At 37.5% G+C, this 54,588-nt stretch overlaps 3 protein-coding genes across 6 annotated transcripts; all 3 read left to right on the forward strand.

Moving 5' to 3' along the window:
• The first annotated feature begins 809 nt into the window (after window positions 1–809).
• Window positions 810–16,712, forward strand: LOC136699821 (CD209 antigen-like). 2 transcript variants are annotated; one of them, XM_066674828.1, is made up of 18 exons: window positions 810–914; window positions 4,407–4,544; window positions 5,005–5,094; window positions 5,330–5,401; window positions 6,640–6,711; window positions 6,846–6,917; window positions 9,004–9,075; window positions 9,210–9,281; window positions 11,398–11,469; window positions 11,604–11,675; window positions 12,238–12,309; window positions 12,477–12,548; window positions 12,687–12,758; window positions 12,930–13,001; window positions 13,126–13,197; window positions 15,432–15,586; window positions 16,249–16,361; window positions 16,505–16,712. In XM_066674828.1, exons 1-18 carry the CDS (start codon window positions 839–841, stop codon window positions 16,665–16,667), a joined length of 1,599 nt encoding a protein of 532 aa, XP_066530925.1. In that variant the 5' UTR covers window positions 810–838; the 3' UTR covers window positions 16,668–16,712. The 2 variants fall into 2 exon arrangements, with proteins under 2 accessions (XP_066530925.1, XP_066530926.1); XM_066674829.1 differs by lacking the exons at window positions 11,398–11,469; window positions 11,604–11,675.
• Window positions 16,713–19,017: 2,305 nt separating this feature from the next.
• Window positions 19,018–34,855, forward strand: LOC136700443 (uncharacterized). Of its 3 annotated transcripts, none has more exons than XM_066675807.1 (8): window positions 19,018–19,117; window positions 30,687–30,896; window positions 30,985–31,048; window positions 32,472–32,632; window positions 32,713–32,933; window positions 33,385–33,544; window positions 34,025–34,135; window positions 34,393–34,855. In XM_066675807.1, exons 2-8 carry the CDS (start codon window positions 30,695–30,697, stop codon window positions 34,509–34,511), a joined length of 1,038 nt encoding a protein of 345 aa, XP_066531904.1. In that variant the 5' UTR covers window positions 19,018–19,117; window positions 30,687–30,694; the 3' UTR covers window positions 34,512–34,855. The 3 variants fall into 3 exon arrangements, with proteins under 3 accessions (XP_066531904.1, XP_066531905.1, XP_066531903.1); XM_066675808.1 differs by lacking the exon at window positions 19,018–19,117 and adding an exon at window positions 19,562–19,611; XM_066675806.1 differs by lacking the exon at window positions 19,018–19,117 and adding an exon at window positions 30,251–30,596.
• Window positions 34,856–37,783: 2,928 nt separating this feature from the next.
• Window positions 37,784–43,428, forward strand: LOC136699044 (CD209 antigen-like protein C). The gene is made up of 7 exons (XM_066673483.1): window positions 37,784–37,876; window positions 39,775–39,885; window positions 40,262–40,351; window positions 40,954–41,025; window positions 41,284–41,438; window positions 42,213–42,325; window positions 43,210–43,428. The coding sequence occupies exons 1-7, from the start codon at window positions 37,801–37,803 to the stop codon at window positions 43,373–43,375; spliced, it is 783 nt and encodes a 260-aa protein (XP_066529580.1). The 5' UTR covers window positions 37,784–37,800; the 3' UTR covers window positions 43,376–43,428.
• Window positions 43,429–54,588: the final 11,160 nt, after the last annotated feature.

The raw sequence follows: 54,588 nt of genomic DNA on the forward strand, positions 1-54,588 counted from the left end.
GTTTTAAGCAAGCACTATACCAGGATGTCTTTGAAGTAATTTAGGCCCTGAAATGACAAGATAGCTTTAGCATGTAATCAGATAATTACATGCAATACACTTGAAATTATCTATTTAAGCAGGATTTACTCATCAGAAATGTTTTAATTGCATGTGTTGTTATTGTATAACTAGTCAGTCCTTCCTTTTTATTCAGCTTCTGACCTTGTGTTTGTAACAGACATGCGAAGTGTCACACACTGCCATTTCACAGTGAAGTAGGCTCACTTCTCCTAAAATATTATATAAGATATATACATAATATAATACATTCATAAACAAATCATATTAAATCATAGAAAGTAAGTATTTTAAAGGTCTGAGTATTTTGGATAGAGTGTTAGATACAGGGAAATGATTACTTATGTATTTATTGTAAAAATGTACACTACTTATTGTTATAGTTCTGTGAGGCTTGGTTTGTATTCATCAACATTAAGATGAATGAGGTTAGATACTGATGTTTGGTGATTGTTTCACAAACAACTCCCACTAATCCCAGAAGTGCTGGATGGTGTGCCGTCACTCCAGAAAAATAATTAAACCATATTTAATAACATGGTTTATGATAGGCAAACACTTTCTAGTTTTAAGTATAGTACTTCAGTAGCAAAACTGTATGTATAAATAAAAGCAGTATATTAATTTAAAAATGTCGCAAATGGGTTCTTTATGAGGACAATCTGACAGAAGAAATGCCTTGGGTGGCACACTTCCTCTCAGAGACTTTATAAATGAGACCGCCTCATGTTTCCTGATGTGAGTTTCTTTGAGGTGGTGGTGTGGTGGAGCCGATTAAATGGAGAACATCTATCAAAATCCAGATTTTCAGCTCTCTAAAATTCCCAGAAATGAAGAATGTCCTAGTTCAGCAGGTACAGTCTCATTTATTTGCTTATTTGTTGACTTTATTTTGATTAAGGTTTTTAAGAGAAAATAAAAAGTCTCATCCAGTGTTCCTATCACAATTATAACATGCAATTTAATAATGATCACAGGGGGTTTTGAATGATCAGGGCTAAAAATGACCCCATAGACGAATATCAATGAATTATTTATTATAGTATTATTACTGCTGTGTTCAAATTGTTATATAATCACTCTTCAGTCATTTCCAGTCAAAAATGTCCATGAAGAAAAAGCTATACATTTTCCAAGTCACTCAGAAAAATGAAGTAAAATAAAATAAAAAAATTGTGATTACAGAAGATATCCAGAGAAAGTGGGAAAATAACTGCATGATTTGAAATATAACCCAATCAGAAAAAACATACTTAAAAATTTAATTTTTGCTCAAGAGTATAAAATGAAGTTGCCCTCTCTTCAAATCAGAATATTAGTATGTTCCTCTCTTGATCCTTCTGTAGTGAAAAATATATAGGTTCTGGTCATATAATTAGAATATCATGAAAAAGTTGATTTATTTCAGTAATTCCATTCAAAAAGTGAAACTTGTATATTATACTCATTCATTACATACAGACTGTAAGTGCCACTGCACCTACTCCAAAAAACGTTGGAGTTTGCGTGGTTTCAGTGCCTCATTAGATAAAATCCTCAAACATAAAGCACGCACTGTGGTCTGCCATCAGTATGTTACATAAAACCATATTTTATACAGCTAGGTCACATCACATTTTTGGATCACTACTTTCAACTGATGGTCCAGACCCTTGTCTTATCAAAAACCTGTCCATTTTGCTGTATATCTCCACAAAGATTCCAGACTTGCCTGTAGATTCTAGCAATGTGACGCTGTTCTAAGGTTAGACATCCTACCAAGTCACTGGGGACGACTGTTCATTGTGACTGGCTGGCAGATATATATATATATATATATATATATATATATATATATATATATATATATATATATATATATATATATATATATATATATATATATATATTAGTTATTATTATTATTTTAATAATAATTTTTTAAATCATGGATTATGATTTACGTTATCACCAAATAAGTTAATGATAAATGGAAATAACTGAAAATAATAAAAAAAGAGACACAACCTCTAATACTTTTCCCCTTTTGGTCCCCAGTTTGAAAATTGCTGAGTTAGATGTCATTAGGCTGTTGTTATGGTATACCAGGTGGTTGCTAAGGTGTTGCTAAGTGGCTGCTGTGGTGTCCCAGGCAGTGGCTATGGTGTTGCTAGGCAGTTGCTATTGTATCCCAGGATGACAAGGTGTTTATAACTGGTAGGTGGTGGCTGTGGTGTTAGTAAGCTGTTGCTATTACATCCCAGGTTGCTGTAGTATTCCAAGTGGATTCCAGGTAGTTGCTAAGGTGTTCCTATGTGCTTGCCATGGTATTGCTAGGCAGTTGATTTGGTATCCCAATTGGTTGCTAAGTTGGCAAAAATGGTGGTGATTTGTTCACTTTTTGCTTCACTGTCTCCTCCATCTCATCCTGTGTTTTCTCTCCATCTAAAGTGGAGCCACTTATACCTCCAACCACATTACTGCTGCACTCTGTCTACTTTAACACTCACCGAAGGAGCAGCTGAACATGAACACAGTCTATGCTGTGAAGATACGAGATGTGCAGCACCTGAAACTACAGATACTGGAAGCCTGTGCTAGAATTTCTCCTGCGGTGTTGCTATCAGTGTGTGAAGAGTAGGAGAAGAGGGTTGCATTGACAATCCAACACAATGGGCAGCACTTTGAATACGTTTTATAAGTGGTCAGAAACTTGTAAATAACTCATGAAAGAATAAAGTTACTATAAAACCAATTGTTAACCAACTATAAAACCACACCATTGTTTTTCTTGTGAAATTCCCAATAAGTTTGATGCATCACATGAACCTCTTCCATTCTTCCCATTGAAAAAACAAAAGTTGGATCCAAATGGGCCGACTTCAAAATGGCCAATATGGTCACCACCCATCTTGAAATGTTTCCCACCTCCCATATACTAATGTGCCACAAACAGGAAGTTAATATCACCAACCATTCCCATTTTATTAAGGTGTATCCATATAAATGGCCCACCCTGTAGATGGTATGCAGGTCAGGAAGCTTGGTCCTGCTTGGTGCTGTTCAGAAAACAGACTGATCTTCCCCATGAGGTTATTTTGATGGCACAGGTTGGAAGTTCCACAGCACTTTGGAGGGTATAGTCTGAAGTCCCTTAGGCATCAGAGGTGGTAGTGATGCTTCTCCATGGAGTTAATGTGGCAAGACCATGACAGGTACTGTGACATGTGTGAACTTGAAACTGTCTACTCTTTTCACTACAGCGTCATTGATCATGTGGTGGTATCTCCTCTCCTTATTCTTGCTGCAGTCATTCCTGTTGTTACAAAAGAGATTATAATACTGGAACCAGTTCTCCAGGAAGGTTCTCATCAGGGACCAGACCTACCACAACTATGTCATCAGTAAATTTGACCTAACACTAAACCTAGCTGGAAGTGGCCACACATAAGTGTACAGTGAGTACAGTAGGAGGCTCAGGACACAGTCTTGGGAAGCTTCAGTGCTGAGAGTGAGGGTCAGTGAGACATGTTTGCCAACCTGTATTGTTTGTGATTTGTCCATTAGGAAGCTAGAGACCCTGTGACACAGACTGGTGAATTTGTAGGGGAAATCTGAACTGTAGTCAATGCACTGCATTTTAACGTTCAAGTTAAATTGTTCAAGTTAAATTCAAGTCATATTTAGTGCCCAGGTAAATCAGTGCTTTTTGGATCTGGTGTGAAATAGTATCATCTTTAGAGCAGTTGGGGAGTCTTAAAATGGAATGTAAAAAGTCTATCAAAATATTTTTGTCCGATGTACAAGAGCTCAAAATTTTCCCTCTGCTGCATTTTTATTGATGGAATTTACACAGCCATTTTCTTCCAGACGACTCAAGTTTAGTAGAAGAGGTTCATTAGTTTATTTAGTTGACTTTTCTCAGGTCTATTAGTTCCAAGTATCAAATTGATATTGATACAAAGTACCTAAAACTCTACAGAGCACTTAAAGTTTCCACGTCAGTGTTCTCTCTCCTCTCTACTAACGCTCTCAGGATCTCACTCCAGCAGCGTATATTCTGAGTTTAAAATTTTATGAAAACAAAGTGGAATGCAGCTTCATAAAATGAGTATTTCTATTTTATTTTCTATTATATACTATAACTGTTCACTCCTTTCTGTTTAAATAGCAAGGCTAGAAATTTTTTCATTTAAATAATTTTCTGTTAAATTAGTTTTTTGCTACTTGTCCTGATATATAAATAATTGTTTGTATCTGTTTTTGACAGGAGATAAAAAGTAGTACTTCACTTTTGCACAATGTCCTAGAAAAAACTGTTCAGAGTCTTTGTTGTGAGTTTGAAATGAACATATGGTTTCTCTCAGATGTTGGGGACCACACTGGCACGCCAGTGAGAAAGAGGAGTCCTCTTGGCTTTACAGAAAGTCTGAAGCATGTTTTGACTGCTCTCTCTCTCCTTCTGCTCTGTGCTTTGGTGGGTCTCTGTGCTGTGGGGGTCCTGTGTAAGTATCACTCAGTTTCACTCTGTTAAGCAGCAAATTGGTGTAGAACATTACCACATCTTCCAAATCATATACACAGACAACAAAACAATAAACAAACCCCCAAAAGCTCTGTAGCACAAAGACTTACGTCAACAAAGAAAGAAATACTAACTGTACACAGACTTAACAGAAGGAAGGAATGGATGACGTCATTATAAAATTCCTCTGTCACACTAAAACAGTCACGACTGGGTACCCCTTGTCCAGCACAGTTTCAAGTTGTTCATGTCCCAACACTACTGCTTCCCACAAAGCAGTCAGGTCATTAAGGGACATTTAACACTGTGCTGGACACGGGGTAAAATACCTAAAACAAATACAAATTTTAGTATTTAAAATGCATTTTAATTACTTTTAAATACTTTTTTACAGCACCTCGTTGTGTGACATTTCCTATGGTGTTCTCTTTATTGAACAGATTTTTATAAAAGCGTCTCTTTTGAAGCACTAAATGAGGATTATTCCAGAGCTGTAGAGAGACTCTCCATGCAGGAACAAAATGCCAGTGGTAGGTCAGAAGAGTTTCAGCCATTTGTAGTGTTGATCACATTCCACAGTACTTAATAACAGCAATAAATGCATGAAATCCAGAAATAAATGCATGACTAATGGGGATCAGTTAAGATTTAGATGTAGATTTGTTAGAATGTTAATATTTTCCAGCTACACCAGTGAGGAATGAAGAAGCTGGTTAAGGAAATTGGGGCTGTCCAAATAAGAGACACCATTTCTTTTTACACTAGAAACAGAAACGAAATATGGAGAGCTGAAGGTTGAACATCGCAGGGCTCAAGAAGTGATCACTCGGTGCAGTGGTAAGATGAATTTCCTTTTCCCTAACTTCTACTCCAAACACCACCACACAACATCTCTGGCCCATTCACATATATTTCAGTACTAAGAAGATAATTTATTTACTGGAAATACTAAAAAAACATTATGTGAGAAAAATCTATTATTTCAATAATATTTGAAGTATTTGACATACAGCCAGAAATATAATATCCCTCATGGCACTGGTCTTCCAGGGAATTGGACTCACAGAAGAATTTGCATTTAGCACACTATTTTATTCCTCCTTAATTACAAGCTAGTTAAGGCTTTAAGTTGAATCCTGAAGTTTGTGGGGTGAAAAGCAAAACTGGTATTCTCAGCTTTATAACTCAGGAATGCCTGAAGGTATCTGTGTGCGCCAAATACCATTAGAAACCGTTTCTAGATCTTACCGTTTCTAAAAATAGTGCTCTCATCGCGGTGCTGTGAAGCCTCTGGGAGTAATCCATTGTGAATTAACACCTAAAAATCAAGGCACTCCTTCAAAATCTATGTTTTATTTTGCTCTTAGAGTAACTGATAGTACTCTAATCATAACAGAGCTGTCTGCTCCAAGACATGGACAAAAGTGTCCCTCATGTTTTCTATTTCTTTTGTTCTCTGGTTGCACCCTTCCTTTTTTCTTTACTTGCAGTACTATTTTTAATTGCTCATTTTCATATGTAAATTGTCCTGTTTTTATATTCATGTTCTGCAATAAAGTTCTATTTAAACTCCGGGCAGAAAAAAAATCAGCATCAGCAAAAACATATTCTTATTATTGATTTATAGTTTTTCAAAGTTTTTGTAAGTTTCACATCAAATAATATTGCATTAGATCAACAAATATATACATAAAGCTTAAATAATTCTTCATTGTGTGTATTGTAAATACACAAGTATTATTTCATCATATTTTAAAAGATATAATAACAGCAACAACAACAACAACAATAATAATAATAATAATAATAATAATAATAATAATAATAATTGTTACTATTATAAGCAGATGAGTAAATTGTCAATGTACCAAAATCATTTTTATTAGTTGGGATATTGTCCATAATGGCCATGAACGAAATTCCTGAAAGTCTGGATTTGCTGTGATTATCAGTTTTATCAGTCATACATCCCAGAGCTTAGAATACCAAGAAAAATAAGTCTGTCTGATGCTACTCATTTGTTTGTCACAGTAATATGCCATGTATTAAATTATCATCATTTATTTTTGCATTAGAAACAGAAAGGACATTTGAAGACCTGAAGGCAGAGCATCTTAGAGCACAAGAACGTGTCTCTCATTGCAACGGTAGGGCAGATTTGGTCTCTGGCCAATCAACAACTAATATATATTTCAGCTGAAATTTATTAATACCAATGTCCGAAAGAAATGGAGACCAAAATAAAAAAAGACTAAACAATGCCATTACTTTCCTGCATTAGAAACAGAAAGGAAGTATGGAGAGCTGAAGGTTGAGCATAGCAGCGCTCAAGAACGTGTCTCTCAGTGCAGTGGTAAGATGGATTTCCTTTTCATTCACTAACTTTACTACTCACAAAACTTCTCTGGCCTATTGTTATGATCCCCTTTTCAAATAACTAAGTCCCATGCCAGTCTAGGTTTCAAGAGGCAGTATCATGAATAAAAGATAGAATGCATTCAACAAACTAGCATGGAAGATTTGGAAAAAAAATGAATCACAAATTAAACTTCAGGGTGAGCAGAACAGCAAACATCTAACAACAAAATGTAAGGTACAAACCACAATTAACCTACCTAACATTAAAAAAATAAATAAAATAAAACCAACATTAACTAACCTATCTCCCTACTGCAGAAAAAGCAGAAGGAAGAACAACGAAACAAATAGCACTCACCCCTATACTTGTGATTAGCCTTTAGAGTTTCATCTCAATGATGTTTAGAGTAAACATCTCAAACAATTCACACAGATTTCACTTTAAATGTATAAATACTCAAGTCAAAGAAACACAAACCAAAAATACCAAAAAAATGGCATCCCTTTCCTACATTAGACACAGAAAGGAAGTATGAAGAACTGAAGGTCGAACATCGCAGGGCTCAAGAACATATCTCTCAGTGCAGTGCAAGAAAAATTAAGTCGTGTTTCAGCCGAAATGTATAAATATCCAAAAATGTCAGAAAAAATTACTAACCCAAAAAAAGTGGAGAAAAAAAAAACTTTTTTTGTATTAGAAACAGAATAGAAGTATGAAGATCAAATGCGTAAAAGGGCAATGGAAAAGTTTCAAAAGAACAATGACATTTTAGCTGGTTTATACATACTGCACATGCAACACAGAGCGCACTGGAGCCCTGGACTAAAGCCCTTACTTTCCTTTCAAAATATTAAGAACAAGCCCTATATGACAGAAACCACACAGATGCCCAACAAAACATATTAAATATAGCTTTTTGTTAAAGTGTGTTTTTGATATAAACGACTGGCTCAGATCTCTCCCTCTTCCTCATTTCAATGCCATCCATGATCACAGGGGCCTAAGTCATCTGAAGTTTATTCGCAAAAGTGCATTGGATGGAAATACCACTCATTTTGTATTTTTTTCTTCAATACATCATGGTTGCTTATGAAGCCCCACATCATCCAGACATGGCCAATCCTGTGTTCTCCTGCTGATCAGCTGACAAACTAAGACGTTTGTGGTCTAGTCCAATCAATGGTTTCTGCAGTCAGCTGATACTGGTAGAAAGAAAGTAAAGAGAAAAAGAACAAAACAAAACCTGACCAGAAGAGGGCTACAACCAACTCTGGACGTAACACCAATTCACATATCACTGTCCAAAGGAAAACATGTATCAAAACAGTAACACTTTAAATTACATTCCACTAATCACTGGGTGAGTACAGAGTATGTACCTGTTAATTAAGCCATAAGATAAAATAAGTACTGAGAAAAGTAAAGGGTGATACTAGAAATATGTGGTTATACGGGTATCTTACAGTTCATTTCATCATTAGTCAGCCATGTACACATAATGCCTCAGGACATAGAGGATAACAGTGTAAAATATCTCTGAAGTATGTGATGATGATTATTGTGGTAAATCACATGTCCTGAACCTAAAGAACACAAAGCACCATGAAACTCTGCTAGTGTCTGTAATGAAAGTAGCTGACCATGTCCTTCTCTGTAGGTGCACTGTAAATAACTTTAAATGATCTATAATTACATTCAGAACTACAGTGAATTCAAAACAGTAGCTGCATTATTTATAAAAATCTTGCATAAACGGTCATACTTTTAATTCAATTTTATAATCTATACTTATGCTCAGAAGTACAATGGATTCAGGATGTAGACACGTGCCTCATTTGTAAAGTGCTTGTAAGATGCCAGTAATTACCACATATTTCTAGTATCATGCCCTTTAACTTACTCAGTACTTATTTTATCTAATGTCTTAACAGGTACATGCTCTGTATTCACCCAGTAATTAGTGCCTGTAATTTAAAGTGTTACCAAAAACCTTAACTTTCAGTGGACGTCTGATGCTACTCATTTGTTTGTCACAGTAATATGCCATGCATTAAATTATCATCATTTATTTTTGCATTAGAAACAGAAAGGACATTTGAAGACCTGAAGGCAGAGCATCTTAGAGCACAAGAACGTGTCTCTCATTGCAACGGTAGGGCAGATTTGGTCTCTGGCCAATCAACAACTAATATATATTTCAGCTGAAATTTATTAATACCAATGTCCGAAAGAAATGGAGACCAAAATAAAAAAAGACTAAACAATGCCATTACTTTCCTGCATTAGAAACAGAAAGGAAGTATGGAGAGCTGAAGGTTGAGCATAGCGGCGCTCAAGAACGTGTCTCTCAGTGCAGTGGTAAGATGGATTTCCTTTTCATTCTCTAACTTTACTACTCACAAAACTTCTCTGGCCTATTGTTATGACCCCCTTTTCAAATAACTAAGTCCCATGCCAGTTTAGGTTTCAAGAGGCAGTATCATGAATAAAAGATAGAATGCATTCAACAAAGTAGCATGGAAGATTTGGAAAAAAAATGAATCACAAATTAAACTTCAGGGTGAGCAGAACAGCAAACATCTAACAACAAAATGTAAGGTACAAACCACAATTAACCTACCTAACATTAAAAAAATAAATAAAATAAAACCAACATTAACTAACCTATCTCCCTACTGCAGAAAAAGCAGAAGGAAGAACAACGAAACAAATAGCACTCACCCCTATACTTGTGATTAGCCTTTAGAGTTTCATCTCAATGATGTTTAGAGTAAACATCTCAAACAATTCACACAGATTTCACTTTAAATGTATAAATACTCAAGTCAAAGAAACACAAACCAAAAATACCAAAAAAATGGCATCCCTTTCCTACATTAGACACAGAAAGGAAGTATGAAGAACTGAAGGTCGAACATCGCAGGGCTCAAGAACATATCTCTCAGTGCAGTGCAAGAAAAATTAAGTCATGTTTCAGCCGAAATGTATAAATATCCAAAAATGTCAGAAAAAATTACTAACCCAAAAAAAGTGGAGAAACAAAAATTTTTTTGTATTAGAAACAGAATAGAAGTATGAAGATCAAATGCGTAAAAGGGCAATGAAAAAGTTTCAAAAGAACAATGACATTTTAGCTGGTTTATACATACTGCACATGCAACACAGAGCGCACTGGAGCCCTGGACTAAAGCCCTTACTTTCCTTTCAAAATATTAAGAACAAGCCCTATATGACAGAAACCACACAGATGCCCAACAAAACATATTAAATATAGCTTTTTGTTAAAGTGTGTTTTTGATATAAACGACTGGCTCAGATCTCTCCCTCTTCCTCATTTCAATGCCATCCATGATCACAGGGGCCTAAGTCATCTGAAGTTTATTCGCAAAAGTGCATTGGATGGAAATACCACTCATTTTGTATTTTTTTCTTCAATACATCATGGTTGCTTATGAAGCCCCACATCATCCAGACATGGCCAATCCTGTGTTCTCCTGCTGATCAGCTGACAAACTAAGACGTTTGTGGTCTAGTCCAATCAATGGTTTCTGCAGTCAGCTGATACTGGTAGAAAGAAAGTAAAGAGAAAAAGAACAAAACAAAACCTGACCAGAAGAGGGCTACAACCAACTCTGGACGTAACACCAATTCACATATCACTGTCCAAAGGAAAACATGCATCTCCAAAATAGTAAATTTATAGGAGAACGAAAAAACAGTAACACTTTAAATTACATTCCACTAATCACTGGGTGAGTACAGAGTATGTACCTGTTAATTAAGCCGTAAGATAAAATAAGTACTGAGAAAAGTAAAGGGTATGATACTAGAAATATGTGGTTATATGGGTATCTTACAGTTCATTTCATCATTAGTCAGCCATGTACAGATAATGCCTCAGGACATAGAGGATAACAGTGTAAAATATCTCTGAAGTATGTGATGATGATTATTGTGGTAAATCACATGTCCTGAACCTAAAGAACACAAAGCACCATGAAACTCTGCTAGTGTCTGTAATGAAAGTAGCTGACCATGTCCTTCTCTGTAGGTGCACTGTAAATAACTTTAAATGATCTATAATCACATTCAGAACTACAGTGAATTCAAAACAGTAGCTGCATTATTTATAAAAATCTTGCATAAACGGTCATACTTTTAATTCAATTTTATAATCTATACTTATGCTCAGAAGTACAATGGATTCAGGATGTAGACACGTGCCTCATTTGTAAAGTGCTTGTAAGATGCCAGTAATAACCACATATTTCTAGTATCATGCCCTTTAACTTACTCAGTACTTATTTTATCTAATGTCTTAACAGGTACATGCTCTGTATTCACCCAGTAATTAGTGCCTGTAATTTAAAGTGTTACCAAAAACCTTAACTTTCAGTGGACGTCTGATGCTACTCATTTGTTTGTCACAGTAATATGCCATGTATTAAATTATCATCATTTATTTTTGCATTAGAAACAGAAAGGACATTTGAAGACCTGAAGGCAGAGCATCTTAGAGCACAAGAACGTGTCTCTCATTGCAACGGTAGGGCAGATTTGGTCTCTGGCCAATCAACAACTAATATATATTTCAGCTGAAATTTATTAATACCAATGTCCGAAAGAAATGGAGACCAAAATAAAAAAAGACTAAACAATGCCATTACTTTCCTGCATTAGAAACAGAAAGGAAGTATGGAGAGCTGAAGGTTGAGCATAGCAGCACTCAAGAACGTGTCTCTCAGTGCAGTGGTAAGATGGATTTCCTTTTCATTCACTAACTTTACTACTCACAAAACTTCTCTGGCCTATTGTTATGACCCCCTTTTCAAATAACTAAGTCCCATGCCAGTCTAGGTTTCAAGAGGCAGTATCATGAATAAAAGATAGAATGCATTCAACAAACTAGCATGGAAGATTTGGAAAAAAAATGAATCACAAATTAAACTTCAGGGTGAGCAGAACAGCAAACATCTAACAACAAAATGTAAGGTACAAACCACAATTAACCTACCTAACATTAAAAAAATAAATAAAATAAAACCAACATTAACTAACCTATCTCCCTACTGCAGAAAAAGCAGAAGTGACTTGTGATACTTGTGTATACTTGTATACTTGTGATTAGCCTTTAGAGTTTCTTCTCAATGATGTTTAGAATAAACATAATAATTGTGGCAATGGGCTTCCAGAGAAAAAGAAACACAAAGAATAATAGTATGTAGCACCCTGTTTGTTCCTCCTAAATGACAAGCCTGTTAGAGGAAGGAAATTAAAGGTGACAAAAAAGAAACACCACTTATTTTTGCATTAGAAACAGAAAGGAAGTATGAAGAGCTGAAGGTCGAGCATCGCAGAGCTCAGGATCGTGTCTCTCAGTGCAGTGGTATGACAAGCAGACTCTTTTCCTTCTCACTCTCTAGCTTTACACCTCAATGCACCACACAAAACATCTCAAACAATTCACACAGATTTCACTTTAAAATTATAAATACTCAAGTCAAAGAAACACAGACCAAAAATAAAAAAAATTACATTCCTTTCCTACATTAGACACAGAAAGGAAATTTGAAGAACTGAAGGTCGAACATCGCAGGGCTCAAGAACGTATCTCTCAGTGCAGTGGTAAGAGGAGCAGACTGTCTTCCTCCACACAAAACATCTCATGAAAATTTCAGTCATGTTTCACCTGAAATGTATAAATATCCAAAAATGTTTGAAAGAATTACTAAACCAAAAAAAATGCCTATTTTTTTGTATTAGGAACAGAAAGGAAGTATGAAGAGCTGAAGGTCGAGCATCGCAGAGCTCAGGATCGTGTCTCTCAGTGCAGTGGTATGACAAGCAGACTCTTTTCCTTCTCACTCTCTAGATTTACACCTCAATGCACCACACAAAACATCTGAAACAATTCACACAGATTTCACTTTAAATGTATAAATACTCAAGTCAAAGAAACACAGACCAAAAATACCAAAAAAAAATGACATTCCTTTCCTCCATTAGACACAGAAAGGAAGTATGAAGAACTGAAGGTCGAACATCGCAGGGCTCAAGAACGTAACTCTCGGTGCAGTGGTAAGAGGAGCAGACTGTGTTCCTCCACACAAAACATCTCATGAAAAAATCAGTCATGTTTCAGCTGAAATGTATAAATATCCCAAAATGTCCGAAAGAACTACTAACCCTTTTTTTGTATTAGAAACAGAAAAGAAGTATGAAGATCTGAAGGTCCAGCATCTCAGGACTCAAGAAATGTTCTCTAAATGCAGTGGTAAGAGGCACAAACTGCATTTCTCCTCATTCTCTAATTTTTACTTCTCAGACCACCTCCAAACAAAACATCTTTGGACAATCAAGAATTAATATTTAAGTTGAAATGTAGTACGGCACTATGTTCCCTGTACTGTAGGACTTTATGAATTCTAAAATTTCACTTTCCCACTGCATGGTTACCATATGTTATCATATTTGTACTGCATGGAACAAATATGTTATCAAGGCTACTTGGATTAAACATTTGACTACATAAAATCTGCAAGTCAAATGGACTGAACCAGGACACAGGATTCCAGCAGCCTCCAAATTCATCCAAAATCTGTCTGAGAATAGAACTTTGAAGATGAAACTGCAGGTCAATAAATTTCGTTCCTGATACACACACAAACAGTCATGTGTAATGTTATGATTTATATAACGTTATATGCCTTGCATCTGAGCACATGAGAGCCACAGTTTATGATCCTTTTCATAACAATTATCTTGATAACTGCTGCTGATGTGTTAACAATGACTGACTTTTACAGATCACTGGTGTCCTGCCGTGTGTGTTAAATTGCACTGGGATGGTTGTTGAAACTGACAGTGTGACACAAACTGCCCAACATTGTTGTGGTTTCAAATGGTTCCTGTTAGAGACGGTGTTTTGTGACATCACTGGCTACATTTCAGGGAAGAGCTGTGCTAATTGAAATGCTACCAGGGACCAGGTCCCAGTAAGCATGTAGAGCCATGCCGAGTCGAGTCGAGTCAGTACCATACAGTGGAAAAGCACCATAAGAGACATTCACGTGACCATATTGTTTTTAGCTGTTGTTGTGCGTAGTTTAGTTTAGTCTGTGTTTGTGTATTTTTTCATGTGTATGAGGACAGTGGTTCTGAAGTTGTTTGGCACATAGTTTTGGTGACTCCTGGCTGTTTTGGACAAAGGTGATCCACAGGCTTCTTTTGTAAAATAACCCTGCATTTCTTTAAATAACAATAAGGAAACTGATGTATGAAATTTTAAAAAATGCTACCTTTTACCCCACACATTACACATCATGCCAATGGTAGGGCTGAATGTTCACTCATTTGGGTTTTGGACTTTCTTCTTATAGCTCACCTTGTGGGTATAAGTTACACAATGTAAATGTCACACATTCACAGTAATTGTAATTTAGAGTGTAAATCAAACATGTTGATGTTAATGTGTTAATGTTCAAGGTTGCTGTTTGACCGGAGCCTACATGGAATCACTGGGCTCAGGAAGATACCCTGGACAGGGCTCCAGTTCATTACAGGGCATAACACACTCACCCAAGTCATTCACACACTCACATGTGGACACTTGTGGACAGTCAGTCAAGCTACCAGCAAGTGTTTTTGGACTGTGCAAGAATTACAGAGGGAACCCACACAGACACAGGAAAAACACACCACACTACACACAGACAGTCAAAGGTGGGAGTTGAACACAAGCTCAGAACCCTGGAGCTGTGCGACAACAACACTACCTGTAACACCACCATGCTGTACACATTCCATTTAATGCAACTTAGAAACAACATTTACAGAAAAGGTGGATGCTGTGCAAAATGTAAATAAAACAAAATGTCATGATGTGCAAAGCATTTTAACTGCATCTTTGTATTAATTGACAAAATAGTTGACATAGGGGTGTTTACCACTGTGTTGCATCACCTCTTCTTTTAACAACACTCTGTATGTGTTTGGGAACTGAGAAGACTAAATGCTGTAGCTTTGCAAGTGGAAAGTTTTCCCATTCCTGCTTGTACTGTCAGTGGCCCAACAGCTTGTGGTCTCTGTTGGAGTGTTATTTTTTTTGTTTGTTTCATAATGCATTGATTTCAATAAGTGACAGGCACCCACGTTTTCTAAAAGTGTGTTCAGATGCATGAGGAGCTTTCAATGTGTTTTGTCAGTTATCAGCAGTTTTATCATTTTGTAGTATTTTAAAGGCAGTCCACTAGGCACATTCTTCTTTTCGCAACTGAGTGCAGTTAGAACTGAATTGCAAATTCATATAAGATAAATGGCTTCACATTACATATTATAGAATGAAAGGGAATAACTTTGGAAAAACTTTTATTAAGCTGCAGTTCCTTAAGTGTTTTTGCCTGTTGTTACTGAGCAGAAAATCATTTCAACACAGTCACTATCAAATATCCATAAAGATAATATCCTAATTACATGACAGATCTGTTGTGTATCTGTTTTCCACATTAGGATGTCAGAAATGTGCACAGTGTGGAGAAGGATGGACATTTTTTGGTGTAAGTTGTTACTACTTCTCCAGTGATGAACTGAACTGGAGGGAGAGTCGAAATTACTGCACTGGGAAAGGAGGCAATCTGGTTGTAATCACCAGCAAAGAGGAACATGTGAGTCTGAAAGCAGTCCTTTTAACTTCTTTTGAACAGAATTGGGGAGGCAGTGATCCCCTCCACGCATGCTCAGCTCCAGCGTCATTGCCCTAGCAGAGGTTTGAGTAGATGTCTCAGAAAACTCTCATGTTTCATGTTCTCTCTTCAAGCCTTCAAGGTTTGTAGCATTAGGCGACTGAGGGACATATTTGGGTGGAATTGTCCATGACTAATTCTTGAATGGACCACAAAGAACAAACATTCATTCATTCATTATCTGTAACCCTTATCCAGTTCAGGGTCACGGTGGGTCCAGAGCCTACCTGGAATCACTGGGCGCAAGACAGGAACACACCCTGGAGGGGGAGCCAGTCCTTCACCGGGCAACACACACACTCACACCTACAGACACTTTTGAGTCGCCAATCCACCTACCAACGTGTGTTTTTGGACCATGGGAGGAAACCGGAGCACCCGGAGGAAACCCACATAGACACGGGGAGAACACACCAAACTCCTCACAGACAGTCACCCCGAGCGGGACTCGACCCCCTCTAAGTCCAGGACCCTGGAGCTGTGTGACTGTGACACTAACTGCTGCACCACTGTGCTTCCCTCAAAAACAAATAAATAATAAACATATTCTTCTCCCACTAATAATCTCCCACACTCTGCATCAGGATTTTCTTTCTTCACGCATCGGTGAGACTCACTGGATTGGGCTGAATGATTTGGACACGGAGGGACAGTGGATGTGGGTGAACAACCGACCGCTCTCTGAAACAAGAACAGAGTAAGATTTTACCTCACACACTTCAAAATAAAATTGTGGTTTTACATGCCACAGCAAGTGAGATGATTTTCAAAAACAGCTGGAAGATGAAGCAAAACAGTGAAACTGAGCAGAAAAATGAAGATCCTTCTGTTTTCCTTCAGGTTCTGGTTAAAGCGAAAGAATAAACCTAATGAACCTGATAACTGGAAATCTGAGGATTCTTCAGGAGAGAACTGTGGAGCTCTGGGGGATGAAAATGGATATACACACACATGGTTTGATGCTTCATGCAAGAAACTAAAAAAATACATCTGTGAAAAATAATGACTCACATTGTAACTGTAAATGTTTTGGCCACTTTTTTGTGTTTGGTAGATTATTTCTTTGTTGTAACAAAGTTTCTTGGAAATAAATCTTATACTGTTGGAAAGCCTGTGAATTTCTCTCTTAAATGGTGCCACATTTGTAAGGAACATGCGTTTGTGGGATGAGCAGTAGAGCTGAGTATTTGGGTTGTGCCCATGAAAAATTTGCCAAATCCTCTCTGCCAATGTCATACAGCTTATTCTGCCATTGACTCATTTGATGTGTGGTGACTGGGTGATTGAAGTTTGAAGAAACAAGACATATTGGCAATTTAACAATTCATTCATTAAACAAACAGAAGCCTCAGTAGCATGTGGAAGTTTATTTCATAACTTGATTTGTATTGATTCTGTCAAAAACACCAAAAAGCATGCTATTGTAATTTGATCAATGCAACAAGAGTGTAGTCACAAACAGCAGATTTACATAGCATGTTAACCTCAATGGAAGGATTCAGCAGTTCTCGGTGGGATTAAGCTCCTTTACTTTGCATATCACACAGGGTTCACCTCCTTCAGGTTTCTGGCAGTTTCTACATTTTCAGGGAGAACCAGTACCATTTTAGCCTACACACACTCAGCAGGCTACTGCCAACCAGCGGCCAAATACACACAGTCTAATAAAGTCATTTTTGCTAGTCATATTTGAATTAGAGATATCTTTAATTATAATTCCAGAATCGTGATGCTTCAAATGATGAATCCAGTGATGTCATGAGATATCTTAAAAGGCATTATGACTAGTAAAATGTAATTAGAGATCTTGAGGTGCATTTGACTAGTCAAAATTTCATTGTGTATAACTTGAGCTGCCATTCTGACTGTCAGATATCTGAATCTGAATCTAATCTAATCTCAATATCTGAACCTGAATCTAATCTAATCTGAATATCTGAATCTAATCTAAATTTATTTTTTTTTAAATTTAACATTAAATCAAGATAAAGATGACCAGTGACATCCCAAGGTTAATTTCAGCACACAATCATTTGAGTGTTTCTGGGACTGATTGAAAAGTAGTGAAACCTCACTCATTTGAGGACTGCACTAGTATGCACTGAATACTGCAAACCGAATGTAGTATGCCATTCCAAATACATACAGAGAAAAACAATCCAGGACAAACAGTGAGTAGGAGGCAACCAAGGAGAAAAAAGGAGACCTTCCAAAGTTTGGGTAACTATTGGCATCAAATTGGGTACAGTATTTCCTAAGAAAACTATGAGAGAAAAATGATCACTCTGCACAAGCACTCTCAGCACTTCCATACCCCAGAGCACAAAACTCTGTCTCATGTTCAGTACCTGGACTAGGGTTGTGATGAATGTAAATAGGTTAGAAAAGAACCTCTGATGCGTCAAATACTCAAAGCCTTTAATGGTTTTGGACATGCTGCCAAAGGACCCTACGTCATGAAACTTGGAGGAATTAACATATTAGTTAGGAGTTCAGTGCTTCAGAAAGCATCAGATTGCCATCACTTTTTCTTCAGGGCTCTTTACAAGTCTACTTTCCTCCTCTTTGATGTTTGGGGGAAAAAGCTTCAGAGAAACGTCAAGGGACAGGCAGAAAGAGGTTTGGTCTGAAGCAAGTAGAAACTTGATAAACTATGGACACCCAAGAGATAAACCCTTGAGTTTTTACCAAATAACCAGCCAGTCTTGAACAACTCTCCGCAAAGAGACCTCAAGACTAAGCACAGAAGTGGCCTGAAAATATCCTTTTAGTAGGCCTGTCAGTTGGCACAAATGATTAATTAATTCGTTATTAACCATTAACTACATTATAAATGAAATTAAATAATTTAATTTGCATGTTCTTTTCTCACTCAAGCATGGTGGTGAGTGAAAAAACGGTTTTGGAAATTCCTATTTGAAACTATGCTGGCATTTCTTGGTCAAATCTAAAATGAGGAAAAGAAAACTCAAACACCACTTTGGCTTTGCTTTTTCTTCATGAATTGCATGATAAGTGTCAAAAATTAAAGTAAAAATGCAATATTTATTTAGTTTTTATTTTCAACCGCTGTATGCAACAGACAATAGAAAATTAAAAATGCATAAGTAAAAGTCACTGTTTAGAAAGAGGAAAAAAGTGATTGCATTTTAAGATTGCATTTTCAGCACTGAATGTACTTCAAAAAAAAAAACTACAATTTGTCTTTTCATTTTATACTTTTTTTTCAGGCTGAACAACATGCAAATATATGTTGATTAGCAGTTGTCAGGGTGAGTGGAGCTACCCTCCCTGCCTCTCCTGTTATGGCACTAAAAGGTAAAGTCCCTTGAGGAGCTGCTGGACTAAAAGTAGTCAGCCACGGGAGTCTGCTTCACCCAACAGTGGGGGTCTGTGAGTGAATTCTGCTGTCCCTTCTCTTAGAGGATCATTGAGGGCATCCGTAGCAAGGGAGTGAGTACTAAGTAGGGCACAAGGGACATTCTGAAACACGTAACATGGCTTAAAAAGCACAAAAACTATGACCCAGGAACATCACATTTCTCTCATTTATTACTAATAATAAGTATCTCCACTGTTGAAATGATCAACCTGTAATACAAGAGTAGTACATTTTACATTAAGCTTCTTTTCATTTAAAAAACCATTATAAGGAGAATAGCTTAGAATGGTATATTACTTTCATGTGCTTTATTCACAGAAGAGAAAATAGAAAAAAAGAGGCTCTCCAAAACTAGGCAAATTGGATTCCTATTTTTAAAAAAAGAAAAGAAAAACACTCCTCTATTCACCTGTGCTCTGAGTGTTTGTTTCTGGCCCCTCCCTTGTTAAACACAAACACATAAAGGAATAACACTTTTATTCCAAACCATTACATTAAAGCTGCTCTACTTACAAGGAAAGCATACTTCACTGAATTGCTTCCATTTTACAGACACGGACAGTGGGTAAGTTCAGTCTTTGATAGTTTTTGCCATACGTGAACTGTCTTTTGCTACACATAATACAAAATAATAACACTTTTTGCGCTGTGTAGTTAACTGGTCAGAAAAGCACTGAAGTAGAAACATACCCAAACTGAAAGGGAAACAGCATTAGCGGCAAGTCCCCAGAAAATGAAAACTTTACGTTGCTTAATTCAAGCTTTGACTTAAAGCCCATCTCCAAGTTTACATTTGTGGTATTGTGTTTGTGTGTCCATATATGACCCGTTTTTTCAAACATGTACAACCACAGTGAGCAAGACCACATTAAATACACTGTTGATAAATGACTGCACTGGAAATTTTACACAGTTTAATGCAACATATTTGGTAATACTGAGGATGAGCTTTATTAACTTCAGTAGCTACATGTCCTAAAAAAGAAGACACACTTATTCATGCACTTTTAACAAGTGTTTGTTCACCTCTGATAAACTGAGAAATACACTACACTGCCAAAATCATGTTCAGGCTTGTTTAAGCATTTTAGCCGCACCCATTGCTCAAACGTTTATAACGGCAAGCACATAGTAATGTCCACAAACAAGTGCTGACATTAAACAGGATAATTGATGTAGAGGATTCAACTGAATTAAATTAAATTATTAATAGAGTGTGTTTTTTATGCTCGCATAAAGATCAAGTTTAAAAAGAACAAAGACTCAAAAGGGGAATCCATCCTACTCTGGTCAACACCTAAACAAAACAAATAATTATGAATACATTTATTAATTTAATACATCTAGTATATTTTTCAAAGAAAGAACTTGGAAGCATATCAGATTCATAATGAAAATATTGTAATCATATTCTTTCTATTGTATGAAAATTCAACAGAATAAGAAATTCAGTTGAAAATGCATTAGATCACACTGTCATTCTCATGCTCTTCACCCATTTGTTAATCATCTTATGAGGATAAAGCTTCAGCTCAAAAAGATCTCATGAACATGATGCTAGAGATTTTATAACAGTGTTTGTTCAAAGAGGGGGCACTCTACTTTTAACGTTTAAATGTTGCCATCTTTTGGCAAAATAATATGGACAGAGAGGGCAGTGAGGGTGCAGGAGTTCTTCTAAATATGCGCAGGAGGAATTTAAACTCATTACATTGTGCAATAGGTAACCAATGTAACAAAGAATTGGAGCGATGTGGGCCAATTTTATAGAATGTAAGAATTCTAGGAGTTGATTTTTGGACACACTGAAGTGAGCAGATGATTTTATTATATAAAACATGAACAGTCTAAAGTCTAGAAATATTTTGGGGGTGGAAGACGACATTTTTAACCAGTGACTTTATGTGAGGTTCAAAGAAAGTACACTTACCTAACTACCAATGAGTGTCTGACCATGACCATTAAAAGTGTGAGTAAGAATGTTTAGAAATTATGGATTCAGGAGCACTGAGTAGAACTTCAGTTTAGTCAGGATTTAATGTTAGGAAGTTAATGTTCATCCACCTTTTAAGATCTTGAATAAAGGACAGTAGAGCAGGAGTGGAAGCGTACTGGTAACTTTGGTGCTAATCTAGATCTGTGTGTCATCAACAGTGGAAGTAAAGATAATGTTTACAAATAATCTGACCAAGAAGTAGCATACAGATAATGAAAAGGAGAGGACCTAGGACTGATCCCTGTGGAACTCCTTGAGTGATAGTATCAGTGCAAGATTTGTTTTTACCAAGGGCAACAAACTGCAATCTATTAGAAACATTTGAAGTGAGCCATGTGAGCGCAGTGTTAGTAGTTACAGTGGCTGAGAGATGGAAGATGAGTAAAAAAAATGCCATGGTTAATGTCAAATGTGACACTTAAATCCAGAAAGATAAGAATGCAGAGGGTGCCAGAGTCAATAAAGAGAAGGAGATCATTGAAGACACATAACAAATCTGTCTCGGTGATGTGCATTGTATGGAAGCCAGTTTGGAAATGTTTAAAATAATTTTGACAATTTAAGAAAGACTGCAGTTGGCTATAATATTTTCTATAGTCCAGTAGTTATGAAGTAGTGCTGCATACAAACCAGGCTTTTTATGAATAGTGTTATGGCTGAGGTTTTCAGGACCATAGGGACAAATCCTGAAGCAATGGATGCATTAAGTAAAGCAATAAAGTAACAGATAGGAATAGAAATAAAAGAATAACACGTTACAGATAATGAATGAATGAATGAATGAAAAGTTACTTTTATTTATCTGACTATTTTCCCAAAGAGGCTGGGATTGGGAATGAGGCAGTGGTGACATCAATGTTAATTTGTCTGGTACAGACCGGGTTAGCACAGTCGGATATGTGTTGAACACTAAATCTAGGTAAGTAAGATTATATTGTGGACTGGCATAGCATGTAAGTAACATAATCCATACTAGGATGATGGCAGAGAGTTTGGAGCTGTGCTTACATGTACCAAAATACCATATCTCAATAGTGATAGGCAGTAAGGTCAACCACAAATACTCTAGGAAGCAATATACACTATATTGCCAAAAGAATTTACTCACCCATCCAAATCAGTTGTTCCAATCACTTCCACCGCCACAGGTGTATAAAACCAAGCACCTAGACATGCAGACTGCTTCTGCAAAGAATTGTGAAAGAATGGGTGAACTCTCAGGAGCTCAATGAATTCCAGCATGGTACTGTGATAGAATGCCACCTGTACAATAAGTCCAGTCATGAAATTTTCTCACTACAAAATATTCCACAGTCAACTATCAGTGGTATTATAACAAAGTGGAAGTGATTGGGAATGACAGCGACTCAGCCCAACTCTTGAAAACAAACTCACACCATAACTTCCAACTTTACACTTGGCACAATGCAGTCAGACAAGTAGCATTCTCCTGGAACCACCAAACCCAGACTCGGACTACCAGACGGAGAAGTATAATTCAGCACTTCAGAGAACGTCTCCACTGCTCTAGAGTCTAGTGGTGGAGTGCTGTACACCATTGTAATCGATGCTTTGCATTGCACCTGTTGATGTAAGGCTTGGATGCAGCTGCTCTGCAATGGAAATCCATTCCACAAAGAGCTCTATGTACTATTCTTGAGCAAATCTGAAGGCTACATGAAGTTTGAAGCTCTGTAGTAATTGACTTTGCAGAAAGCTGGCGACTCCTAAAGAGCCTAAAATTCTGAAAGACAACCCCACTCCATTTGGCTCAATGCAGTCAGTCAAGTACCGTTCTCCTGGCAACCGCCAAACCCAGACTCAGTCTGATGAGTTGGCTCGGCCCAACTCAGGCCACATAAAATGACAGATGGGGGTCAGTGTATGCTGAGGCGCATCCTGAGTTGCCATCTTTCTACAGTCAATCAGTTTTTTTTAAATATGCACCCAAACTTTATGAATCTTCTAGGATCTAAGAGCACTAAATAATGTAGACACTGTTTAAAGAGACTCTGGTTTAACTTTTAATTACGTTTTTTCATTTCATTGATCGTTTACTATGAGCTCAGTTAATAGTTCATTATAACTACAGCTTTTTCACTTATATTACTCTCTTTGTACAGTTGTTTTGCTTTTTAATTTTTTCATGTGTCCTTTTTAAATTAAACATAAAAATAATATGATCTAAATATTTTTTGAGATGGAGCACATTGATCTCTAACTAAAACACACACTGATCTCCAACTAAAAGTACTGAAATGTATCCTGGAGGGTTCCAATAAAACAGCAGTTTTCTGAGACTGCTGGAATGCATCCTCAAATGGAATGTAATGTTAATTTGCATTTCAATGGTTTGGTGACAGCATCTCAAAGCATTTGCACAGCTTTTTTTTTTTCATCCACATGATTATGCGTATGACTGATAACCTTCTCTTTTATTTAATTACATTTTATGTCAACCAACCTTACATGTCTGTCACCTTAGAGAAAGAAAAAACATTCCAGAATGCAATTTTGCCAAATATACACACAAATAATTACAAAAAACGTACATGAACAAACATGTCAACTGTTCAAGAATTACTATAATGTTAATTAAAACACTCAAACTACTAAAATCTATTTGAACTGGTGACATTTTGTTTTGTCATGGAGTGGAATGCAGTTTTGTTCGAAGTGGAATTATGTAACACAAAAAAAAGTCCTCCTGTTTCCTTCAAAGTAGACTCAAGCTTCATCACCATTCTTTCTCAGTGATATCCAACATTTAGAAATTCAGTTTACCAGTAGGTTTTAGAAAATGAAAACTACTTTGAACCATTCCTGTCCATCTTCAAAACCTCAAATTGGAAAGAAAATGCTTTGATGGAGAACATGCAGATCATTCCCTCTCAGGAATGGCAGGAATCTGATCTGATCTGATCTGACTGTTCAGACAGAACCTCACTGCAGCAAAAACGAAATAAAATTGGAAATGGACGGGGTCAGCAGAAAGTGCTAGACTCACTTTAACACTGAGCTCTGTGCAGCTAATGTGTCACACGGTTATGCTAAAATAGTACAGTAATCTTGCTGAATGTACCATCAATAAACATGTCAACAAACAGCTATATTTAATATTGTAGCAGCATTTCAAGAGTTCAGGTATTAAGCAAAGTACAAATAATATTTTGTAAAAATTTCACTTGATTTTTATAACGCTTTATAAATATATATATATATATATATATAAATAAATATAAATATATATATATATATATATATATATATATATATATATATATATATATATATATAACTCGGGTGTGGGAGGAGTTCGGTGAGAACATGGAAAACGACTTTCGGTCGGCCCCGAGAAGTTTCTGGCAAACCGTCAGGCGACTCAGGAGGGGAAAGCAGTTTTCCACCAACACTGTATATGGTGGGGGTGGGGAGCTGTTGACCTCGACGGGGGACGTCACCAGACGGTGGAAGGAATACTTCGAGGATCTTCTCAATCCCACCAGCACGTCTTCCGCAGAGGAAGCAGAGCTTGGGGACCCCGGGGGGGGGGCTCGTCTATCACTGGGGCTGAAGTGGCCAAGGTGGTAGGGAAACTCCTTGGCGGTAGGGCCCCGGGGGTGGATGAGGTTCACCCCGGGTTCCTCAAGGCTCTGGATGTTGTGGGGCTGTCCTGGTTGACACGTCTTTGCAACATCGCGTGGACATCGGGGGCAGTGCCTCTGGACTGGCAGACTGGGGTGGTGCTTCCCCTTTTTAAAAAGGGGGATTGGAGGGTGTGTTCCAACTATAGGGGGATCACACTCCTCAGCCTCCCCGGTAAGGTCTATGCGGGGGTACTGGAGAAGAGAGTCCGACTGATAGTTGAACCTCGGATCCAGGAGGAACAATGCGGATTCCGCCCCGGTCGTGGAACACAGGACCAGCTCTTTACCCTCGCTAGGATACTGGAGAGTTTGCTCAACCAGTCTACATGTGTTTTGTGGATCTGGAGAAGGCATTCGACCGTGTCCCTCGGGGTATTCTGTGGGGGGTGCTCAGGGAGTATGGGGTCGAGAGGAGCCAGTTGAGGTGGTTCGGGCATCTGGTTCGGATGCCTCCTGGACGCCTTCCTGGAGAGGTGTTCCGGGCATGTCCAACGGGGAGGAGGCCCCGGGGCAGACCAAGAACACGCTGGAGAGACTATATGTCTCGACTGGCCTGGGAACGCCTCGGTATACCCCCGGAGGAGCTGGAGTCGGTGGCTGGGGAGAGGGAGGTCTGGGTTTCTTTGCTCCGACTGCTTCCCCCGCGACCCGGACCCGGATAAGCGGTGGATAATGGATGGATGGATGGATATATACTGAATTAGAACACATGCCTGATTAATTCCTTTTGCGTTTGAAATCAGTTTGGTCTTTATGTACATATAATTTTATATATAATTTACTTGTCATTTATCATATCTATATTTATTTGTATATAAATATTTAATATTTTTAATTAATTGGATTATTTGATTAATTTTGTTTACAAATAAATTTTATTTTATCACTTATATTATATTATATTTATTCATATTTATATTTACTTATTTATTTTATTGTTTGGTTATTGGGACTTTATATGATTAGTTCATTTTTTTGATGAACTCCTTTCTTATTTTTTATTCATTTATATTGTACCGGTTTAAAATATTTTTTCATGTTGCCCTGTCATGGTTGTCAGGTTTTCTGAATAACAGAAAATTAGAAGAAGCAAAACCTTGTGACACCTGCGGTTAGAAAAGAAATATATATGGAGAGGGTGTCTAGCAACATGTTTCCACAAGTAGGAGCAAAATTGGTCTACATCAGCCTTCACACAAATTATATAAAAAACAGTAAAGTTAAGCTATAAGAAGGACATTTCTAGGAAAATTCAAGAAATGAGGTCTGAGGAATTCCATCCAGTGCAGAGAATATATATATATATACACACACACATACATACATATATACACATACATACATACATACACACACTCACGTTTCATGCTCCCAAATTTGTGAGAACAGTCTTGGTCTAGTGATGTTAGTTTTTTCGTGCTGGCTCACTCACCGTATCTCAGTAAGGGCTGAGAAATCCACTAAAATAAAGTCTTGGTGTATTTGTATGCCAGCTCTTGCTGTGTATCATGGTGGATATTGATTATCTTTCTGCTGTAGGACATACATTTATTCTAAATATATTGTCTGCAAAGAAATTACATGCCAAACTACACATTCTTAAAGGACAATATAGTCTCACTTGCACATTAATATAAAATCACACTTCACAAAATTACAAAATCACACATAATTAATGCAGTGAGGGATTATGAACATCAACGACTATCAAAAAGTACAAAAAAAAATGTTACTCTTACTGTTTACTTTATCAAGGCATTCAGAAAGTAAATTTCGGTTTCATTATTGCTTGTCAAGCTTTGCATTTATTTGCCTTCGTTTGCCCATGGGGTGTTTGTTTTGTAACTTTGCCAAATGCCAGCAGCCATTGCACCTGAACACCAGAACATGCACCTCAACTGACGTGTAACAGGTCTAGGCCTAGCCAGTACATTTGTGGAAGACCTTCTACAGTAGGAAAGCTTGGGTGGCTGCTGAAAGTGGTTTTGTTGGGTTCATTAGGAGGTGCTGTCCCTGTGATCTCTTTGGACCCCAAATGTCTGGGTGCAGTCCCAGCATAAACCAAATGGTGTCATCTTTTGTATTCTTAAAACAGAATTCCTGACTCTCTGAGGTCATTAAAGTTACTGCCTGGAAAAGAGTTCCTGTGGGACCCCGATGTCCAGCTAAGTCTGCCACTGAGCTAATTTCTCCTCCTAATCATCCCTATCTTCAGATAAATTAGCTGAGTCACACCCCATGGTCTCCTCCCTACCTAAGGGCTGATGTGTGGTGAGCTTAGTGGCTCAGGTCAGTTGCCATTACACTTTCCAAGGTGCACACTTTTGGTTGAGGCAAAATATGTTTATTTAATTTATGTCAGTTTTCCAGTATATCCAATTATTTTCCAAAATTTTCCACAGCAATTTTTCAAACTGAATTTAACATATTTAAATCCTGGACTGAAATCCTAATGTGAAAGTAGAGACTAAAAAATTATCAAATGAATAATAGAGGTGAATTTATAAACCAAATATTTTGAGATTGAATCTGGACTATTGAATACTTTTTAGTTATTTCTCCACAGTGATTACATTACTGGTGTGTGCATAAATACAGGTCTTAAAGGTATTACCATGTGTATTGGACAGCAAACGTAGATGTTAATGCACTGGCGAGTGGTTGTATTAATAAAGTTACTAGGTTTTTGCGTGAGGGAGAAATTAGTCATAGAGCTTACAGTTCCATTTGAGGATGCAGTAGATGAAGCACTCAAAAGTAAGAAGCCAAAGTACGTGGAATTAGCAGCTTAGGCGAGGGAATGCAGGTGACAAGCACCAGTGTTAGACCGGTGGAGATAGGTGTTAGGAGATTTGTAACCAAGTCTGCTCCATCCCTGCTTGTGCAGTTCGGCATCAGGGGCTGAAAACTAAGGGCTGGGAAAAAGTTATCAGAAGTAGCTGAAAGGTCTAGTCAGTAGTTGTGAATAAGGAGAGCACAGGTTATAGGTACGAGGAGGACAAGACAGATAAGTCAGATTCTGTGTTGTGTTATATCAGCAGTCATGATACATTAACGATACCAGTGGGGTTAGGTACAGCCTTAGTCACCAGGGAGGCCAGTGTGGATTTACAGTTGATGGTTAAGGGTATGGTAGGGCTGTAAAGCGAGCTTGGAAGGGAGTAGGTCTGGGCAGCCAGACTTCATTTTTTAGCCTTCCGGAAGTGTTGTGGGCTCAATTCATTGAAACAGTGACAAGGGGAAGTGCCTACCTGATGATGCAGTGACTGAGATGTGTACACAATGGCTGGGCCCAGTAAGTAAGCTTTGGTGTTAAGTGTAGCTGGTGCTGAGTAGATCATAAACAGCCACAGCATTGATCTGGGTTAGGACTTAAACGGCCAAAGATTACAGGAATGTGGTGTTTGCAGGTAGGAAGAGAGTGTGGTAGGCCCTATGTGAAGCTCTAATTGATTGGCATCTATTGATATTTGATATTTACATATTATCGTGTGTATGATTATCTATCCTCCAGATATGACCATAACCAGCTGAGAACTGTTCCCACAAGCCCGGTTCAGTTCTCTAATCTGTCTAAAAGAATGCTGTGATTGACAGTAGCAGATGCAGGATCTTTACGAAGGCAGTTTCTTTGCTGTGCTGTGGACGAAATCCTGATTGGAAGTCATTGTAATAACATTGTTCATTTAAGAATTTGCTGAGCTGACTAAAAACGTTCTCAATAATTTTGCCTATGAATGGAAGGTTAGAGATCAGTCTGGATACTGCTGTCTAAATTGCTCTTTTTTAAGAGAGGCTTAATTATTGCAGTTTTTTAGTGCTTGAGGGAAGATCGCTGAAAGGAGAGATGCATTCACTATTTGTAATATGTCCTCATACAGGCAACAGAAGGCTTCCTTCATAAAACAGGAATGGCAGCACATACAGTATGCATGTAGACTGTTTAGGTGCTGGAAAATTTCCTCTAGGGTCTTTTGATCAATAGCATTAAATTCAGACAGGGTGCATTTCTGATATTGAGGCTGTGCAAGAACACATCTGCTGTCCAGAAATGTACTAATGATAGCTTGCTAAATGTTGAGAATTTTGTTGCTAAAGAAAACTACTAATTCATTATATCTTTTCCACATAAAGCAGTTCAGGGTTTACATGTGGCGGTGGATTTCTCAGCCTATGAAATATTGTAAAAGAGGGGCAGTGTTGTTAGAGCTTGTCAGAGAAGTAGGACTCTCTGGCCATATTAACTTCCAAGTAGAATGAATAGAGTTTGTCTTTTGAAATTTCATAATGAATGTGACGTTTAAGGCACTAGTTTCTTCTGGATATTAACACCATGTTGCATTGCCATGATGCATTCTGCTTACCAGACACAATTTTAGTTTTCAGAAATCACCTACTATAATTGATTTATTTGTAAGTGACCTAATATTATAAAGAGCTAGTTTTAAGATAGCGGTATTACGTTCCAGATCAGACTGATGCTTAAGGACATACTGCATAATGTAACTTGTTGTAAGTTGTGGTGGGGTTTTGTTTAACGGTTCATCAATCTGGCTTTGTCCCTGCAGATAACCAGCATCCCTATTGTTGCTGGGAAGTTCAGGTGGGGTGATCATGATTACAGGATTTTTGAGCAGATAGGCAACATCAAAATGCACAAAGAATAATACACTTCTGCACAAAGTCTGTTTCTCCTGACACTTAAAAGTGTACTAGGGATCAATCCCCAAAGTCTGAAGAGATGTGTATTAGTAATAAACCTGGAAAAATTAAATTTGCAATGCAAGGGGAAAAATCTTAAAACTTAAAATCTTTTTTTAAAAACTAAATTTATTGGCCACTGAGTGTATTAACATTGCATATGCAATCCCAAAATGGTAATGATACCGAATATGCAAAACATAAATGAGCTCATTTAAATACAAATGGAATTTCTTTATGTGTCCCATAACATTTGTATTTAAATGTAACATTAATGCACTGTTTCTAATTAATTTGGCTCTTTTGTCACTCATTTGTATACCCCAGTGAAAATGCTCTGAAGTGCTCTCTTCCTCTGGTATTCTGTTTTATACTTTAATCCACCCATCTGTAGATTGCATATAAAAATATAAATCTGGAGGCCATCCTTACACTAATTAGTGTATGTAAACATCCCACAGATCCAGAAACACTAGATATGTTTTCCAGGTTTTTGCAAGACATACAGTAGAATGCTTGTGACTGGATGTCATGCTTTTGTCCTGTGTAGTGTGTTCCTGCTCTGTCTGTGTCTCCCTTGTTTGCCATGTGCTAGGAACACATAGCTGTTATTGTTTTGTTCCTGTCTCCCTCTTTGTCTCCGCCATAGCTCCACCCTCTCGTTTTGCGTCCTTTGTGGTCCTGCCCCCTCGTTATCAGTCCCAGGTGTTTCTTGTCTGTACTGTGTATTTTAGTCCTCTTGTTTCAGTGTTTTTTGTTGGACATTTTCCCTATGTGTGCTTGTTTGGTCTGTCTGCTTCTTTCTCTTCTCTCTAGTCTGTCAGTTCCTGTCTGTACCTTTCCAAGTCTGGTCTGTTTGTCTCCTTTTTTCTTGTGTGGCCCCTTTGCTCTGTCTCTTATTCATGCTCTGTGTTCGGTGTCCATGCTCTCTGTTTAGAACCCCTGGTATATGTCTAATATTTTTATGCCTTTCTGTTTCTTGTTCGTTCCGTGCTAGTTTTCTGGTCTAGGTATCTGTTTGCTATGTTTTGTTACAAGAAATCTGCTGTGTTACTACATTTGCATTTGTCTCTGTCAGTTCACCTGGTCGTGACACTGGAGGAGATTAGCACTCTGCTTAATCCATTCACTGACAAAGAAATAAAAATAACTCTCAAAGTTATAAACACAAGATGGAATCTCAGTCCAAGGAGAAGTAAACAAATTGTATAAAAACGTTTGAAATGTTAACTCACCATTAAGATGAATATTGTTGACGTTTTCATCAGTGACAAATCTTTATTCTTGTGTCATTAGGTTAACCCATGTATGCTCTAGTTACATTGAAAACCTCTGGGGAAATAATGGTGGTTGCCAAAAACTGGTTGACTGCGGACAAAAAGCAAACCTACTGGCGACCATTTAAGTCATCTGAAAAAGTCACAGCAGCTGTTAGAATGAGATCTTCTCCACAAATTCAAGGAAATCTGAGGGAAAGAATAGACATCACATTCAGGGGAGAATTTGGTAAGTTGCACATTTTTTATTGTATGTTGCACTGGTTTTTATACCAGTAAATGATATGGAAAGAGTAAAAATATCATTCTTTTTCCAGCCACCTATGACGATGCATTGAAAAGTCAAGAAGTGCTACAAAGCATAGCAGTTCAGAAGATGGCGTAAGTATAGGCTTCCTTTTTAGTGATTGCAACAGCCACATTTTTATTACACACACAGTACTGCGCAGAAGTCTTAGGCACCTAAGATAATTATATATTTTTAAACTAATGCTTTCTCAGTAGGTGTGGTGCTTGTATAAAGTTATATATAATCACAGTAAATACAAATATATATATATATATATATATATATAGGTGCAAGGTGCTATATTGCAAAGTTTAGTGAACGGCTTTAATAAAGCCAATAAACACATTTCCCTCCATGTTTTTACACATGCATTAACATGAGCCAGTAGAACAACAGTACTTGCCAAAGTAAATGCCTTATATTTTACATGAATACTCAAAGGAATAGCTGAATGAACTATATAAAAAAAATGAGTAACCAGAAAACACTTTAAGTATCCTTCATATATGAAACCTATTAAAATATAAAAAAAAAACCATGATGAACGGACCAATAGAAATGATCCAAAATTACTTGGAATATATGTATATATATATATATTGCTTGAATGGAGCATAATGCAATTGTCTCTAAGGAAATGCAGAATGTTATAATGCTCAGATGCCTATTGAATTAACACAGCCCTTTCAAACAAAAAGCTATAAAAATATGAAAACATGTATGTATTTTAAATTCTGTGATGGATATCTCCTTAGCAAATGTCTGTATTGTGTAAACTGCATCTGATATTGTTTTTGCTGACTTTGTATTAGTGAAAACAACTATGCAGTTCTGTGTTTTCTTGAGTATATGTGGGGTTCTATGTCACTGTCACATGTAACTCTGAAACATGCGTGTCAGCTTTCTTCTTTCCAAGAATCCTGATCAAGTGGAAAACAATATTTTTTTCTATAAATTGTCTGTGAATTTGCTTTCAGTTCAGGTTCCATGTGCTACTGTAGAAAGCTGCTTTTAGCAAAATGCTGCATTGTCTTTTGGCTGTGACAGGGCACCAGTCAATCTGGGGTAATTGCAGCAAATTTCTTTGACAAGATACAGATTAAGCAAAGCCACAAGTAGCTAAGATAACATTAGCTCTATCTAAAGCAGAGCTGTTGACCTGCTGCTCTTAGTGCTGCTGCAAAACAAATTGCTGTAGGAGGGACTGTGACTCCATTGGTTATAGCTGCCCTAAAACAGGTATAACGACGTCCATGAATGTGACCATTTGCAACACTGATGAATAAGGGCCATTGTCTGGGAACTGGTGAATGATATTATCTAATGTCTCTACAATACTCTCTATATATCTAAACACAAGCTTAATAGAGAATCTGATATTTTACTCTCTTAAGTTCAAAGGTATAATGTATTAGGTTTATTTATAGTTGTATATTTTTTATATATGTATATATGTTGTCATTATTTTGATCAATATCTGTGATGTTTTTATAAAAAATAAATAAATAAAAACAGCTCCGTGGCATCTGGAGAACCGCATGAAAAACGAAGAAAACTAAATACAGGGATTGTTTCTAATTTCACCAAAATGATTCCTCAAACATCCCAGTCAAGTTTAACCACTAGAATCGTACGTACAGACAAACTATACGTCAAGTCTCCTTCCAAGACCAATGGTAAGCACACAACGCACACAACACAACAGGCTTATGTTCAGAGTTTCGGTGTCACAGTGTATTGTGTGTTTGACCAACAGAGCAGAGCAAAATCATAAAAATGCTGAGAGAAATTAACAAACAGGTCCAAGCTAATTCTAAAATGCTGAATGAATTACTGAAGAGAGTGGACCGACCCGGACAGCCTTGCAGTACAAGCAGGCTGCCAGAAACATTCAGACCCAAACTGCCACTTACAAGCCTCGGTGAAGTTAAAATGATTGAACAGGAGCTCAGAGACCAGAAAACTAGACAAAACTATGTGAGTAAACTCTCAAGAAACATTTGCTTTTTTGTTACCTTGTTGCATATGCAGAATTCAGATTTGTAAATGTATTTCTGCTTCTGTAATAAGAATGATCAATCACAGTCAATAAACACACGTTGGTATATGGATTGGCGATTCTAAAGTGTCTATAGGTGTGAGTAAATGTGAGTGTTGCGTTGTGAAGGTCACCCCACCGCGACCCTGAAATGAAAAAGCGCAAAAGAAGATGAGATGAGACTCCAGACCCACCGCGACCCTGTACTGGACAAGCACTTACAGACAATGAATGAATGAATGCAAATATCTGATATAATTTATTTCCCCTGCCAACAAGACAGTGTTATTAACAAGGCAGTGCCATTTACAGGCTTTCATTAAAGTTATATGGTACATCAACTTAAAATAAGGTTCTCAATATGTGTGTATTTATTGTTCATTTCCACAGATACAGTACTTGTCAGGACTGGGAGGCTTTGGTCCTAAGGAGATCATCAGAGGGATAATGCAGGCTGTTATGACAGACGAGCTAGCAATGTCATTTAATTGGCAAGGAAGGCAAAATAAAAATCCCATCTCTGCTCTTGCCTTAACTAAAATAATCAAAGGTTATTATTTGTTGAATTTACTACACACAGAGTAACAGTATTTTTTTCATACAGTTGTGTTCAAAATTACACAAATCAACCATAACATTATGACCACCTCCTTGTATCTACTTACTGTCCATTCTCTCAGCTCCACTGACCATACAGAAGAACTTGATATTTTGTATGCTTTATTTTCCTCCTTTCACCCTGTGCTTCAATAGTCAGGACCACTACAGTATGAAAGACAGTAAGACTATGTAAAACTATGTGTTGGGATTTGTTTAGAAATATTGTGTGTTATGTTAGCTACCGAGGTTTTCATATAAATGAACAAAATTAGCAATTTTGTTCATTTATTCCCAGGGCCTTTAAACTTTCATATAAAACATGTTTTGATATAGTGTACTTAAAAATATATAATCTTACATTTAACTGCTCCCGCCACACCCCAAACACCCTCATTAACGCTAAGCTTTGACTTGTGCCCTATATTTTCAGCTGCTGGAATGCGTTGTGGAGTTAACAATGCTCTATCCGAAAAGGAAATCAAGAATTGGCTGAGATATGCTTCAGAGTGTAATGCTCGGATGAAAATGAAAGACTTAAAAGGTAAGTGAGCCTAGTCCTGCACTACACATGGTCTGTGAGCTCGATCATTGTAGCGGTTCTTAGCTTTAGACCAATAGCAGTACTTGAACTCATAAAGAAGGCAGAAGGAAAAAAAACCCTGAAGAACTGTGAGGAGCAGAATCATAGTTACAGGAAATTTCTGTTTCAGTATTGTCTGGTTAGTTATATATATATATATTTTATATATATTACAGAATTTGAGATATGGCTTAGTTAATCTTTATCTTGTCTTGTAGATCCCGAAGCTGGAACCTCACCGGTAACTTCTGTCACTCCATCGGATGCCTGTGATTTCATGGCTGGCCAAGCCTTTCACTATTCCCATTTAATTCAGCAAAACCTAGAGTTCAAGTGACCTTAACCCAAACAGGTTGCTGTTATTGTCAGGTCACAATCAATATTTTACAAACTATATATGTATACACCACTCAGACATTGCATTGCCATTTAGGTGGAATTTGTATTTTTTCTCAATGTAAATCACATTTGGGTTCCTGAAAGGCACTATATAAATGTAACTTACTAGTTGTACAACTGCGGAATTTACTCCATATGTTGCTCTGCATACCCTGTTACCTTTGATAGTGTTAATGTGTTTTTGGTTAATTTCCCTCTCATTTTTGCCTTGACTTCTTCTCTGAATCAAACTGAGATAGCATATTGTAGTTTCAGTTTCTTTTTATTCAGTAAGTAAAATTCCCCTGCAGTCCCAAATAAATGGTGCTCAACCCCTTTCTGGCTGATTTGAATTTTCTTTGACTCCTGTTCATTATAATGCATCCACGTTTCATTCCTGGATAATAGATGACTCCTCATATTTCTTATGAGCCATGGGTATTAGAGGTACCAATTTGCATGAGCCTTTGACATATTAAGTTCGTCTTGGAGGATGGTACCAATGGATTAATTAGTTTATTCTGATTAAATTTTCATCCATAATGGATTCAACTGGCCATCCCACACATGGGTCATCTTTGATGCCCTCCCTCATTCTTTTAGAATCACTAGACCAATTTTAAATTGTCACAAATTCAAATAATTAGCACACAATTAACCATCTCTTCAGTTAGAGCCATGTTGATACCTCACTGCAAATGAAAGCAGTTCCACCTACTGGACACAATACAGACTTACAAGGCAAGTTCAATAACATCAGCTATGTGGAAATCCTTTTTCCAGTTTGAACACATTAAAGGAACGGTAGATAAAGGTTTATATATATATATATATATATATATATATATGTATATATCACACACACACATTATACACACATTTGAGTGACACATCACAGTGATTTATTGATTTATGATTTACCTAGTGTTCCTTTAAAGTACTGGAATGGAAAAAAATAAATTACAAAATGTTATTAACTGCTGCTAGTAGGAATTATACATTCATTGTCTATTACCGTTTATCCAGTTTAGGGTCACAGTGGGTCCGGAACCTACCCGGAATCACTGGCCGCAATGTGGGATCATACCCTGGAGGGGGCGCCATTCCTTCACAGGGCGACACATTCACTTCTCCCCAAAGTCAAGATAGATATCCAGTGAGAGGATGAACAAATCTTTTCAAGGTCATAATCTTGACTTAGTGCCCACATTTTGCAGACAGCTATCTGTGACTTGTCCTCAAGTGTAGATACAGGGACAGGTGAAAGTGATTATGGATAGGACAGAAAAGTAAACATTTCATTAAAAATGCCGGGTAATGATAACTGAATGTGCAGGGCAGTTTTTATCACCTGCTTAAACCATACAAGCCACTGAAAGTTAAAAAAGAGAAACGTGATTTTATCATCACTGCACAGCAGTACAATAACATTGACACACCTAGAGTGGCAAGCAGCCAACTAAGCACCTGGGGAGCAGTTGGGGGTTAGGTGCCTTGGCATCGCCAAGTTTCAGAGTGTCCACTAGCATCATACCAAAATGACTTTGAATTCGTGGCTTTGAAAAGACAATATGTATGCTTTCACTTCAAGCCTGCCTCATCACTCTTTTTACTGTACAGAAAAAGATCTAAAATAATTTGAGGATGCTAATGTGTTCTCTGAGTTACTAGCAGACTTGAATTTGGACAAGAATGGGATTGTAATATCATATGAAACTACATTTATGTATTGTGGCTTAAATTTATAGCAATTACGTGAAATAATGCAGTAAAAATCAAGATGGATTTGTAAATCTAAAGCTGTGTTGTGTATTTCCATAAGCGCTACTCCTCAGAAGTTTTAGTCTTATTAGTGACACATGTACATTCAACTCTGGTAATAACTCATTATTCAGTGCCTTTGTTTATTCAGTTTCTCTGTGTAAGGCATGTGTGTAAAGTTTTCACCAAGTGATAGTTTCACATCTCCAACTGAGGAACCAACAAAGACAGAAATAGGTAAAAAGGTACCTATTGGTTTTATTTGCATAAGTTAGCTAGATAAGGTTAACCCCATTCTCTGAAAAATTGTCATGTCTTGCATTCACATATGCAGTCTAAACACAAGCTCCTCCCACACTTTTGATTTTCTCACCAGCCTGCTGCACGAAGAGCTTGGTCTACACAATAACCAGCTGCTTGGTCTGATTGCCTTCGCTCAGCAATCTAAAATAAGCAGAAAAACGGTGGGGAAAAAAAAACACAAGCCCAGTAGCACACTGCAATTGAGTTTAGCGCTAAGTCTGTGTTTAAAAAAAAGAGAGGAATGAAGTTGAAAACAGACAAAAATACTCCAATGATCCTTCACTCATCTTTGTGCTCACAGCTATAAGGCTTTATCTCTAAATGTGTGTGATATGAGCATCAGTTCCTTGGAAAATCATCCGCTGTGGTGTGCTAAAGCACAAATGACCCTTAGCTGGCAAAATGTGTGTGGAACACAGACACAGAGCATACGTCTAAACATATAAAACAGTGAACATTTCTTAATACTGCGTTTAAGGCCTTATGTTTAAATATACCTCAGACTGTGTTTATAAACAGTGTAGAGACATTTTAAATAACTTTTTTTCTAACTTTTTTCTCCTAGAGTCTTTTTATTGTCAACACGTGTCAGTGTGCACTATAGAGCTGTGTTGAGCTGAACTGCACAACACCGAAAACCCTTCATTCTACCCGCATTCATAGATATGAGGTTCACAGAGCCCAACAGTGCTCCCCCTACGTCCACCCCAGGGTAATACCCTATACCATGATAATATTTTGAGATGGATTTATATTTATATTATTAAAAATGTGAATACTGCCCATCCCTAGTAGACGTGATCCTCTTCAGCTGACTCATTCACCCCTTTCCAAAATAACCAGTATATTATTTTTCAAAGTTGATTATGTGTTATTTGTTTAAGTTGATTCTGTGGTGATGCCTGCCTCCAGCGTTACCTTGGCCTGTAGGGTGCTTCCTGTGCTTAAGGTATCTGCTGCAGACGTGGCTCACATTCCCATAAAGTTGTCTGTTCTCATTGTTTTGGCTTAGTAAGTATTAGGAAAAAAATATACAGCAGACAATAGAGTAAAATAGATTTCCTACCTGGGTTTTATCACACATGTGGTGTCACATTTCCTGTCTGTATAAGAAAGGCACCTTCACATTTCCTGATATGAGTTTCTTTCAGGTGGTGTTGGTGGTGTGTGCTGGAGCTGATTGAATGGAGAACATTTATGGAAATGTTGATTTTCACCTCTCTCAAACTCCAAGAAAGGATGAATGTTGCACATCAGCAGGTAGAGTCTCTTTTGTTGTTTGTTTGTTGGTTTTATTTGGAAATGTCCTTTTTATATTTCACAACCTCATTACCAAGACAGTTGGGATGTTTTTTTTTTTAAATGTAATAATAACAAGAATCTTTGTGTTAATCCTCCTGAAGCTTTTTTTAAATGGCAAAAACACAAAGAAAACATTTCCATATTTAAATATTTATATAAAACCAGTTGTCAGTTATAATCATCAAATTAAAAGAAATAAACCCTTGAAATGTATCAGTCTGTGTGTAATGAATGAGTATAATATACAAGTTCACTTTTTGAATGGAATTACTGAAATAACTGAACTTTTTCATAATATTCTAATTTTATTACCAGCACCTGTACACACACACACACACACACACACACCAGTTGTAACACTATAAGCAACATCTTATTTCTACTCCACTGTCAAATTTCTCAGCTCCACTGACCACACAAGAGCATTTTGACCTGCTCTGTGCGGGTCCTCACCACTGAAAAACAGGATGAACGTATGCACAACAACAGATGAACTACATTCTGTAATTGTAGAACTACAAAGTGCTGTTGTGTGGTCAGTGGAGCTGAGAGAATGCACAGTGAATGTAGAAACAAGGAGGAGGTCATAATGTTAAGGTTGATCAGTGTGTGTGAGGTGCGAGTGTGTGTGTGTGTATATTTATATATACATAAATATGTATGTATATATAAAATCAACAAAGTGAGAGATTCAAGTGCCACGCACCACACCTAGCTGATGATGGAAAGACTTTTTATTTATTCATTTGTTTTTTTTTTAAATGAGTTGAGTTGGAAGTCAAAAGTCGAGTCTGGTGTCTATTTGTATGTGACTTAAAGGTGTGTTGCTAAATCAAGTGCCCAACTCTCACCTTTTTGAGAGTGTGTAGGAATTGTCAAATTCTAAAATTGTTAATATTTCAAATCAGTGAAATCAAGTCAAAGTTAATTTGTCACACACATTTATACACAGTACAACTTGCAGTGAAATGAAAGGAAAAGGGAACCAAATAGGAAATGGAATAAAATATATTATATAGACATTCTCAAAATAAATAATATTAAATTAAAAAGAATGAAAGCTAAAACTGTACAACAAAGACAAAAAGAATAAAATAATGTATAAAAAGTATAAAAAATATATAAAAAGCATAAAAAGAGAGATGTGTGTATGGTGTACAGATGTGGATTAAAGTGCATAATGTGCATCTGAACATATATAATGTTTAGATTCTAAAGGTAAGGGGTGGGTGCCACCTGTGTATTTATGTTAGGTTTAGTTTTGGGCCAGGTAGATTACTTTTGTTAATTTCTTTTCTTTGGCACCATCCAATGTCCACCTTTACTATTACCGTTTTCCATAATTGTGTTTAACAATAAAATCTGTTTACATACAGTTCTTTTAGAACTGGTGCCCCCTCCAGGGTGTATTCCCGCCTTTCGCCCAATGATTCCAGGTAGGCTCTGGACCCACCGCGACCCTGAACTGGATAAAGGTTTCAGATAATGAATGAATGAATGAATGTGTTTATTTTACTTCTATTTAAATGTATTTGTCTTTGTCTTCTGTATTTGACTCTGTCTTCCCGTAACTAAGTAAACTGGTGTTTTCTTTATACTCATTTATTGCTGTGGTGTTTTACCTTGCGCTTGCCATACACGGGTTACAATATAGGTGTTGCCTCCTCATTATCCCTAGCTATTTCACCCTGAGGAGCGTAACAATAACACACTGCAGACTCCTGTTTTCACTGCATTTTTCAATATTCTGAAAATTGGTTTGTAAATGAAAAACGGTCTGGAAATTCCTCCAGTCTGTAGAGCAGTGTCCACGTGAGTCTGGTTTGAGTTTGAAGTGACCATGTCATTGTTCTCAGATGCTGGGGACCACACGGACCAATCAGTGAGAGGGAGGACTCCGTTCTCTACAGAAAAGTGTGCTCTGGCTGCTGTGTCTCTCCTACTGTTCTGTGCTGTGGGGGTCTTGTGTGAGTATCACTCAGCTTCAGTTTCTAACACAGTTCATTGATCCTCACCAGTCTTTTAAATAGAAACCAAGACTCAGCGGACCACTTTGGACACAGAACACGCTCAAGTGACAGAACCACACCCTACAATCCTCACAGAACAGGGCAAATTACTGTGTGAAAGATGTATTTGCACTTTCTGATTTCCTCTATCACAAGAAATCAGCAGCTCTTTTCCTGCAGAGTTTTCTGTTTCAACTCTTCAGCTAATAGTCAATCAAGGTTACACAGTTAAAACCGCTCTGGACATGTCATAATAGAAGATCTTACACTAATACACTAATGTTTATTCCTCATTGTGTGAATATTCCTCTGGTGTTTTCTCTTTATTGAACAGATTTGAATAAAGGCGTCTCTTATGAAGCACTGAGTGAGGATTATTCTAGAGCTCTAGAGAGACTCTCAGTGCAGGAACACAACATCAGTGGTACGGCTGATGCATTTTCACACTCTTGTGGTTCAAAAATAAATAAATAAATAAAGTATGTATTGCTTTGTTGTGGGCAACTACATCACTGGTTAATTTCAACTTGTACAGCCCTGAAATATCACACCACCTCCCAAATGTTTGCCATGTTGACAAATGGATTTTCTGCAATTCATAAAATTCTTTCCTTCTTCATCTTTGGTGTGATGTTTGCTGAACCCCACCTGACTCATCTTAGCTTTATGTGACCAGAAAACATGCTGCTAATATTCATCAGGTCTCCTTTAGTTTAAGTTTGTACTGATTTTTGTAGTAAAACATCTTTTTCCTCTTGGACAAAATTGATAGAGGTTTATCTAAATCTCTTTCTTCTTGAAGTGTTACAATCTCATTTGGATCTGGTTCAAGTGAAATTAAAGAACATACCCCCCCCCCACACACACACACACACACACACTCACAATCAAAGAATTCAAATCCCATTCCTATATAGTTTGTAAGTATTAATTTTAGACATTCTCTGTTACTCCAATGAAGAATGAATCTAGTGAAAGAAAGAAAATTAAAGATCAAATAAAGAACTCCATTTCTATTTGCTTTAGAAACACAAAGGAAGAATGAGAAACTGAGGCTCAAGAATCTCGAGGCTGAAGAAATGGTCTCTCAGTGTAGTGGTAAGAAGAGTTTCCTTTTTAAACCTGGTGTAGCAATGTTACACTTCTGACCACAAACAAAACTGCATATGTTTTAGAAATGTGTGACACACTGAACCATCTGTAGATCCACAAAGCTCAAAAAAGCTTTCTATCTGTTAGCCGGCATGGCAGATATGAACAATTGCCAAATGCTTTGGGGGTGCAATGCAAAATAGGGAGCAAAAACACCAGAATAAAATGACACGGGTCTTTTGTTTTTCCTCTCCCTGTTGTAAGTGTGTAAGAAATGTGTGCTGTGTGGAGACAGCTGGACAATGTTTGGAGTAAAGTGTTACTACTTCTCCACTGATAAACTGAACTGGACGATGAGTCGGGATTACTGCACTGGAAAAGGAGGACATCTGGTTATAATCACCAGCAAAGAGGAACAGGTGAGTCTGAAAAAGTGTCTTCTGTTAAATATTTATTTAGAAATGAAGTAACCTGCCATGCACCATTAGGCCTGCATCCTCCATAGCAGCTTTTAAATCTCAAATCTTCTCAAAAATCTTAAACCTACTTTTACTTTAGCTTGTAAAAGGCCTTAAACAGTTTTTCCTCTTTTTTGCTGATGTTCTGCTTTAGTATGTCACCTATTTTTTTTTAGCTGGATTTGTTTTCAGTTAATATTTATATAGTACCTTTCTAGACCACCAAGAACGTTTTACTGTCAAAACTTAACAGAACTCCATTCCATTTAACATTCATTCTACACACACACACACACACACACACACACTTAGAAGGCTGCATCGGACACTAAGGGGTTCACCAAGGAAAGAGAGACATTCCATATCTGGGCATAAACACATGCAGACATTCAGGAGAAAACCCACGCAGATACAGGGAGAAAATGGATAACTCCACCCAGATCAAACTTGAACCCAAGATCCCAGCTTTGAGAGGGAAACTTACAATTTCCTGTTGGGTTTCTTCCTCTGTCCTATCTTGACTATATTATTTGTGTCGCACATTAGATATTAAATGAGTTCTATAAAGAAATCTTACTTACATGCTAAATATTTAGGAATATTTTCTGGCATGAACGTATTGTAAGGTTAGCAGCTCCTGTATGCTCCTCCTCGGACTGGGATGTGGTTATTGTTACAGATGCAGATGAAGCTACTTATTAATGTCCTTAAATCTTCTCCATCATTCTGAATCAGGATTTTGTATCTTCACAAACTGAAGAGAAACACTGGATTGGGCTGAATGATTTGGAGAAGGAGGGAGAGTGGACGTGGGTGAACAACCAGTCCCTCAAGGAGACGGGAGTAACGTAAGAAATGTGCTTTGTATTTTCACTGTCAGAACTACACCTAGTACTTACATTGTGTGTCTGTGTGTGTACAGTACTGTTCAGAAGTCTTAGCCACGTAAAATGATATTGTCTTGCTGAAATAACCATGGACTTCCTGGGACAATACATTGCCTTTATTTCAGCATACACGTCTCTAAAATATATACCATATGCCTTCACACCAATGGCAGCCAATATTTAAACATACGCAAATATCCCATAACATCCACTGATGGATCCCAATACCATGATAGATGTTGGGTTTCCCACCTAATGCATGTATCAGTCTGGTTTGTCCATTTAGTCTTTGACAAAAAAAAAAGTCTGCTATGACCACAGCACACATTTCTACTGTTGTTTTGACCATCTGAGATACCCATAGGTCTTGAGAACCTGGATTTGATTTGTAACACTTTCAAGTTTCAAGAGAGATTTCTGAAGTACTTCTGAGAACATGAAGCTTTATTTTTCCCATTAGCGTAACAGTTTCTCATGAAACTGGAAGGCTAAGCATATTTAACAGAGTTATTTATTTATTTTTGGTGATGGTTGCAGGCATCAAATTCTGATTTGTTTATATTTACAAAATACAGATGAGTTGGTCAGTGACGGCACCAGGATTTTTTTCTTTGTGTTCAATGAATAAATATTGTTTGGAGTCTTACATAAGGATTCTTATTGATTTGGCTCTGTGTTCCTGCCTCAGTTAGAACTTGACTCTGTTGAATGAAAGTACACAGCAACAACTTAAAACAAGACTTTTGTTTTGAACAGTTAGGATATGATGCAGTGCACCGTGTAATGCAATGCTTACTTCAGATCGAGGCGTTTCAAACAGAACAAACAACTCTTTACCTCCACAGGTTCTGGTTCCAGAGGACTGGGCAGCAGAGTGAGCCTGATAACTGGAAAATACAGGACCCTTCAGGAGAGAACTGTGCTGAACTCGATGTCTCAAACTTATGGTTAGACGGTTCCTGTCGTATTCTGAAAAAATACATCTGTGAAAAAAAACATAGGTCTATTTAGACAGCACCTGGAGTTCATTGGCACTGTATCAAAGTAAAAGAAGTCAGATATAAATACACATTTTTGCCCAGTGGGTTTCTCAGTCCTTAGTCATTGCCAGTACCACTTTCAGCTAGTAATCTCCCTGTGACATGATGATACCAAGCTGGGAAGGTGAAGAGTAGCATAAGCTTCCTCTGAGACATAAGTCAAGCTCTGTCTGTCTATATGTATATATCTAATAATGCTGAGCTCCTAGGCGTCACATTTAAAAAAAATAAAATGTGTGTGCTGTTGTCTTGTCAATAAAATGTACCTGGAGCTTAATTTCTTTAGTGTAATAAGTGTATTTCATTCATCAGTTAAAGCATCGGGCTTTTCAGCAACTATTCACAAATGCTCCAATATCCCAAATGTAACTATTTCTGAATGTGTATATTAATAAATGTGTATTTTATGTCAGACACAGGTGTCTGTCCATGTTCCATGTTATATGCAGTGTATTAGTAATTAAGTAAATGTTCCATGGGTTGACAATGTGTTCAGTGTTGTATTCAGTATTTGCTCTCTGCCTGTGTTTTAGCTGTAGTTAGGAAACAGGAAGTGTGTTTATAGTGCGAAAATTGTTTTGAGTCAGTTACACACTGTTTCTGCACCAACTGTCAGATATTAGACATCGCTATCTGTTCAAGGTCAGATTCACACTCACACAGGACACACATTTACATGAACACACTTGGAAGGTTTAAGTGCTGAGCGCAGCAGCCAAATAGTGCAGCTTAATTAAATCAAATATAATGAGCAGAAAAATAACTTTTAAGTGTTGGCAGCAGTGTTGCATATATTTATAGTACAAACAAAAACAATTTTTTTTATTTGTTTAATCTATAGCCAGAGTAAGATATCATTACTTATGTTTTATTATTATTATTAATAATAATAATAATAATAATAATAATAATAATAATAAGTAGTAGATGAAGAAGAATATTTTTATCTTAACTATTGCATTATGTTGATTTCATTATGCAAATATATTGAGCTCTGCTGATGTTGAAATGTGTGGGTAAAGGTTGGGGGCTACAGCAGCACATTTCCTGTCTGTATCTATAAATAAGGTTGTTCAAGTTTCCTGAATGAGTTTCTTTCAGGCAGTGTGTGGTAATACTCCATACTTAATGTATTTTACTGCTACTATTAACATATTATAAGTTCTGCAAGAGCTGAATTAGACCGATAAAATTCTTCAATGCATTTGCAAAGATTCTACAGTAGCACGTTTCCTGTCTGTATTTGTATAAATGTAAGTGCCTCACAGTTTCCTGATATGAATTGCTTTGAGGTTGTGGTGTGAGCTGGAGCTGATTAAATGGAGCACATCCATGGAAATGCTGATTTTCAGCTGTCCCGCACTCCCAGAACTGATGTATGTCATAGTCTCCTTACTTGTTGGTTTTGGGATTATTTCTTGGAAAAACTCATGACATTCAGCTTTTTGAATTATGTGGATGTTTGTGATAAGCTGTGCATTGGTGTTTATGTTGTACAAACCCCATTTCCAGAAATGTTGGGACACATACTAAAAATGCAATAAAATCTTTTCACTTACAAAACTAGTTGTATTTGGTAAATTTAAACAAAAATATGTAAAGCCTGCAACACATGCATAAAAAGTTGGGACAGAGGCAATATAAAAATCTGAAAAAGTTATATAAATATTGTTCTGGAAGGTACCAATATTAACAGTTTAACTGGTAACAGATGAGATCATCAAGACTGTGTATAAAAGGAGCATCCACAAAAGACTTAGTCTTTGCAAGCAATGATGGATCGTAGTTTATCAATACCAATCAATATCAATAACGTCATGATAGGATTATCAGTCACTTCAAAAGGCAGTGTTTTCAGTGCAAGATTGCCAAGATTTTTCTACTGTTCATAATATAATTAAAACATTCAGGAACCACTGCTTTTTGTGAGAATATTGAGCCCGCACACGGTATTGTTTGAGAAACTGTCATGGTATCATAACACAGACGAACCAAGACAAATGCGTCTTGGAGAACCTTGGGAAATTGTAACATACTACATTCTTATGTTGCATCAAGAAATACAACATGAAACTTTATTTTGCAAAGAGGGATTATGTATTAATTTAGCACAGAAATGGTCCATGAAATCAACTGTAGAAATGTTCCTCCCACGGTCCCATAACACACGTTGGTAGGTGAATGGGCGACTCAAATGTGTCCGTAGGTGTGATTGTGTGAGTGAGTGTGTGTGCTGCCCTGTGAAGGACTGGTGCCTCCAGGGTGTGTTCCTGCCTTCCAGATGATTCCAGGTAGGCTCTGAACCCACCGCGACCCTGAACTGGATAAGGGTTACAGACAATGAAATGATGTTTTCTGTGGTCAGAGTAGTCCAAGTTTCAGCTTGTTTTCGAGAAAAATGGACACAAGATTCTATTTGCCAAAAGACCACCCAGAATGCTAACAAAGAAAATGTGTAAAAAAGTGTTTTTTCCCAGGAAGTTTTCAGCAGGACAGTGCCAGGCCTCATTCTGCACGAGTTACAAGAGTGTGGTGTAGTGGATATGATGAATGTGTATTAATTTCTAATAAGAAATTTTGACTTTCTGAAGATGTGATTTTAAATACCCAAACTTTCGCTAGTTTTCAGAGACATCTCCAACAAAGATCGTAAGGTGAGATAAACCTCCAGAGCAGGCCCGTAAAACCCCCTCCAAAGACCCTTTTTTATGACTTAAGGACCCCCAGGGTCAAGAAAAGAATGCAGAGAGACACAGACTCAATCTTGATTGAAACTCACACTGCCCTCTTTAAAGGACACCTTTTTAAAGACTGTTAACTCTAAAAGACTCAAACATCCCAACGTTCTTACATGGAAAACAAGTTGTATATGGGCACAACTGTTTGAAATTAATCCCGTTTTGACAATCAAAATAGGTGGAATTAATTTACATGTGTTTAAAATAATTTTTGTTTATATGAATTTATGTAGAACCAAGGTAGTCACATACTATGGTTTAGTTGGTTAATAATTATATAGAACATGGTTATCTTTTTCTTAATTATATTACTTTGTGTTATCATCTAATCTTTTATATTGCAAAGTATTCACTCAGGGATGGTCAAGTCTTTGTCTTGTCAAGTGTCATAAATTCTATGTGATGCCACTCCCGAGGTACAGGAAACAGCCAATCAGGAGCAAGAAAAGCTCCAATTCTCCCTCATTGAGGACGAATCAGGTATTCGGGGCGGGTTTTCTAAACTCTGGTTAAAAACCCGTGGCGCCAAATGACACAAGCTTTTTTGAGATTTTCGAGCTTTTTGAGCTTTTCAAGCTTTTCAAGCTTTTTGAGCTTCTGCCCCTTTTTCTCCGATGTTCGACTCTTCACTTCAAGGCTCCAGACACTTGGGGCGTTATCTCTTAGTCTTTTTCAAGGCTAAAAGAGTAAAATGACCTGAGTTTTGGAAATGACTCTGCAGGCGTCAGACTCATGGCTGTCTTAAACAGTCTTGGACCTTTAAAGTGTGGTCCAGATAGAAATTACAGATTAAGAAAAGCTAAAGTTTAACCCTCGCAAAATTTCAACGCCACACCCAGAGCATGAAGGAAACCTTAGACCTCTGACCCTCCAAACGACGACAACGCCACGAAGAGGACTGCTGCACGCATCCTCAGAATGATCTTCTGAGATGTGGAAACCTGCCCAGGAGAGACCTGCATGGATGTGTCTCTCTCTCACAAGGCAGCAGATCAGCAGACCAACGGCTGCGTCCGAAAGCCTCAGGAGAAAATGAACGCCCGCAGTTGCAACCTACAAGGCCCGCATCTGCAATTCTCCAGGAAGTCATGCCGGAAGGCACCGTCAGCGACATGCTCCCCGTTCATCTCCGGATACGTAAGGTCACATGGTTTCATGTCTCTCATGGCTCATGGGTTGGTACTGAAAGTTTGCTGGGATAAACAATAGCCTTTCTTAGAACTTAGGACAAGAATTATCATAGAGAAATTCCCTCATATATTAATCTCCCTGTTCCCTCATATATCGCTGTAATCCATTTCATTATATGAATGTCTAATCAATATTCATTATTTGATATTATTATTAATAAACCAGTTGTGTGATAAAACCAATCCTTGGTTATTTGTTTGTGTGTGCACATTTCTTGTATGGAATTATAATTTCTAGTTCAGATTCCATTTCAGAGTCAAGAGCCCATGGCGGGTCAATGAGCATAATTCATTAATAATAGTTAATTCTAGCTAATTCTGCTGTATAATATGTGAAGATGACCTACTTGTCTAAGCTAAAATTAAGACAGGTAAAGACACTACATATTAGTTAATGGCTCCCAAACATGGAGTTTAGCAAAATGAATTAAATAATTAATTATTAATAAATAATAATGAATTATCATTGACTCCGCTATGTAGTGCAAATGCCACCGAACCGTGTGCATATTACTTCCACTACAGTGGTTTTGTAGACATAGAGTGTGTGTGCTTGACTGACCTGACTGCTTCCAGATCTTTCTCTTACTGAAAATACTGGGTGCAACATTAAGAGGAGAATCTATCGACTGTGACCACAAAGAGCTGAGCAGCTCAAGTCTTGTATTCAGCAAGAACAGGCAAAAATTATACTTGCAAAACTGCAACAATTAGAATCATGAATCAAAATGTTTAATTAAAGTAAAGGTGGGGTTTGCAGGCATCAATTTTTAAATTTGTTAATAAGTAATAAACATAATATTTGTCCTTTTGTCTGTTAAATGAAAGTTTGAGTGAAGGGTTCTTATAATTCCTTGGGAGTTTGATGTGACAGTGTGATTTTTCTCAGATGGTGGGGACCACACTGACTGGTCAGTGAAAAAGAGGAGTTCTCTTTGCTCTAGAGGACGTCTGAAGTGTGTCGTAGCGTATGTTAGGTTTTTAATCACATGTCACGATACCTTTGTGAATATATATTTAATATATATATTTATAATTTGTGTTTATAGCGTTGACCTTATTCAAACTCCTCCAATCTCTGATATTTGACTTAATGATATTAATTAAAGTTTATAATTGGCTTAGGCAATTAAAACATTAATAATTAGTTTGAGAATGAATAATAATCACGCTAAGTGAGTACTTCAGGATTTTCAGGAAAATAATGAACAAATTGCAAACACTGTGATTTCAAATAATGAAAGTTTTATTAACAAAGGGAAGATATTTAATTAACATAGCGTAGCCTTATAATCTCACGGTATCGCCGCAGGGGAAACCAGTTTTGACCTTAAGGTGGGCTAGGCACTACTGGCTTGTGACTAAATTGTTGCTAACTAAGGTTTAATAAATGGTCAATTATAAAGGGGTTTACTTAGACATCAGCTCCTGGAAAAGGTGTGAAATACGCTAGCTTACTCGTTTGCCGTTTCACCGAGCCGTCGCGTCCTGCTGTTTAATCTCCGTGCTCTGGGGTTGTTCTCGTCGTTCCCACGTGGTGAGAGACAGGCCCACTTATGGAGGAGATTTCTTTCCGGTTGAGTTGGAAGCTCTCGGCTTCAGGCGGAGCTGCGTCGATCGAGATTTCCCCTCTTTGGATTTTCACAGGCGTGGCTGGTTTTCCACCGGAGTGGAGCGGCTTTTTCAGAGTATTAGCTCGTCTCGTTGTTCAGTTTTCCAGGAGTAATGTCTTCAGAAATCAGCTTATAACGTTAATATATCTGCTATCGACTAATCAAAAGGTTGATATCTTATTCTGGCCACGAATAAGTTTCGCCTACTTTGATCACTCGTGAGATCACACTTCGATGGGTAATAAAACATAAACAAGATTACAAGATTTTTAAACCACTCGGCACGTTATTAAAACTTCATACGATCAGCTAATTCAAGACGTCTCTTGTAAGCTTTTGATGAAGTCTATGAGGGATTTCTTTGTCTTGTCGGCGGGAAGGAGAAAGCGTCTCTTTTTTGTTTCAAAGTTTCTCGGATTTTCTCACTGTTGTTGTCGTCTTCCTCTCTTCTCCGCTTTCTTTCGTGGTCCGTTACTTCTGTCGAGCTCTCGTAACTGAATTGCGAGCAGTCGAGCTGCTGTTTTTCAAAGTCAGCGCGATCACGCACTAATGGGAGGCGTTCTTTTCTGATTGGACACGAGTTCAGGCTCACGTGACTGACTTCATGAGACAGAAAAGAGGGAAGTCTGGATCAGAGATTTTAAACAATAAGTAATAAGATAGACATTCCCCGTATCGAAATTTCCTATTCATATTAGTAACATACAACAATGAGTATACTGGATTATTAATATCAAACATTTACATAAGGTTTCATCTTTACGTCCCATTTATGATGATACGCTGGAAAAGAACATTAATCCGTTTTCTCTATTAGGAGACAGAACTTCTTTTCATGATAGAAACAATCGGCAATATACACCATTTCATTAGAAGGTGGGCATTCATCTGAGGACACAGAAAGTGACATTAATACATTTGTTTATACACATTTAATCAGAATTTGACTATTTTCCGCTATTGTTTTAGGCGACTCCGAGCGAGGCGTAGTTTCGCCAGTGTCCATTTGGGGTCGCTGTTGGTCCACGTTGTTGATGGGTGATTCACGGGGGTTCAACCGAGGTCACTTTTGGTTTAAACACTTGCTGGCCCTGTTTAGTGGGCTCGAGATAAGGAGAGACATTTAGGTGCCATTGTCATAAAAACGGGCCGTAAAAGCTCTCTTCTTTGTTCTGTGTTCCTGTTTCTCACAAGAGAAAAGGGGGGTGTTGGGCCATGTGTCACTTGAAAGTGTTCTTAGGTGGGTGCGTGTGTGTGGGGGCTGCAGGGCCTTTGTCCCCTGCGGTTCGTGGAATGCTGACTTCGGGACCAGATGAAAGTTCTGGTCATAATGGAAAGTTTTGAATTAAAACTTTTCATTTCTTCATTTATATTCGGTCCATATCTATCTTCGGTCCATACTCCACTACAGTGTCGTACCTGTGCTCTCTCTCCTTCTGCTATGTGCTTTGGTGGGTCTCTTTGTGGGGGTCCCGTGTGAGTATTCAGAGTTTCACTCTCTAACGTAGCACACTGAATGTTTAATGTTTTCTATCTTCACAACACTGGCTGTTAAAAAACTGATTATTACAATAGAAAAAAGTAATAAAAGGAACCTAACAAAAAGACTAAAGTAAAAATTATAAATATATTATTTTTAATGGATGGATGGAGTGGATTTTGCATTCCACACAGCACATCATTTGCTCTTGGGGACTATTTAACCAGCACTGTTTCAAGCTTTCTACTTCTGTTATCACATAATGGTTCAGCAGGGGACATTAAAAATGTGCTGAACAAAATGAGTAGCATTCCAAATTAGTAATATTTTGGTGGGGATTGGACAAATACTTCTTCACATTTTCTTCCTTACTCTGTGATTTTACTCTGTTTTTTTAATTTTTTTTATTTATTAAACAGATTTGAACAAAAATGTTTCATTTGAAGCACTGAGGAAGGATGACTACAGAGTTGTAAAAAGACTCAGCGCAGGAACACAACGCCAAAGGTACGGCTGAAGAGTTTTCACTCTCTTGTTGTTTTGACCTTTTCTCTTTTAGCTGTGGTTGTGGGTTTTAAATGTATTAAATATTTAGAAAGTAATAGAGCCGTAAAATGAAAGAAAATTCAATTTCTTTTTTAAATAATGAAATTGTAAGAAAAAACATAAAGAGGAAAATTTTATGTAGCACCCTGCTTATTTCTCCTGAAGGACAAGCCTGTTAGAAAATAGTGAAAATTAAGGCTGATCAAATAAAAAGCAACACCATTTATTTTTGCATTAGAAACAGAAAGGAAGTTCGAAGAGCCAAAAGCTGAGCTTCGCAGCGCTCAAGAATGGTTCTCTCAGTGCAGTGGTAAGAGGAGCTGAGTCTTAACCTTCTCACGCTCTAACTTTGCTCCTCAGCACCTCAACACAAAACGTATCAAACCATTCACACATTCAGTTGTGATGGGTTCAATACCAGGCTGCACAGTTTGCCACAGGTAGGTGTGGGTTTTCACAGAGTGGCCTGATTTCCTCCCACAGTTCTAACACATATGTTGGTTGATGAACTGGCTGCAGAAAAGTATCCCTGGTGTGAGTGACTGCATGAGTTTGTGAAATTGTGTGTGAGTGTGTGTGTAAGTAACTAAGTAAGTAATATTTAAAATCAACTACCATTGCCCAAAATGATTTAAAATATAGGAAGATGCATATAGATGTGGAAAGGGGAGTGGAGAGGGAAAACAAAGAAAAATAGCATAATTGAGAAATCAGAAAACAGCTGCAGAGAGGGCAAATTAGCAGCAGAATAGGACACACAGAATGAAATTCAACAGAGAAAGAACAATACAATTAACCAGAGAATATAAAATCCCAAGCAGACATTTAAATGCCATCAAAGGCTAGAGAATTAAAAATAGGTCAAAAGCTAATATGAATGGTGCAGGTCTAATGTGAAGGGGAATGTGTGTTTGATGCCCTGCAATGGATGGTTCAGGGTGTGGTCCTGCTTTGTGCCCAGTGATTCTGGAAAGACTTCAGACCCACCGTGGTCCTGAAGCAGTTGAAGTATGAAAAGGTTACAGAAACTGAATAAATGAATGTTAAGAATCATGCTCCTGGGTCTCCAGGGATGAAAAAGTCGTTTGTGTGTATGTACTGTTAAACGTCGTTGTTGTGTGTTTACCAACTGTTCAGCTCACAGTTTCGGAATTACACTTTGTGTAAATAAAAGATCCCAAAATGACTCTCTAAAAGTAATGTAGCACCTGCCAATAAATAGACAAAATTTGAAGTGATTCTTGTATTACTTCTACAGGGCTAACATTTACAATTTCTGGTCTCAGTTTCAATTCCCAGTTCATTCTTCAGGCCACTCTTCAGACTTGTGTCATTTGTGCCCCCCTTTCAATTACTTCCCAAAGTGCCCCATTTGCCCTCTCAGGTTATAAATGGCACCTAAACAAACTTTGTACCTTAAATTACTTTTTAAAGTCTTTTAAGTGCATTGTGAAAATCTTCCATTTTGTGCTTTGATTTATCAGTCCCCTAGGTCTCAAGGCTTTTTAAATTATAATTTTCAGTCTTTCTCCCTTTTATAGTTCTGGACTATGATAAAGCATTGCTGGTAGGCGATTTTCATTTTCATATCAGTGATGTTTCAGATGAAGCTGCCAGAGAATTCTTGAACACCACAGAGACTTTTAATTTTGTCCAGCATGTTGCTGCCCCATTGGATCTTGTGTTTAGTTAGTTTTTGTCCCCATTTGTTTTCTAAGATGTATTTGTTTGTATCAGGTAATTAATTGTATTCATTTAATGTGCCTTTGTTTATGACAAATGATGTTTCCAAGTTGCTCCATTTAAAATGAGGATAAAACCTGGTGTACTCCTTGATAAAAAAATTGTGATATTCAGCAAATAAAAAGAATATGCAGGAAGGTGCATGAATGGAAGAAGTCACAGCTTCAAGTTTTTATTGAATGATTAATGGTACATTTTCAATAATAGGGTTAAGGATGAGAAAGCCGTGTGTGCGTTACCAAAAATTTTTGTTTCTTACCATAGACTAATAAATGCTACTTCTGAGTGCTTCCATTTCCTGGATTGATATTGAACAATATTTAAAGGATTTATTGATAAAATCAGGACTGTGTGAAAACTTGGTACAGATCTATTATTTTAATTAAGAAATTTAGCTGTTTTTTTCTTCCTTCCAGGATACAGTGAGAATTATTCATGCTCTTGATTATTGTAATGCCTTATTCACATGCCTTACTCATGGAGTTATGAAGCAGCTGCAGTTGGTCCAGAATGCTGTGGGCTGGGTGCTTACTGGCACTAAACAAAGGGAGCATATTACACAAGTGTTGGCTTCAGTGCACTGGCTGTGTGTCACCTTTAGGGTAAATAAAAAAAAATTCTGGTGTGAACATTTTTGCACCATGAAACATTCGTTGACTCGAGAGGTTGTTCAGGAAATCGAAACTTTAGGTGCATTCTGATTCTTATACAAACGCATGTTATTTATAAGCATGTCGTACATGTCAGTTAAGTGTTACAGTACTTATTGTCAACCGTTTAATTAACCGAGCTAATTCTGAACTATGTAATTATTTCTTAAATTCCTATGAAAGACAAATCATTCTTTTCTCTTTTCCCTCCGAAACAACTCTTTTAGTTTCTCCTGTTCTAGCCGTTAGTACGTAATTTAGCAGCTAAATCGCCTGCTTCATTTATTCCTTTCCCCACTAATACCCAAGGTGTCTATACCTGCTCTAGTACAGGGGTTGGACAATGAAAGTGAAACACCTGGTTTTAGACCACAATAATTTATTAGTATGGTGTAGGGCCTCTTTTTGCGATCAGTACAGCATCAACTCGTCTTGGGAATGACGTATACAAGTCCTGCACAGTGGTCAGAGGGATTTGAAGCCATTCTTCTTGCAGGATAGTGGCCAGGTCTCTACGTGATGCTGGTGGAGGAAAACATTTCCTGACTCGCTCCTCCAAAACACCCCAAAGTGGCTCAATAATATTTAGATCTGGTGACTGTGCAGACCATGGGAGATGTTCAACTTCACTTTCATGTTCATCAAACCAGTCTTTCACCAGTCTCGCTGTGTGTATTGGTGCACTGTCATCCTGATACACAGCACCGCCTTCAGGACACAATGTTTGAACCATTGGATGCACATGGTCTTACTGATGCAATGTGCAATTAATGAAGATTGGCCACCAGGTCCAATTTAGCCATGAAACCTCCCACACTACAATGACAGGTGTTTCAGTTTCATTGTCTAACCCCTGTACATCTTGTAAGGGTTCAGACAGGGGCCCAGTTGCCCACTAGGCCAACCCCAGCCAGCAGAGGGAGACAGGGAGCCAGCATACCTTATACCAGCAGCACCTATTTCTCTCCTACTTAAGGAAAGCCAACACACACCTCACTGCTCAGTCTTGGGTTTCTCTTTTCAAGAGTGCCACACAAGCCTCGTCGGTCATTTTGGTAAAGTCCCTAGAGTGTTCTCCTGAGTCTCTTTCCTGTGAAATCTTCTTAAGTCTTTTGTTCTTTATATATTTTCTCAGATTCTAAGCTTATTGCATTTCTTCTTTTCTCAAATCTTTTGGTTTGGCTTCTTCACCTTTTTAGTTGTCTTTTCCTTCTTTAATTTGGG

This window comes from Hoplias malabaricus, chromosome 6 (assembly GCF_029633855.1).
Source record: "Hoplias malabaricus isolate fHopMal1 chromosome 6, fHopMal1.hap1, whole genome shotgun sequence".
Lineage (NCBI taxonomy): Eukaryota > Metazoa > Chordata > Actinopteri > Characiformes > Erythrinidae > Hoplias > Hoplias malabaricus.

Coding starts and splice junctions, on each gene's coding strand:
- LOC136699821 (XM_066674828.1), top strand. CDS start 839: ATGGAGAACATCTATCAAAATCCAGATTTTCAGCTCTCTAAAATTCCC. Junction 12,549..12,686: donor ACGTATCTCTCAGTGCAGTG/GTAAGAGGAGCA, acceptor TTTTTGTATTAG/GAACAGAAAGGAAGTATGAA. Junction 16,362..16,504: donor CTCTCTGAAACAAGAACAGA/GTAAGATTTTAC, acceptor GTTTTCCTTCAG/GTTCTGGTTAAAGCGAAAGA.
- LOC136700443 (XM_066675807.1), top strand. CDS start 30,695: ATGTATGCTCTAGTTACATTGAAAACCTCTGGGGAAATAATGGTGGTT. Junction 30,897..30,984: donor CACATTCAGGGGAGAATTTG/GTAAGTTGCACA, acceptor TTCTTTTTCCAG/CCACCTATGACGATGCATTG. Junction 32,934..33,384: donor AGAAAACTAGACAAAACTAT/GTGAGTAAACTC, acceptor TCATTTCCACAG/ATACAGTACTTGTCAGGACT.
- LOC136699044 (XM_066673483.1), top strand. CDS start 37,801: ATGGAGAACATTTATGGAAATGTTGATTTTCACCTCTCTCAAACTCCA. Junction 39,886..40,261: donor CTGTGCTGTGGGGGTCTTGT/GTGAGTATCACT, acceptor TTTATTGAACAG/ATTTGAATAAAGGCGTCTCT. Junction 40,352..40,953: donor GCAGGAACACAACATCAGTG/GTACGGCTGATG, acceptor TATTTGCTTTAG/AAACACAAAGGAAGAATGAG.